Genomic DNA, 72,089 nt, shown 5'->3' on the forward strand with positions numbered 1-72,089 from the left:
AGAGAGTAAAATGACAACTAATTATAACTTTTTAAGGAGGGCAGAGTAGGAGAAACAAGAAAATTTCCATTCATCATGTAAACTGACGCTGTTAGATTTTTATAAGACTTAGAGCCTATGTGACAAATTGATAATCAGGAATCCTATAACCCTTTTGTGACTCATATAAACTGGATACTCATTATTACACAAAGCAGCCACTAGTTGGCCCTTTATATCATTGTTATCATAATTGATAATTCTCACTTTGTTTTGCTGCTTCAATATTTCTTAGGATGCCTTAGAGCCATATATGAGTAAGAGGACAATTGACATGCACTGGGGTGAATATCATCGGAATTTTATAGAAGGTTTGAACAAACAGCTAGAAAAGGATGATATACTATATGGTTACACCTTGGATGAGCTAGTCAAAGTGACATACAACAATGGGAATCCGTTCCCCGAATTCAACAATGCAGCTGAGGTACTTATTAGATTGATTGCTCTCTGGCTTGGATCATTTTAAAATGATTATGAAATTGCTCCCTTATTCATTATAGGCTGTGTAGAGTGAACATTATTGCATCTTTTATTTCAATCTAAAACTACATAGCTATTCACTTTTGATTTTATTGAATTTGAGTTTGTTGGAATTAAGGAACAACCTATATGGGATTGGGAATATCATATGGTTGCGATACTTTAGAGTTTAGTTATATTTATTGATTTTTTTTTAAACTTTTCTAATGTTTGAAAGTGTGATGAGAGACTATTGAGTGTCCAACAATAGTCACATAGGAACACGTTTAGTTTTCTTATTTTACTTTCTTTAATGTTTTTGTCTCATTTCCTCATTTATGTAAAAATTAGTTATATTTACATAATGATTATTTTAGTAGACAAATGATGAAAGCGGTATATGATCTTTTTATGCCTGACCCTGATGTCGAAAAATTGAGACGATTGTTATTAAATACATTTTTTATTCTGAGAAAATATAGGGCATAAAAGCCCTATATATTCGTCTCTATCAATCATCTTAGTAAAAATTAGTTGTATTTACATGATAATTAGTTTAGTTGACAAATGATGAAAGAAGTATACAATCATTTTATACCTAACACTGATGTCGAAAAATCGAGATAGTTGTTATTAGATACATTTTGTATTCATTGTGATAAAATATAGGGTATGAAATCCCTATATTTTTGCCTCTATTTCTATTCTAAGTAAAAATTAGTTGTATTTACATGATTATTTTAGTCGACAAATGATGAAAGAGGTATAAAATCTTTTTATGCCTGATCTTGTTGAAAAATTGAGATGATTGTTATTAGAGTATCTCAGTAAAAATTGGTTATATTCACATGATTATTTTAGTCGACAAATGATGAAAGAGGTATACGATCTTTTTATGCCTAATCATGATGTCGAAAAATTGAGACAGTTGTTATTCGATACATTTTGTATTGATCGTGAGAAAATATAGAGCATGAAAATCCTATATATTTGCTTGTCTCTTATCTCGGTAAAACTTGTTTGTGTTTATGATGATTATTTTAGTTGACAAATGATGAAAGAGGTATAGAATCTTTTTATACCTTATCCTGATGTCGAAAAATTGAGAGTTGTTATTCGAAACATTGTATTGATCGTGAGAAAATATAGGGCATGAAAACCCTATATATTTGCTTCTGTCCCTCATTTCGGTAAAAATTGATTATGTTGATATGATGATTCTTTTAGTCGACAAATGATGAAAGAGGTATATGATATTTTTATGTCTGATCTGATGTCGAAAAATTGAGACAGTTGTTATTTGATACATTTTTTATTCATTGTGAGAAAATCTATGGCATGAAAGCCTTATATATTTGCTTATGTCCCTTGTCTCGGTAAAAATTGATTGTGTTGATATGATGATTTTAGTCGACAAATGATGAAAGAGGTATACGATCTTTTTATGCCCTTATCCTGATGTCAAAAAATTGAGATGGTTGTTATTCGATACATTTTGTATTGATCGTGAGAAAATATAGGGCATGAAAGCCATATATATTTACTTCTAGCTCTCATCTCGGTAAAAATTGATTGTGTTGATATGATTATTGTTTTAGTCGATAGATGATGAAAGAGGTTTACGATCTTTTTATACCTGATCTTGATGTCAAAAAATTAGACGGTTGTTATTCGATACATTTTGTATTGATTGTGAGAAAATATAGAGCATGAAAACACTATATTTTTGCTTTTGTCCCTCATCTTGGTAAAACTTGATTGTGTTCATATGATGATTATTTTAGTCGACAAATGTTGAAAGAGGTATAAGATCTTTTTATACCTTATCCTGATCTCGAAAAATTGAGATGGTTGTTATTAGATACATTTTGAATTGATCCTGAGAAAATCTAGGGCATGAAAGCCTTATATATTTGCTTCTGTCCCTCATCTCGGTAAAAATTGATTGCGTTGATATAATGATTATTTTAGTCGACAAATGATGAAAGAGGCATATGATCTTTTTATGCTTGATCCTGATGTCGAAAAGTTGAGACGGTTGTTATTAGATGCATTTTGTATTGATCATGAGAAAATATAGGGCATGAAAGCCCTATATATTATTTTTGTGCTTCATCTCGGTAAAAATCAATTGTGTTGATATGATTATTATATTAGTCGACAAATAATGAAATAGATATATGATCTTTTTATACCTGATCCTGATGTTGAAAAATTGATACGGTTGTTATTCGATACATTTTGTATTGATCGTGAGAAAATATAGGGCATGAAAACACTACATTTTTGCTTCTGTCCCTCATCTCGGTAAAACTTGATTGTATTTATATGATGATTATTTTAGTCGATAAATGATGAAAGAGGTACACGATCTTTTTATATCTGATCCTGATGTCAAAAATTGAGACGATTGTTATTTGATACATTTTGTATTGATCGTGTGAAAATATAGGGCATGAAAACACTATTTTTGCTTTTGTCCCTTATCTCTGTAAAACTTGATTGTTTATATGATGATTATTTTAGTCAATAAATGATGAAAGAGGTATACAATCTGTTTCTACCTGATCCTGATGTCGAAAAATTTAGACATGTTATTAGATGCATTTTTTATTGATCATGAGAACATATAAGCCATGAAAGTCTTATATATTTTTTTATGTCCCTCATCTCAGCATAAATTGATTGTGTTGATATAATGATTATTTTAGTCGACAAATGATGAAAGAGGTTTACGATCTTTTTATGTCTTACCCTGATGTCGAAAAATTGATACGGTGGTTATTAGATACATTTTGTATTAATCGTGAGAAAATCTAGGACATGAAAGCCTTATATATTTGCTTCTGTCCCTTTTTCTCGGTAAAAATTGATTGTGTTGATTTGATGATTATTTTAGTCGACAAATGATGAAAGATGTATATGGCCTTTTTATGCCTTAGCCTGATGTCGACAAATTGAGACGGTGGTTATTAGATACATTTTGTATTGATCGTGAGAAAATCTAGGGCATGAAAGTCTTATATATTTGCTTCTGTCCCTTGCTTCAGTAAAAATTGATTGTGTTGATATGATGATTATTTTAGTTGACAAATGATGAAAGAGGTATACGATTTTTTTATGCCTTATCCTGATGTCGAAAAATTGAGATGGTTATTATTAGATACTATTTGTATTGATCGTGAGAAAATATAGAGCATAAAAGCCCTATCTATTAGCTTTTGTCCCTCATCTCGGTAAAAATTCATTGTGTTGGTATGATAAATATTTTAGTCGACAAATGGTCAAAAAGGTATAGGATCTTTTTATGCCTTATCGTAATGTTAAAAAATTGAGACTGTTGTTATTGGATACATTTTGTATTTATCGTGAGAAAATATAGGGCATGAAAGCCCTATATATTTGCTTTTGTCCCTTATATCGGTAAATATTGATTGTGTTGATATGATGATTATTTTAGTCAACAAATGATGAAAGAGGTATACGATCTTTTTATGTCTGATCCTAATGTCGAAAAGTTGAGACGGTTGTTATTAGATGCATTTTGTATTGATCATGAGAAAATATAGAGCATAAAAGCCCTATATATTTGTTTTTATCCCGCATCTCGGTAAAAATTGATTGTGTTGATATGTTGATTATTTTAGTCGACAAATGACGAAAGAGGTGTATGATCTTTTTATACCTGATCCTGACGTCAAAAAATTGAGACGGTTGTTATTCGATACATTTTGTATTGATTGTGAGAAAATATAGGCCATGAAAATCGTATATATTTGCTTTTGTCTCTTATCTCGGTAAAAATTGATTGTGTTGATATGATGATTATTTTAGTCGAAAAATGATGAAAGAGGTATACGATCTTTTTATGTCTGATCTTGATGTCGAAAATTTGAAACAGTTGTTATTTGATAAATTTTGTATTCATCGTGAGAAAATATAGGGCATGAAAGCCCTATATATTTACTTCTGACCCTCATATCGGTAAAAATTGATTGTGTTGATATTATGGTTATTTTATTCGACAAATGATGAAAGAGCTATACGATTTTTTTATGTTTGATCTTGATATCAAACAATTCAGAAGGTTGGTATTCGATACATTTTGTATTGATCGTGGGAAAATATAGGGCATGAAAGCCCTATATATTTGCTTTTGTCCCTCATCTCGGTAAATCTTGATTGTGATTATATGATGATTATTTTAGTCGACAAATGATGAAAGAGGTATACGTCTTTTTATACCTTATCCTGATGTCAAAAAATTGAAACGGTTGTTATTAGGTAGATTTTGAATTGATCTTGAGAAAATCTATGGCATGAAAGCCCTATATATTTGTTTATGTCCCTCATCTCGGAAAAAATTCATTTGTGTTGATTTGACAATTTTAGTCGACAAATGATGAAAGAAGTATACGATCTTTATATGCCTTATTGTGATGTCGAAAAATTGAGACGGTTGTTATTAGATACATTTTGTATTGATCATGAGAAAATATAGGGCTTGAAAGCCCTATATATTTGCTTCTGTCCTTCATCTCGGTTAAAATTGATTGTGTTGGTATGATGATTATTCTAGTGGACAAATGATGAAAGAGGTATACGATCTTATTATGTCTTATCCTAATGTCGAAAACTTGAGACGGTTGTTATTAGATGCATTTTGTATTGATCGTGGGAAAATATAGGGCATGATAGCCTTATATATTTGCTTTTGTCTGTCATCTCGGTAAAAATTGATTCTGTTGATATGAAGATTATTTTAGTCGACAAATGATGAAAGAGGTATACGATCTTTTTATGTCTTGTCCTGATGCCGAAAACCTGAGACAGTTGTTATTAGATACATTTTGTATTGATCGTGAAAAAATATAGGGTATGAAAGCCTTATATATTTTCTTTTGTCCCTCATCTCAGTAAAAATTGATTATGTTGATATGATGATTATTTTAGTCGACAAATGATGAAAGAGGTATATGATCTTATTATGCCTGATCTTGAGGTCAAAAAATTGAGACGGTTGTTATTGGATGCGTTTTGTATTAATCGTGAGAAAATATAGGGCTTGAAAGGCCTATATATTTGCTTTTGTCTCTCATCTCGGTAAAAATTAATTGTGTTGATATGATGATTATTTTATTCGACAAATGATGAAATAGGTATACGGTCTTTTTATGCCATTTCCTGATGTCGAAAAATTAAGACGGATGTTATTTGATACATTTGTATTCATCATGAGAAAATATAGGATATGAAAGCCATATATATTTGCTTCTGTCCCTTATCTCGGTAAAAATTGATTGTGTTGGTATGATTATTATTTTAGTCAACAAATGATGAAAGAGGTATACAAACTTTTTATAATTGATCCTGATGTCGAAAATCTGAGACAGTTGTTATTTGGTCGTGAGAAATTATAGGGCATGAAAGCCCTATATATTTGTTTTTGTCCCTCATCTCGGTAAAACTTGATTGTGTTGATATGATGATTATTTTAGTTGACAAATGATGAAAGAGGTATACGATCTTTATATGGCTGACCCTGATGTCAAAAAATTGATACGGTTGTTATTCGATACATTTTGTATTCATCGTGGGAAGATATAGGGCATGAAAACCCTATATATTTGTTTATGTCCCTGATCTCAGTAAAAATTGATTGTGTTGATATGATGATTATTTTAGTCGACAAATGATGAAGGAGGTATACGATCTTCTTATGTCTGACACCGATGTCGAAAAATTGAGACGGTTGTTATTAGATACATTTTATATTCATCGTGAGAAAATATAGGGCATTCAAGCCCTATATAGTTGGTTGTGTCCGCCATCTCAGTAAAAATTAGTTGTATTTACATGATAATTATTTTAGTCAACAAATGATGAAATAGATATACGATCTTTTTATGCCTTACCTCGATGTCAAAAATTTAAGACGATTTTGTTAGATACATTTTGTATTCATTGTGAGAAAATATAGGGTATGAAAGTCGTATATATTTGCCTTTGTCCCTCATTTCATTCAAAATTTGTTGTATTTACATGATTATTTTAGTCGACAAATGATGAAAAAGTTATGTGATCTTGTTATGCCAGACCCTAAACCCTAAACCCTATATTTGTGTCTTTGTCCTTGAACTTAGTGAAAATCGGTTGCTTTGACAAGCATTGGTGTGGATAACTTGTTTTCTCTTTTTTGCAGGTCCCAGAAGATTACATAAAATTGTAACCAGATTATAGACTACTTTAGAGACGGAAATTTCCATCAGTAAGCAAATCCTTCTCTAACATTCATTGCAAAAGTGAGTCACCAAATTGCTTGATTTTTAATTTCATTTGTGTTTCATTTGAGGTTCATTTGGTTGCTGGACCTTTTATATTCTTTGCTTTAAATTTGTATAGACTTACTAGAGGTGACTTGGGAAGCATAGTTTGTGTTCTCCCACCACTCCTATGTTTTCTAATTGAAACCTAGTATCCGTTAGTACTTGTGGAAGTGTCCCAAAGGGCTCTAAGTGTCATTTGGGCTTCCACTAGGACTCGTCTATTTTACTTACTTTCTTAGAACGTTTAGTACTTGTGGAAGTGTTCTAAGGGGCTCTAAGTATCACTTAGACTTCCACCTTAGGGCATTCGACTAGTATATGCTTTAACTTGCTTTCTTTACTTGCTTGCTTTGTTAGTTTACATTCTAAATGTAATTAGGAACGTTCCAAGTTTGTTTAGAAGGCTTCTTTGCCTATTAGGGGTTCGTGCATGCACACACATTTACATGACTTGTGTGCAAAATTGTTTTGTGAGACAAGGATAAAAGAATTTGGTAATTTCTACTTGAAAAAACTTGGTTATTAAGTGGTTCCTTGTAGCTCACGTCCCTTGATAATATAACTTGTATACTTAGACCTCTAAGTACTTAGTCTTGCACCAAAAAGAAATTTTTTTGTGAAAATCTTTATCACTCTATTTTTGCATTTTATTTGAAAACTTGTAAAAACTTTTTTCGCAAAAATAAGTGATCATTTTCATGATAGTAGTGTGCATGGTCATCATTCTCCTAGAAGTCATTGGAGTACTAAAGATGAACTCCGTGAACTTAGGGATTATATTAGAAAAAAAAGAATAAGAAAATGAAAAAGAATAATGAAACAATAAGAGAATTGTTAAACAAGCTAGTGGTGGGTGGTAAGGCTAGCAATCCCAAAGTCCATGAGGACAATGGTCCTTCAAATCCCAAAAGGTAAGATGGTGAGCGACTTTCAAGCCTTCTAGAGGCAAACATGCGGAAGGAGGTTCACGGCCCAAGAGCCATCATTCACACACCCATTCAACCACAAGTGAAGGGTTTTATAGTAGTCACCATGATGATGACTACTATCAATGATTCCCTATGCCACATAGGCCTAGGCACGACTCTCAAAAGGAACCTAAAGTTGACCTTCCTCCCTTTCATTGAAAGGATAATGTTGAGGATTACTTGGATTGGGAGATGAAGGTGAAACAGCTCTTCACTCGCCACAATGTGAGTGAAGAGAGATGAGTTCCAATGGCTACCCTTAGCTTTCAAAGGTATGCCATGTATTGGTGGACTTCCCTTGAAAGAGAAAGAAGATTTCATCATGAGCCTCCAATCCAATATTGAAGGAGTTTAGAAGTGCCTTAAGGAGAAAGCACATTCCTCCCTATTAAGAGAGAAAGTTAATGGACAAGCTCCAAATACTCCAACAAACAAATCAAAGTTTGGAAGAATATAGGCAACAAATGAAGTTGCTTATGATGAGAGCTGGAATTAGGGAAGACGAAAGGACCACCATTGCAAGGTTCCAAAGTGGACTTAACTTAGAGATTAGGGACAAGGTTGAACTATTACCCTATAGAGGCCTTAATGAACTAATTCAACTTTGTGTGAGGGTAGAACAACAACTTAGAAGGATGCATAACCTTAAGAAATAATCTACCTCATGCCCTAAGAAGGACTTCAAGAAGGAGGGTCACTCCTCTTATTCAAAGGAAAGACCACAAGAAAAACAAAAACAAAAATAAAGAGATAAATCTTCCAATGAAGCTAGGACTAGTTCTACTAAGTGCTTAGGAATATTGGTTGTCCAAAGGTTACGTACAAACCAACTTAGTGAACAAGATCAATCACAAAGAGAAAACCTTTTCTATTCTAGATGTAAAATTTTTAAGAAAACCTGCTTTCTCATTGTTGATAGTGAATCTTGCAATAATTTTGTAAGTCAAAGGTTGGTTATTAAGCTTCACCTAACTACTATAGCCCATCCTAAATCTTATAAACTTCAATGGCTTAATGAGGATGGACTTATAGAAGTTAAGGACCAAGTAAATATTCCTTTCTCCATTGGAAAATATAAAGATGAAGTTTTATGCTATGTAATTCCAATGGATGCAAGTCACATTTTACTTGGTAGACCTTGGCAATATGATAAGAAGGTCATTCATGATGGTGTGACTAATAAGATTTGCCTAGTATACATAGGCAAGAAACATACCTTGACTCCTCTTTCACCATCACAAGTGTTGGATGTAACGACCTGCCATGGTCCCTACACTTAGTGAAATCGACTAATCATACTCGTGAACTAAGAGAGGGAGTTAAATTGGATAACCAAATACATACATGTATATGTAAAAGTAATAATAAACTATAGATTTATATACAGTCATCCAAAATAATAATACTCTCCTAGTGCTGGTCAAGCATAATCAGACAGTTACCCAAGACAGTAACTCTAACACTAGAACAAAACTCTATACCCCGCAGCGGTCACAACAACCAGATCCAGCCTAACCCTGACCTACTCCCACACATAATATGATTGTGTTGATATGTTGATTATTTTAGTCGACAAATGATGAAAGAGGTGTATGATCTTTTTATATCTGATCCTGACGTTAAAAAATTGAGACGATTGTTATTCGAAACATTTTGTATTGATTGTGAGAAAATATAGGCCATGAAAACCGTATATATTTGCTTTTGTCCCTTATCTCGGTAAAAATTGATTGTGTTGATATGATTATTATTTTAGTCGATAAATGATGAAAGAGGTATACGATCTTTTTATGCCTGATCCTGATGTCGAAAATTTGAGACGGTTGTTATTCGATAAATTTTGTATTCATCGTGAGAAAATATAGGGCATGAAAGCCCTACATATTTGCTTCTGACCCTCATATCGGTAAAAATTGATTGTGTTGATATGATGGTTATTTTATTCGACAAATGATGAAAGAGCTATACGATTTTTTTATGCTTGATCTTGATATCAAACAATTCAGAAGGTTGGTATTCGATACATTTTGTATTGATCGTGGGAAAATATAGGGCATGAAAACCCTATATATTTGCTTTTGTCCCTCATCTCGGTAAATCTTGATTGTGATTATATGATGATTATTTTAGTCGACAAATAATGAAAGAGGTATACGTCTTTTTATACCTTATCCTGATGTCAAAAAATTGAAACGGTTGTTATTAGGTAGATTTTGAATTGATCTTGAGAAAATCTATGGCATGAAAGCCCTATATATTTGCTTCTGTCTCTCATCTCGGTAAAAATTCATTTGTGTTGATTTGACGATTTTAGTCGACAAATGATGAAAGAGGTATACGATCTTTGTATGCCTTATCGTGATGTCAAAAAATTGAGACGGTTGTTATTAGATACATTTTGTATTGATCATGAGAAAATATAGAGCTTGAAAGCCCTATATATTTGCTTCTGTCCTTCATCTCGGTTAAAATTGATTGTGTTGGTATGATGATTATTCTAGTGGACAAATGATGAAAGAGGTATACGATCTTATTATGTCTTATCCTAATGTCGAAAACTTGAGACGGTTGTTATTAGATGCATTTTGTATTGATCGTGGGAAAATATAGGGCATGATAGCCTTATATATTTGCTTTTGTCTGTCATCTCGGTAAAAGTTGATTCTGTTGATATGAAGATTATTTTAGTCGACAAATGATGATATAGGTATACGATATTTTTATGCCTAATCCTGATGTCAAAAATTTGAGATGGTTGTTATTAGATAAATTTTGAATTCATTGTGAGAAAATATAGGGCATGAAAGCGCTATATATTTTTTTCTGACCCTCATATCGGTAAAAATTGATTATGTTGATATGATGATTATTTTATTCGACAAATGATGAAAGAGGTATACGTTCCTTTTATGCTTGATCTTTATGTCAAAAAATTCATACAGTTGTTATTCAATACATTTTGTATTGATCTTGGGAAAATATAGGGCATGAAAGCCCTATATATTTGTTTTTGTCCCTTATCTCGGTAAAACTTGATTGTGTTTATATGATGATTATTTTATTCGACAAATGATGCAATAAGTATACGATCTTTTTATGCCTTATCCTGATGTCGAAAAATTGAGACGGTTGTTATTAGATACATTTTGAATTTATCCTGAGAAAATCTATGGCATGAAAGCCTTATATATTTGTTTTTGTCCCTTGTCTCGATAAAAATTGATTGTGTTGATATGATGATTTTAGTCGACAAATGATGAAAGAGGTATATGATCTTTTTATACCTTATCCTGATGTCGAAAAATTGAAACGGTTGTTATTCGATACATTTTGTATTGATCGTGAGAAAATATAGGGCATGAAAACACTATATTTTTGCTTTTGTCCCTTATCTTGGTAATACTTGATTGTGTTGGTATGATGATTATTTTAGTCGACAAATGATGAAAGAGGTATACGATCTTTTTATGTCTTGTCCTGATGCCGAAAACCTGAGACAATTGTTATTAGATACATTTTGTATTGATCGTGAAAAAATATAGGGCAAGAAAGTCTTATATATTTGCTTTTGTCCCTCATCTCAGTAAAAATTGATTATGTTGATATGATGATTATTTTAGTCGACAAATGATGAAAGAGGTATATGATCTTTTTATGCCTGATCCTGATGTCGAAAAATTGATACGGTTGTTTTTGGATGCGTTTTGTATTAATCGTGAGAAAATATAGGGCTTGAAAGGCCTATATATTTGCTTTTGTCTCTCGTCTCGGTAAAAATTGATTGTGTTGATATGATGATTATTTTATTCGACAAATGATGAAATAGGTATACGATCTTTTTATGTCATTTCCTGATGTCGAAAAATTAAGACGGTTGTTATTTGATACATTTGTATTCATCATGAGAAAATATAAGATATGAAAGCCATATATATTTGCTTATGTCCCTTATCTCGGTAAAAATTGATTGTGTTGGTATGATTATTATTTTAGTCAACAAATGATGAAAGAGGTATACAAACTTTTTATAATTGATCCTGATGTCGAAAATCTGAGATGGTTGTTATTCGGTCGTGGGAAATTATAGGGCATGAAAGCCCTATATATTTGTTTTTGTCCCTCATCTCGGTAAAACTTGATTGTGTCGATATGATGATTATTTTAGTTGACAAATGATGAAAGAGGTATACGATCTTTTTATGGTTGACCCTGATGTCAAAAAATTGATACGGTTGTTATTCGATACATTTTGTATTCATCGTGGGAAGATATAGGGCATGAAAACCCTATATATTTGTTTATGTCCCTGATCTCGATAAAAATTGATTGTGTTGATATGATGATTATTTTAGTCGACAAATGATGAAGGAGGTATACGATCTTCTTATGTCTGACCCCGATGTCGAAAAATTGAAACGGTTGTTATTAGATACATTTTATATTCATCGTGAGAAAATATAGGGCATTCAAGCCCTATATAGTTGGTTGTGTCCGCCATATCAGTAAAAATTAGTTGTATTTACATGATAATTATTTTAGTCAACAAATGATGAAATAGATATACGATCTTTTTATGCCTTACCTCGATGTCAAAAATTTGAGACGATTTTGTTAGATACATTTTGTATTCATTGTGAGAAAATATAGGGTATCAAAGTCGTATATATTTGCCTCTGTCCCTCATTTCGTTCAAAATTTATTGTATTTACATGATTATTTTAGTCGACAAATGATGAAAAAGTTATGTGATCTTGTTATGCCAGACCCTAAACCCTAAACCCTATATTTGTGTCTTTGTTCTTGAACTTAGTAAAAATCGATTGCTTTGACAAGCATTGGTGTGGATAAATTGTTTTCTCTTTTTTGCAGGTCCCAGAAGATTACATAAAATTCTAACCAGATTAGAGACTACTTTAGAGACGGAAATTTCCATCAGTAAGCAAATCCTTCTCTAACATTCATTGCAAAAGTGAGTCACCAAATTGCTTGATTTTTAATTTCATTTGTGTTTCATTTGAGGTTCATTTGGTTGCTGGACCTTTTATATTCTTTGCTTTAAAATTGTATAGACTTACTAGAGGTGACTTGGGAAACATAGTTTGTGTTCTCCCACCACTCCTAAGTTTTCTAATTGAAACCTAGTATCCGTTAGTACTTGTGGAAGTGTCCCAAAGGGCTCTAAGTGTCATTTGGGCTTCCACTAGGACTCGTCTAGTTTACTTACTTTCTTAGAACGTTTAGTACTTGTGAAAGTGTTCTAAGGGGCTCTAAGTATCACTTAGACTTTCACCTTAGGGCATTCGACTAGTATATGCTTTAACTTGCTTTCTTTACTTGCTTGCTTTGTTAGTTTACATTCTAAATGTAATTAGGAACGTTCCAAGTTTTTTTAGAAGGCTTCTTTGCCTATTAGGGGTTCGTGCACGCACACACATTTACATGACTTGTGTGCAAAATTGTTTTGTGAGATAAGTATAAAAGAGTTTGGTAATTTCTACTTGAAAAAACTTGGTTATTAAGTGGCTCCTTGTAGCTCACGTCCCTTGATAATATAACTTGTATACTTAGACCTCTAAGTACTTAGTCTTGCACCAAAAAGAAATTTTTTTGTGAAAATCTTTATCACTCTATTTTTGCATTTTATTTGAAAACTTGTAAAAAGTTTTTTCACAAAAATAAGTGATCATTTTCATGATAGTAGTGTGCATGGTCATCATTTTCCTAGAAGTCATTGGAGTACTAAAGATGAACTCCGTGAACTTAGGGATTATATTAGAAAAAAAAAGAATAAGAAAATGAAAAAGAATAATGAAACAATAAGAGAATTGTTAAACAAGCTAGTGGTGGGTGGTAAGGCTAGCAATCCCAAAGTCCATGAGGACAATGGTCCTTCAAAGCCCAAAAGGTAAGATGGTGAGGGACTTTCAAGCCTTCTAGAGGCAAACACGCGGAAGGAGGTTCACGGCCCAAGAGCTATCATTCACACACCCACTCAACCACAAGTGAAGGGTTTTATAGTAGTCACCATGATGATGACTACTATCAATGATTCCCTATGCCACATAGGCCTAGGCACGACTCTCACAAGGAACCTAAAGTTAACCTTCCTCCCTTTCATTGAAAGGATAATGTTGAGGATTACTTGGATTGGGAGATGAAGGTGAAACAGCTCTTCACTCGCCACAATGTGAGTGAAGAGAGATGAGTTCCAATGGCTACCCTTAGCTTTCAAAGGTATGCCATGTATTGGTGGACTTCCCTTGAAAGAGAAAGAAGATTTCATCTTGAGCCTCCAATCCAATATTGAATGAGCTTAGAAGTGCCTTAAGGAGAAGGCACATTCCTCCCTATTAAGAGAGAAAGTTAATGGACAAGCTCCAAATACTCCAACAAACAAATCAAAGTTTGGAAGAATATAGGCAACAAATGAAGTTGCTTATGATGAGAGCTGGAATTAGGGAAGACGAAAGGACCACCATTGCAAGGTTCCAAAGTGGACTTAACTTAGAGATTAGGGACAAGGTTGAACTATTACCCTATAGAGACCTTAATGAACTAATTCAACTTTGTGTGAGGGTAGATCAACAACTTAGAAGGATGCCTAACCTTAAGAAATAATCTACCTCATGCCCTAAGAAGGACTTCAAGAAGGAGGGTCACTCCTCTTATTCAAAGGAAAGACCACTAGAAAAACAAAAAGATAAATAAAAAGATAAATCTTCCAATGAAGCTAGGACTAGTTCTACTAAGTGCTTAGGAATATTGGTTGTCCAAAGGTTACGTACAAACCAACTTAGTGAACAAGATCAATCACAAAGAGAAAACCTTTTCTATTCTAGATGTAAAATTTTTAAAAAAACTTGCTTTCTCATTGTTGATAGTGAATCTTGCAATAATTTTGTAAGTCAAAGGTTGGTTGATAAGTTTCACCTAACTACTATAGTCCATCCTAAATCTTATAAACTTCAATGGCTTAATGAGGATGGACCTATAGAAGTTAAGGACCAAGTAAATGTTCCTTTCTCCATTGGAAAATATAAAGATGAAGTTTTATGCTATGTAATTCCAATGGATGCAAGTCACATTTTACTTGGTAGACCTTGGCAATATGATAAGAAGGTCATTCATGATGGTGTGACTAATAAGATTTGCCTAGTATACATAGGTAAGAAACATACATTGACTCCTCTTTCACCATCACAAGTGTTGGATGTAACGACCTGCCATGGTCCCTACACTTAGTGAAATCGACTAATCATACTCGTGAACTAAGAGAGGGAGTTAAATTGGATAACCAAATACATACATGTATATGTAAAAGTAATAATAAACTATATATTTATATACAGTCATCCAAAATAATAATACTCTCCTAGTTCTGGTCAAGCATAATCAGACAGTTACCCAAGACAGTAACTCTAACACTAGAACAAAACTCTACACCCCGCAGCGGTCACAACAACCAGATCCAGCCTAATCCTGACCTACTCCCACACACAATATGATCATCGCAATTCATCCACATTGAAACATAAAGGTAAGCTAGAGTTCAATAAACAATCATAAAATTATAGAACAATAATCTATACTACATATTCATCCAATCATGTCCCAAGGGACTTCCATCTTAATCAATCATCAACCTATCAATCATGAAGACAAGCACCATACACTTCATCATAATAGCAATCATGTAATAACAACAACTCATGACAGATATCAATGCATATCAATCATCTAATGTGTCATCACGCATTCACCTAGGAGATCTCCCTAACAACAGAGCAGTATAAGTGACATCTCATCTTACTGAAATCACCTCAACCGTTTTCACGCCCAATGCGCCCGCTCGATCACAACTAATCAGGATATAAATTCCCACTCAGGTTTACTCAAATGATGTCACTTACACACTTGGAAGTCTGATTCCACCGTCAGGTATAACACAGTTGGTACAAGCCTACCACGACCTTGACATGCATTACCAAGTCACTTGTGGAGTTTGCCCACCGACTATCCGCAAGGAACCACACACCTTCACTAATACTTGGTTAAGGGAATAACCCTCGACCTCATATTCCGCTCCAACACTAGCTAAGGACTTAGAGGAGACTCACCCAAATCAGTGGCCTATCCAACCACCACTCTCACCCAAAAGCCAGTGGCCTATCTAAGCACCACTCTTAGATAAATCAGTGGACTATCTAAGCATCACTCTCAAGAGACTCTGTGTGAGCTCTTCGAATTCAAAAATATTTTCCCTCTCCTCAAGTCCTAGGCTAGACACATGCCATATGGCATCACATGCAATAATGCATCATACATCATACATGGTCAATCCACCATCATGATCAATATCATTCTCATATGAACATATACACATGTCATATCATATTTAACCTTTCATATACATCATTACCAAGCATGCATATGAATCATACATCACCATACATCATATATCATACATACATGATCCAATTTCACTCTTAAACATGTGAAAGCATCAATTTCAGTCAACATCACTAAGCAAACTCACGCCTGACGCAGTCAGCTCGCGCCAAACCTAAATACAACCCGAGAGCTCTAAAGCTCATCCACGCTCGGCGTAGAATCACCAATGCCCGATGTCTTTTAAATAGAGACTCACAGGAGTCTCCACGCCTGGTGCACCCACCCTGCGCCCAGCGTGGCTCTCCTCACGCCCGGCGTGACTCGTTCAATGACTCTCATCTCAAACCGCGCCCGGCGCGACTAACCTCGTGCCGGCGTGACTAACCTTGCGGCCGGCGTGATTAGGAAATGGCTACCTTTGATGAATGCACGTCCGACGCCAAGAACATGTGCCCAACATAAATTCAAACAATAACCTCCCAAAACTTTGAAAATTCCATCCAAAACCTGAAAATCATCAAATCTAGCCACATGCAATCCCTGAAACATAACACATAGGCTCCATACAACTTGAAAACAAACTCATATTCAACATGAATCTACCAAATGCATCAAAATCACTAAAAGTCCCAAAAAAAATTTCTCGAAATCCCGAAAATGAGGAATCATCTAATTCAACCATTTATTCTCAAAATTCATGCACCAATTGAGTTCCTAAACTCACATGCAACCAAACAACCTACATTCTAGCTTCCCTCACTTGAAAATTGGCTCAAAATAGCCAAGAAATAAGAAGATGAAGAATTTCCCCCTCGAAGCTCGACCCGCGGACTTCAATCCTCCAAAAGCAAGCTCCTAGCCTGAATTTCAAGAAAAGACAGAAGGAATTAGTGATCTAGAGAAGAAGAAGAATCAAATAGAGAAATTTGTGAGAGAAAGGAGAACACGGACCCAGAGTCCTTCTCTCTAAAACTTCTCTCTAGATTTCTTTGAGAATGAGCTTATGAGGCTCCCTTCTCAGAGAAAATCTTATATACTCTTCTCTCTAGCATCCACTAAAACTATGAACCAACTTACTACGTTACAATACCCCCTAACAAATAGGAATTTTCGTCCTTGAAAATAGGCTTACTTGTAAAGAGGAATGGATATAGTTCCCTAAACTGACTCTCCACCTCCCAAGTCATCTCACTAGTAGCTGTATCCCAAAGAACCTTAACAAAGCTGATGGACTTACCCTGAAGCTCCTTTAACTTGTGATCAACCATAGCTACCGGTCTCATAGGTCAAGTTCTCTCTAACTTGCACCTCATCCATCTCCACCACGTGACTCGGGTCTCCAATGTACTTCCTTAATTATGAAACATGAAACACATCATGTAGGTTGGACAGAACCAGAGGTAACGCTAACTGATAAGCCACCAGACCTACACGACGAAGGATTTGGTAAGGACCAATGAACCTCGGTGTGAGCTTCTTTGCCCTTACATCCCTTCCCACTCCAGTAGTGGGTGTCACCCTAAGAAACACGTGTTCTCCCACCTTAAACTCTAGAGGTCTCCTCCTCCTATCGGCATAGGACTTCTGTCGGCTCTGGGTAGCTCTCAACCTAATGGACCATGGGCCAAGAGATCAATTACTAGAGCTATGGCCAATAGCATACAAGAGGGAATGGATAGCTTGAAGGTTAATGTGCTTTCTAAGCCCAAGATAATCTTCATGTGGGCCACCATATCTTGAATGCCATTTGTAACAATGTCATCTATATATAAAATTTATAGCCTTCAAGAGGTGGCCTAGTCCCCAAGCAGCGCCATACCATAGTAGATCAGTGCCTTTTGCAAGCTTGGTAATGTTGGGGGTTAAGTTCTACGGGATTCCAACTTCTAATCTAACCGATAAAACTTGCAATTATGAAATGTGATTATGATGGCAATATTTTGTGAAAAAATTGTTAGCGAAAATAAAAAGCATTTAAGTCCATTTGTAATTTGCTAGACTGTTATTCAAAATGTATTCGGTTGGTTCAGTATCTATTCAGCCACTGAACTGAATCTCTAAAGCGATGAATTACACGTCTAGACCTCCAAACATGGGGTGGGTGTAACCATAGATTCCTCTCTCTATACATTTTAAACGCGTTGGAGCTTGAATTATAAGCATTTAAGTTCTCTACACCAAAGATTAAGATTCAGTATAAAACTACTACCACATTTATTTGAACCTTGCATTGGTGAAGGCAACGATAAGATGCTTTCAATTATCTGAACGTTAAATATTGCAAGCAAATTCACAAAATTGATCTAAAATATAATATGCAATCTTAGCAAATAAGCCATAAATTTGATCCTTTGAAGCCACCTGGGGCTACAACTGAAAAAACATAAGACCACTCGGATGCGACACCTTCAACCAAAAAAATAACGAAATAAGAAACGGCAATTAGCTCTAGTATCTGTCTTCCCACTATAACTGCCCGTCTCATTATTTATTACCTTCATTGTCATCTTGCATGTTCTCCTGCATTATGACTACAAAAGAAAACTTATGTAAACAATTGGGTGTACTGGTACAACATGAAACAATGGCCATCAGAGACCATCTCCTATGTGTGTGTACTATAATATCATGAAACAAACAAATGCAGAACAAACCTCAGGTTTTACTCGTTTCAATTCTCTACGAAACATATTTGATGCATTACAATATAAAGGCTGATTGACCAATTTGGGGTAGTTTCTAAAACTATTTACGTAAATGGGGCTGTTTTCAAACTATTTACACTTTTGGGACAGTTTACTACAGTGTCGCTATAGGCCATAACGACATTAGTGCCACGTGTAAATTTTTTTTTTTTTTTAACTACAAACGGCTTAAATTTAGCTAGTAGAAGTCGCTACAGGCTGTAGCGATTTTTGTAGAATCGCTATGGGCTCCATCCCCATTTTAAAAATATAATAAATATATATTTTATTATTAAAAACATATATTATTTAAAGGCACTAGATGTCGCTATGGGTCATAGCGACCTTATTTAGTATTTTATTTTTTATTTTTCACGTGTTAAAAATATTTATTTGCGTTGTTATTTTTTATTTTAATTAAATATGGCAAATTAAAGATTAAATTATTTATTTTTTTACTTTTAATTAATTTTTTTATAAGGTTTTTCATATTTTTTATATATTAATTTAAAAAAAATTGACCAAGAAAAGAATGTCGCTATGGACCATAGCAACTTGGCCCTAGCAACATAATTTTCATTTAATTTAAAATTTTAAGTTTTTCACAATTATTTTATAATTTATTTTTTATAATTTATTTTATAGTTTTAATATTTTTTTTGTTTTCTAGATTTATTTTAATTAATTAAAATAAAGAAATATAAAATAAAAAAAACACACAGAAAGAAGTAAAAAAAATTAAATAAAAAGAAAAAAACGATGTCGCTATGGCCCATAGCGACTTGTTGCTATGGGCCCTAACGACATTCTTTTTCATTTAATTTAAATTTTGAATTTTTCCACAATTATATTATAATTTATTTTTAATTTTTAATTTTATAGTTTTAATTTTCTGCGTTTTATATTTAATAATTTCTCTTTCCAGATTTATTTTAATTAGTTGAAATAAAGAAATATAAAAAACACACAGAAAGAAGTATAAAAAATTGAGAAAAAAAATGATGTCGCTATGGGCCATAGCGACACAGTGGGTCTATGGCCCATAGCGACTATTACAGTATATATATGTCTCCTGCCAGTTACGTTTTGTTCACATTTGAAATCGCACCGATAAGTATAATAGGTGGAGCTTTGATTCAAATTTGTGAGTGAAATTTTATTGTATTTGAAATATAAATTATAGCTATTTGTACTAATTATTAGTTTTTTTTGCAAATATTATGGATCAAATTATAGCTTATATTGACACTGGAAGGATGTATGAAAGTTTTGAAGGTATAACATTTGATGGACCAACAAAAGGAATGTATATTAAACGAGGTATAACTTTGGATATATTAAAGAGAAGGATTCTCGTCTTAAGTCAAATCAAGTGATATTATTTGTAAGTTACAGATTTGTAGTTTCACACCATGATGACAACATATATTCTTCATTGGAATTGAGTGACGATGATGATGTACAATGCATGATAGAAGCATTTCAGAGCTAGAATGTGATGCCAATAATAGAATTATATGCTAAAATAGGTATGAAAGAATGTTCAACAATTTCAATAGAAAATTTGTGAATTGAACAATCACCATTGGTGACAAGAGACGAAGACGAAGATGACGAAGTGGATGAAGACTATCATGTTTCATTATCATATGAAAGCGTTGATGAATCAAATGAAGATCAAATAGATGATTGTGAAGCATCTGATAGTGAAGTGGAGTCAGATGTTATTGTTCATAGTCCAATGGTTGAACCAATTTCAATTTATCCATCTACTGAAGGTAACATCTAAAAGTTAAATTTGTCAATATTTTTTGTTACTTGTTTAAAAACTCGAGTTGAAAATTATTTTATTGAAATTACTATATTGATTATTATTAAAATAGGTGGAAGTCAATTTTGGGGTAATTTACCCCACTACACTAACATCAATTGGAATCATCCAGATGAAGAAGATATCTCAGGGATGGATGTACGTAATACTTGGTCAATTGGTCAAGATTTATATGTGGAGTTGGAGTTTGAGAATAAAGATGCGGTAAAAAATGCAGTAAAGCAAAATGCAATGAGAATGCATCAAAGTTTTTATGTGGTTGAGTCGAAAAAGACCAAGTTGGTTGTTAGATGTCCAAATGCACATGATGGATGTGGATGGTACATGAGAGCCATTGAGTCAAAGAAATATGAAAAGTGGAAAGTGACTCAATGGGGTGGACGTCATATGTGTTTGAACATGTCTTTGTCACAAGATCATGATAGGTTAGATTCTGAGTTAATTGCATCATTTATACAAGGTAAGTTCTGCAAAGTTTATAGTTTATATTAATAATAATTTATACTACTCATTACGAATATTTAATTTGTAGGAATGGTTAACCAAGATCCAGCAATCAAGATTAGCCTTATCCAAGAGAGAATAACATCTCAAACTGGGTTTAAAATATCTTATAGAAAGGTTTGGATGGCTAAACAAAAAGCAATTGTTAAAATTTTTGGAGATTGGGAAGAATCGTATGCTTTTTTACCTCGATGGCTTAAATACATGAAAAAAATTGCTCCAGGGTCATTTTATGATCTGTGTCATGATGAGGTTTTTGTTGGTAATCGTTGTTATCGTGGTTACCGTCAATTTCACAAATTATTTTGGACATTCAAGGCGTGTTGTAATGCATTTAATTTTTGTAAACCCTTGATACAAGTTGATGGCACTCATCTATATGGCAAGTATCGAGGCACATTGCTCATTGCTACAACATAGAATGGTAATAACAATGTTCTTCCTCTTGCATTTGCTGTGGTTGAAGGAGAAACATTACTTGCGTGGTCATGGTTTTTCTCTCATTTGCGTTTACACATTACAAATAAACAAGGAATATGTGTAATTTCTGATCGACATCGTAGCATTAAATCAGCCATTGACAATGAGGCACTTGGTTGGAGACCGCCAAATGCATATCACAAGTATTGCATTAGGCACATTGCAAGTAATTTTAATAATCGATTCAAGGATGTCAAACTAAAACAACAGCTTGTGAAACTAGGTAAGAAAGCTTATTTTAATGCTTTTAATAATTTAAATATTTTAATTGTGCATTATTCATTATCTGTATGCAAGGTATACATCATGTAGACACATTTTTTATCGCAATTTGCAAAAGTTTTGTCAATCTAGCCCTGATGTTGAAAGGTGGATAGGAGGAATATCAAAAGAAAAATGGAGAAATTTGTGTGGTGGTGTGTACCAATATGTAGATTGTGATTGAGAAGGATAACTGGCCTCTTGTGAAGGAATATAGTACAACCCTGCTACTCTTTCTAGCAACGTAGGGTATGTGTGATCCATAGTCTCAATTGTCGTTCTTCGTCGCGATAAACCTTCAGCCTCCCTAGAGTATGGAGGAACATTGAAAGTCCCCAACTCATGAATCAGAGGGAGGGGGTGCTGCCTCAGCTGGCTCAACAAAACGTGCAACATAATCATCAGATAGGGATAATAACGATTACTTTACTCTATGACTGATTCAAGTGAAAATTCTTCTCTGCCATTAGCAGATGTCAAGTATGTCAAACATTATGTTACATCTCCCTACATATAGAAGAAATCAAACAATTAATTTACAAATTTATATTTTAACAAAACATTGTATTAAATCTTAATTACTAATCTGCACATACCATAATTGAGTCTTTAATTTCTTCGGGATCAATGTATGACTTCCCTTTTCTACGGTACCACCTCATGTATTCTGAATTTGGACCTAATAGTCTAACCTGTGGAGGAGTAGGTGCAAAGTGGTATGCATATCGATTGCCTCAATGCTCTAGTGTTGGACCTAATATTGTAGCCTAGTCATCATCAGCCTTTCCGCGTAGGGTCAATGCATGCACATGACCAGGAGTCATCGGAGGATTTGGAATTGGTTGTTGGCAACCGAATTGCCTCATGACCCTATCTGGCTGATGTCATTCACAAATACATAGGAAAAGTAACGGGATTATAAAACCCCAAATACGTTTCCCCTGTGTGCAATCATCGGGCATCTGTTCAACAGGCGGATATGGTTGCCAAATAATCTGTAAATAATTTTTTTAAAATTAGTATATATTAAAATACAAATAAGTTACATAATTAATTTTAAAAAACCCCTAAAATTTAAATTACTTACAAATTTTTTGGTCAAACGGTCAAAGTATTTGCGATAAAATTGAATATCATCGCTCATACTTATTTTAGTGGTTGTGTTGGACCACCTGAAATAAAAATGTAAACATTTAAATTCTCTTAAATTAATTGAATAATTATAAAAATTTAAACATTTGAATTTGCTCATACCTTAAACTAATAGGACTGCCTGGATGAATAGGTGGCAATGGTGAAGAGACAATGGTTGGGAATCGTTCCCATGCCCATAACTGTAATAAAAGTGTAAACCTACCACAACTTGGTGTTTTGTAATCAGTATAGGTGCATAAATTGCGATACAAACATCCAAGCACAGCTGCACCCCATGGACGCTAGAGAGGATATAGATTCTTTTGAAGACCAACTCAATTACACTATCAGAGTTTTAATCAAATTTGATTGCAGAGGAAACCAAAATAATGTATGCGTGTGAGAGAGTTATAATTATTCTAATTAAATAAAATAATTATTTTAAATTAGAATATATAATTGCTTTAATAGTTTTAATTAAAATATTTATATATTTTATGAATTAAGAAGTAAAAAATTTCATGCATTGCAGCATAAAATAATCAATGTAATGTTGTCACATATGTAGTATTTACAATAAATTATTTATAAAACTTGATAGATGCTATTTCTTCAAATAATGAATGAGAAAAGCAAAGCCTAAAGGAATGCGAGAGAAAATGTTAGGTAAAAAATGAAAAAACAAATAAGAGAGTGTAATAAAAAAATAAGAAGATAATAGTGTACCGTCCAGCTGACATGTTACAACACGAATTTTATATTACTCTATAAATAAAGAGAATAAATATAAAGTATGGTCGTAAATTTAAGGCTAAAATCCTATTTTGGTCCTTATAATCTTTTTTTGTTTTAATGTAGTCCCACTTTTATTTTTTGTCTCAATTTGGTCCCAAATTAATTAATTGGTTTCAATTTAGTCCCAAATTAATTAATTGGTTTCAATGTGGGACTTCTGTCTAAATTATTTAAACGGAGTTAACTTTTGGACACGTGGATGCCACGTAGATGCATACGTGGATGCCACGTGGATGACATTTTTTTTGAAAACACCTTCGTGTGTTAATTTTGCAACTGAAACGGGTCGTTCCATATGCGAAAATTAACACACTACCAGTGCAGCAAAACGGGTCGTTCTGAAAACAGAACGGACCGTTCTAGTTTCAGAACGGGCCGTTCTAGATTCAGAACGGCCCGTTCCAAAACTGAATAGAATATTATTTGCTTAATTGTGTTTTTGATCGCTCAAGTATTATAATTATGCAATTTTGATCCCTAAGATTTTAATTGAGTAATTTCAGTTCTTAAAAGATTTTAGTTGTGTAATTTTAGTCTTTCTCATTAAAAAATTAATAATTTTAAAATTTTAATATATATATATATAATGTTTTAAAACTATATAATTGTTTGCTTATTTAAATTATTGTATATTATAATTTTTTTTAATGTATCAAATGATATATATATATATATATATTATTAATTTTTAATGGGAGAAACTAAAATCGTACTATTATGATATTCGAGGGACTAAAATTGTTCAATTAAAAATTGAAGGACCAAAATCGTGAATTACAATTCTTTAAGGACTAAAATTACCCAATTAAAATCTTGTGGATCAAAATTGCACAATTGTAATGCTTGAGGGATAAAAAATGCAATTAAATCAATATTCTTTATTAATTTTATTAAAAAATATAATAATTTTGAAAAATATTTTTTTTATAGTAAAAATTTTAAAATTACTTATTTTTATAAAATACAATTGTCTTATAAATAGAGTAATAATTTTTTATTTTTCTCTTTCTGTTTGAAGAAATATTTATGTATCACTTTATAATTTTTTGTAACTTATTTAAAATTAGAGGAATAAAATGATAAAAATTAATAAGATAAACATAATAAAATAAAATATAAAAAAAATTAATATATTTATTTTATTAGATATAACAACATAATTAAAATATAATTAATAATATATATTTTATAAAATTATTAATATTTTATATATAAAAAAAATGAAACCGGAACAGGCCGTTCTGATTGCACTTTTATTGTGTTAATTTTGCACCTGGAACGGCCCGTTCCGGATGCAAAATTAACACACCAAAAGTGCAACTAGAATGGCCCGTTCCGGTTTCAGAACGGGTCGTTCTGGGTCCAGGTGTTTTAAAAAAAATTGTCATCCACGTGACATCCACGTATGCATCTACGTGGCATCCACATGCCCAAAAGTTTCCGTTTAAATAATTTGGACGGAAAGTCCCACATTAAAATCAATTAATTAATTTGAGACTAAATTGAAACCAATTAATTAGTTTGGGACCAAATTGAGACCAAAAATAAAAGTGAGACTACATTGAAACAAAAAAAGATTATAAGGGACCAAAATAGGTATTTAACCTAAATTTAATTATCACTTTTTTCTTTGACAAGTTATCATTTACTATATTAGTAAACATGACAATTCATTATTATTATTATTATTATTATTATTATTATTATTATTATTATTATTATTATTATAAAAAAGATTATAAAAATATTTCATTGAAATTAATTAAATGATCATTGCATTATTACATTATATAAAAACAAGTTCCTTTTTTAAGAATTAGTGATTTAACTGAGACATTTAATCAAAATATATATATATATATATATATATATATATATGTTTTAGTATTTAATGATTTAATTGATAAATTTAATTTGAATATATATATTTTAAAATTACCTTGATAATTATAATTATTTTTTTGGAACATGGTTTTTTTTTTGTACATGCCTTAATTGTTATGATTAAATATACTTATATGTTTTTATGAATTAAAGAATTTTTTTTTATGAATTAAGGTAGAAAAAAATAAATAAACGAATACGGTGATTTCACATAATGGATGCTTACATAACAAAATATTATTTTATAATCAATAATAGATTATATACATATATATATATATATATTATAAAATGAAGTAAATAAAATAAAACATAGACATATTAAAAGAAAATTTCAAATATGTAACGCAGTTGTAGACTGGAACGGAGCATTCCAAAATTGGAACAGGACATTCCAAACTACTAAAACAAGGATGATTTAGTAGCCCAGAATAGGTCGTTCTCAAACTGGAACGGGCCATTCCAGACTACTAAATAGGCCTGTAAATCCTAGTTGAGAACGGGTCATTCCAAACATGATTGTTGGGAGTTAAATTCAACTCCAGAACGGGCCGTTCTGCATGTGAATTTTACACAAGACGAAGGAGCCTAGAACGGGTCATTCCGAATTCGAAACGGGCCGTTCTGGTCACTCTTAACCTCTATAAATAGGCGTTGAGGAGGGGGAGAAAAGGGGAACTTAGAGAAAAGTTTTAGAGAGAAGTTTTAGAGAGAATGACTCTAGGCTAGGAAGCTTGCTTTTGGAAGATTGAGGTTCCCGGGTTGAGCTTTAGAAGGAAATTCCGCTTCTTCTCAGCTCTTGGCAATGCTGAGTCAATCTTCAGGTTAAGGGAGCTTCATGCATTGTTTTCCTTGAAAATGGTTAAGTTGTTGGGTGTGGATTGAGTTAAAAAGTTGGGTTTTGTTGTTTGAAAGAAAAAAGATGATTGATTTAAATTAGTGGTTGCATGTAGCTGTTCTTGTATTTTAGACGTTGTTTATAACGTGGTTAAGTTGCTAAGTTGCTTGATGAAGATGAGTTGAGTAGTTGTTGACTTACGTTGTTTATATGTTGTGTGTTGATAATATGTGATATGTTGTTAAATTTGCTATATGTTGTGTGTTTGGTGAAACTAAGTTGTTTTTATGTTGTTTATTGTTGAATTATTAATAAGTTGAGATGTATAAGTTGAAGTAGTTCATTGTTGTAAAGTTGATATTATGTTGAGTATAGTTTTTTAATTAAGTAGTATAAAGATGTCTATTGCTGTAAAGTTGTAAGTTGTCTATCGTTGTAAGATGTTTATTGTTGTAATGTTGTAAGTTGTCTATTGTTGTAAGATATTTATTGTTGTATTGTTGTAAGTTTCCTATTGTTGTAAGATGTCTATTGTTGTATTGTTGTAAGTTGCTTATTGTTGTAAAGATGCCTATTGTTGTAAAGTTATTATGATGCCTATAGTTGTAAAGCTGTAAAGTTGTTTATTGTCGTAAAGTTGTAAAACTGCCTGTTGTTGTAAAGTTGAAAAGTTGTGGACATATGGTGAAGATATATGTCCTATGTTGAGATACATAGTACTAAGGAGATAAGTTGAAAGTTATTTTAAAGTTGAATCCTTTATACTATGTGGGCGACATGGAAGTAGTTGATCCATATCATGGTTGAATGACCAATTTGAGTAAGGTATCTAGCTAGAGATGTAGTCTTTGACTAGGTACTGGAGGGTGTGTGGTACTTAGAGGACAGTGGGTGGGCTAACTCCATATGTGGATTGGTGATGCTAGCCAAGGCCGTGATAGGCTCATACCCAAACCCTTCTGTCCTGACAGTAGTACTGGACCTCCGAGTCTAAGTGGCACACCTGAGCAATCGCTTATTGTTGTCTATACCTGATTTTCTTCAAAGTTCCTAACGATGTCCTATACCTGACCTGGTTGAAATAGGTCAAACGCTGGATTCAGTAGAGTTTATGTCACCTAGACTGCTCAACCTCAATTGTTGGAGATCTCCTAGTTGTATATGCGTGACGACGCATTAGTTGATGTTGCATGGGTTGTTGCATTCAAGTTGTATATAATGTTGTATGAATGAGTTGATAGTTGAGCTATTGTGATAAATACTATGTGATTGTGTTGTGATGAGTTGTTGATCACTAGGACTAGAGGAGAAGTTTTCAAAGTTGTTAATCCCATTGTGCGGATTGAGATAGTTATGGTGCTCTAAGAGCCCAATTTGTTTAAAAACCATCCTTGGAAAGTTGTCCCTTGGAATGGATGATTTGTTGTTCTCCTCTAGGACTTGGTTGGTCCAATGTGTGGCAAGGTTGAGGCACACGTGTATGAAGCGACCACGGTATAGGGGTCAGGCCGAGCTATACCGATTACAAGCGGCCAATTTGAGTAAAGTGCGATGTGTTGAAAGTGTTGCTGATGTTGTATATCTATTGTTGTAGGTGTTGTGTTGCTTTAAGTTGCAAGTAGAATTCTATTGCTGTTTATTATATGCTGATGCTATTTTTTTATGATTATTGTTGTGAGCTTACCCTAGCATGTTTTCCCTTGTGGTTGGGACTGCGATGACCATACATTGGTATGTGAGCAGATCAAGATTAGGTGCTCTGCTGGATTGGGTGAGCTTCTTTTTAGTTGGAACTAAGGAGGAGGGCTGATGTTGTATTTAGTTGATTGGTACATTTTAACTACCTAGTTGTTGTATAGGGTATTATTCCCTACTTTCAGTTATATATATTATAAGACTTTTTAGTTGTGTATTCTAATTATATATATATAATTGTTTAGTAGTAAGATTTTATTTTATACTTGTATCTGGACGCTATAGACAGTGTGAGACTTGGCGGGTCATTATACCAAGACCTGACGGGTCGTTACAAAATAAGTCTTAATTTAGTCTTTTTCATCTCCATCTCTATATTTTAAATTAAATTTATAATATTTTTAAAAAGTTACCATTCAAATGATTCATCATAACTTTAAAATATGATTTATATATTAAATTTTTAACTACAATATAACTGTTTTATTTAAAAATATTTATCTATTACAATTTTTAATTATATGAGAGTAAACATTTATCATATAAAATACAGAAATTAAATATTAATTATATTAAGCAACAAATAAATTCAAACGTGAGTTTTCGTCAAACCCCAAGGCCCAAACCAACTTTGATAAGAGAAACTCAAGTTCAAATTTTTCACAACCCTGAAATTAGGTTCAAGTTTTTTTCCATCTTATAAGATTGCTTTCGAGTTTGGATTTAAGAATATAATTTACATCCTTCTTATCATGCTCTTATCACATACGTATTTTGTTGTCATGCCTAAATTTACCCTATATATTAAATTAGAAAATATATTTTAAACAAAATGCATTTAGATACTATTTTTCAGTTATTTTAATAAAAATATTTTTCAATATTTCCCATAACTTTTTTATTTCATCTAGAGTTATATATATATATATATATATATATATATATATATATATATATTTATATTTATATGTATATATATATATATATTTATTTATTTATTATCAATGAATATAGAGATAATTTTTATCGAAAATTTGACAAATATCAAATAGGTGAAGATCTTTTTTGAACTTAATTTTTTTTCAGAGTTTAAAGTTATGTATAAGTAAAAAAATATAATTTTTTACACATATTAAAAAATTATTTAAAATATTTAATTTTTACAATTTCATATAAAATATACATTATAATTTATAAAAAAAATGATAGATCCTCCGAAAAGGACTCCGAAAATCATTCCAAAAGAATATAATATTAATTTAAATTATAAAATATTAAATTAAATAATTATTTTATAATAATTTTATTATAAAATAATAATATTTTAATTTTTCGAAACGTGATTCGGATAGTTTTTTCGGAAGATGACATTTATAAAATATCATTAATCACATTTATTGTAAATAATACTCATATTTATTATCTCAAGAGTATTTTTTGATATAATAATATTAAATAAATTTTAGATTAAATTTATTTATATCTTTTGTCAATTAAATTTAAGTATTTTTTTATTTATGAACAACTTCAAAAGAAGAATCTAAAAAAATATATCATTTTTTATTTAAATTTAATATCATCTTAATAAAAATTATCAATCATAATCTTATTTATATCGCTTTATATAAATTAAAATAATTATATTCAACAAATGTTTTTATGAATAGTTTTTTAACAAAATAATAATAATTTTTTTCTCTAACAATGATGTTTTTAATTTTTTTATATCCTTTAATTTATTAATCTAATTTTTATTTTAAAATTAAATTTGAATATTTAAAGAATTATCAATGGTTAAAAAAATGATATAAAATAAATATAAATTAGTATCCCTAAAAAAAATGTTTTGATTTAAAAGGTGAATAGAGGTGGTTTGAAATGCTGCGAGCAACAAATAAAAATGAAGTGTTCAACAACCCTTAATTTGGCGCGGTACCTGGCATCGCCTTTGCTTAGGTAAGTCTTGCTTTCTTTTCCTCCTTTATTTATTATAAACAAACGAAAGTCATCAGAATCAGATACTTGCTCATCCACACCATTCAATTCTCTCCACCCTACCCAGAAACTCCATCAAACCAAACTGACTTGTACTTGTCACTTTCTTCTCACACACCCTTAAATAAGACAGATAGATACCCATATCAATTTCCCTCCATTCCAACCATCGCAATTATTGCATTTATTTTTCCCTTCAATTCCAGATCCCTTTTAACCACATTACGCTCACTCTCATCTTGCGCTCTCTTTCTATGGACCTTCCGCCTCTCAGGAAGTGTCTCCAATTCTCCCGAAGAAACAAAAATCACATTCTCCTAATAGCCTTCTTCGCTGCCTCCGGTTACGGTGCCTACAAAGCCTACAATTCCCCTTATGTCGCTCGCAAACGACGCCGTCTCGCCAACCTCCTCCGAGCCTTCGTTTCCGTCGCCCAATTAATATCCAATTCCGCTGACACCCTCGCCGTTATCTCCAACGACCTAAGCCGTTTTCTCGCTTCTGATTCAGATCAAATCCCTAACAGTTTGAAGCAGCTATCGAAAATCGCAGCGTCCAAGGAGTTCTCATCGTCGCTCGCTAGGGTTTCCGAGGCTGTCACCATCGGGATTTTGCTAGGGTTTAGTAAATCACAGGCGGGTAACGATAATGACTGTCATACTCCCTTCGATATTACCGTGGATAGGGTGCTGGAGAAGCTTTTCTCCAAGGCTGGGACGGGTTTTGCGTCCGTTGTGGTTGGGAGCTTCGCGAAGAATTTGGTTTTGGGGTTCTTTGATGGTGATAAGGAAAATGCGAGGTCTCAATCGGATGTTCCTCGATGGGTGAATGTGATTTGCGATGAGAGGTGTGGGAGGGCTATAGGGGACTGGGTGCAAATTTTTGTGAGCACTGCGGTTGCTGTTTTTCTTGACAAGACTATGGATGTTAATACCTATGATGAAATGTTTGCCGGGATGTCCAATCCGAGGCACCAGGAGAAGGTGAAGGGGATTTTGGTTGCTATGTGTAATGGTGCTGTTGAGACTTTTGTTAGAACTTCTCATCAGGTTTTGACGAACCCAAGTGTGAGGTCGAATTCGGGTTTGTCTGTGTCCTCTGTTGTTGTTCCTGAAGATGGGTGTGTGAAACCGGAGGCGTTTCTGCGGCAATTCAGGGTTGGGAGCTCGGTTGGTGGGGTTCAGGATTATGGATGGATTGAACAGATTAAGTCAACGCTGTCGGTGCCGGCGAACCGGAGATTCATGCTTGATGTCACCGGGAGAGTCACATTTGAAACGGTGAGGTCGTTCGTGGTGTTTTTGTTGTGGAGAATATCTGATGGATGTAAGAGGAGTGTTAGTAAGGTTCATGATGAGGTTGTGGACAAAGGAATGGAGGTGGTTAGATATGTTGGAGCTAAGTCATCGGTCATTCTTACCTTGTGTCTTGCTTTGTATTTGCATATTGTGGGTGGTAGTAGGATTCTCTTGCCTGCTTAGTGTGATATTTGATCTAACCCCAGAATTGTAATGCAGTTGGAATATAATGGCAGTAAAATTAGATCCTTTACTTATCCTATATATATTTCCAAGTATTAAATTTGAAAATGTAGTTCAGTGGGTGAAAAAATTCTGCCTGTAATTTTTAAGTTACCGTTTTCAGTCTTTTTCCATACCCAAAAGAAAGGCAATGGTATGAGCCATCTTGCTAAAATTTAAATTGCTTCAATGCTGGATGCATATAACACATAGTATGAAAAATGAGATTATTTTTACTGCTTTCTTGAAAGAAAAAAAAACTAAGTTGCTCTATGATTGTAATATATTTAAAGCATATGCATCTGCAGCAGTATATGAATAATGGTTTTGTTAGCATCAGCCTTTAGCTGATGTTATGATTGAATAATGTTATTTCATGTTTTTTTTTGTAATTTATAAATAATATTCTTCTAATTAGCCTTCCCTCCTTGGTACTCTTAATTTTATTCGTCCTATATAAAAATAAAACCCAGTCTTGACTTCATTGTTTGTTCGTTTGGCTTTTAAATGGCAAATTGACTATCATATTAGTTTGAATATGTTGTTTCCTTTCTATGCAAAGTTGAGATTTTATAGCAGATTTGACTCTCTGCAACTGCTAACTGGAAGTGATTGATGTAGTCAGGTGAGTTTAGCTTTTCTTGTAGCTGAGATTTGAGTTTGAACCCATTTCTTTCTGTTGAGAATTTCTGATTTTTTTGCATGAGACTTGGTTTTGTCAATAACTGTGCGAGCAACGAACTGCATACATAATCTGCCCTAATAAATTCTTCTCTAAAATGATAATCACAAGCATATGCATGCTTTACATCGTTGTTGATATATTTATTTATCAGTATTGTTCCTGTTTCATGCATTCTATATATTGCAATGGTTTCTTTAGGATTAGGCTGACAAGTCCTTGTCATGAGAGTAGTCTTCCATTTAATTACATCTATTCAATCAAGAATACTCTTTCCGATTCACCAAACATTTCCAATCAGAGTGTTTATTCTCTAGGTATGGCAATTAAATCTCAAAACCATGGCTACTTGTCCGAACCTATCCTGATTTTGATGGACAAAATATGCTTTGATCGAGTTCACGATTGGGTTTTTTCCATTTTGCAAAAGTGGGGGTGGGTTTGGATATGTATCTTCTTGCTGCTGCCTTGAAGTCTCTTTCTCTTTCACACACACACACAAACATGCCCGTCTATGAAAATGTATCTAGTGAGAAATGAGAGTGTGAGAAAAGCGAATCTCTCAACGTATAATTAAAATGGTTAGTTAAGATTAAAACCAATAAAAAACCAATTCTAAGTATATGTTTATGGTCAAGATTTACTCATCTCATTTCTGAAACTTTCTCTCTGTCACACATGTTTTCTCTCATTCTTATTTCTTATAATTATTAAAAATATAAATTAATTATCATAATTGTTAAATAATTTAAATTATGATAATAATTTGATAATAGAGTTGAAATTACATGTTTAGTTATTGGGTTTATTTTTATTTTTAAGATTTAATCTTTCTATTATTTGAATTAAAATGTAATTTACCCTGATGAAAATAGGGTTGGGTTTAAATTTCTCATACCCAGCTACCCCAAGCCTGAACCTGAGAGTGAGTAAGGTTAAATCTATCCTTGACTCACCCCGTTCCTACCTTTTTTATTTTTTTTATTTTTATAGTTTTCTATACTATTATGCCGCAGCATTATTGACTGAAATACATTTATAAAAATGTGCCAGTTGCATTCTATTCATGTCAGTGATTCCAGTTCAGGGTCAATAGGGTTTGAAGTTGTCTTCAATGCTCTTATTTTATCACGTTGAATAGATGTTTTACTCTAGCGTTCTTAGAACATGTCAGTGTAACTCTTTATCAGGCTAATTAGAGTATTATAATTGGATTCCTTGTTTTTTGGAAATTGATTAAGCTGTAGATTTGTGTTCTCTTGTTCTGTTTTTTCCTTTCCTGTGAACGAGATGTGGTTTAAACTTGAGACTCAAAAGTTTTGTAAATCTGTGCGACTGAGAGGTTATCTTTTCGGAGAATTGTAATTTACTTGCTTCTTTATTTGTCACTTCTTTCTGTAAACTACAGAACCTCTGCATGGAGCCCGGTTAAATGTTTTTGTTGATTTGCACAGCAAAAACTAATTAGGAGTCTAGTGAATCAAATGCCGTATATTGGCATTTTAGAACCAATTACGTCATAAAAAATAATAAATAAATAAAAACCAATTACGTAATGGAGAAATTGTCATTGCAGGTCTGGATATGGGTCACGGCTCATGGTGGTGGGATATGGGCAGATTTTTGGCTAACATACGTCCGTAACCCTTGGGGCTGTTGAGCAATTAAAGCTGTCTTTGGGCGCTACACGTGTGCCAACCAATTTTAACAGTTCAATTTGAATTTGGTTTTTTATGTTTGTCCTACTATACCCACGTCCATGAACAATCTAACCCGAACCACCAACAAAATAAAAACTTGGACTTTAAATTTAGGTCTTTTTACTCGATTTGATCATGCTTTGATTTGAGCTTAACATGAATTTGTTATGCTCTCACTCTAGATTCTCTCCAGATTATAAGATTGAGAATGACTTTTCAAAATTTAAAAATTGAAATTACAACATAAATATTGAAAATTAGTTTTGATTTTTAAAATTTTAAAACTTAAAACTAAAATTAACCAATGGCAACGTGACTATATTTAAAGAAAAATCTTTCACTTTAGTTAAATGCTAATATTTTGTTATAGACTAAATGTTAATTATATATAAATAAAATTTATAATAAATTATATTTTAAATTTGTGTAAATATATATTTTTAATGATATAAGTTATATTTTAGATTTAAAATTGATAATTTGTATATTACAGTAGAAGATTATTTTTAATTATTAATAATTTATTTTAAAAAAATCAAAATTTAATTCTTAAATAAATATGATAAATAAAAAAATAAATTAAATAAGAAATTAAAAGAATCTTAGACACTCTCATCAAAGAATAGTTTCTAGACACCTTTCGTGAAAGAAAAAAAAATCATTTCACATTTAATATATAGAAATTGGTTAAAAAATTTAAATCGACAAATAGGTAACATTTTAATAACGCGTGATGTTCTATTAATTCGATCCTACTTTAAAGTTATTTTTGATAACTTTGAATTTAAGAAATTAAATTTAATATATATTATATTTCAGTTGAGATGTTTCAAACCATCCCAAACTAGTTTCTATTTTGTACATTTTTCCTTCTTTTTTTTTGTGTCTACGTATCTCAAACTAGTTTGGTGTCATATTGTTTTAAAAATTTCGAAGAATAATGTATTAATATTATAATTTTTAACAATGTATTATATCAGATATTGGATTTTGGATGGTCATGTTCACTTGTAAGTAAAGTATTTTTTCTTTTTACAATATTCTTTTTATTTTATTTTTCATATAAATTATTTTATCCCACTTTTTTTTAAATATTTTTTATTATATGAAATATTATTCAAACTAGTTGTATATTTTATATCAATTGTTTATTTCAGTAGTAAACCTAGTGGGCCTATCATAGTGTTGTTTACAAAAATATTTGTATCACGATAGTTTTTTTACTCTTTTATTTATTTTTTATTAAATATCAATTTTAGCATAAAACAGAAAGAGTACAAAGAAACTTTTTATTTTTTGTAATTTTTATATAATGTGTAAAATTAATAAGAAACAATCATAGATATATGTTGTTAATCATGAGAGTCTCTCATTATTCGGCTCATACCCATGACTTTGCCTAAAATAAGCATGGTGTAGCTAATAACTTTTCTTTTTCTTTTTCTTTTTCTTTTTTCTTTTTTCTTTTTTGATAAAAGCCAACAGCTTTTCTCTCCAAGTTGAGTCATATCATTAGCTTAGTGAAATTTTTAATAACGTCGTCCCGTGCAGACTGGTCCATCCTTTTTCCGAATAATAGAAGTATATTTAGGTTTTATTTAGCTAAGTTTCAGAAATATTTATAGAAAAAAAGTATTTCTTTTTAATAAGTTAAATTTAGCATTTTGAATAAGCTAAAATCATTTACTTTTTCAAATTAAGTTTAATTTATATATAAACTAATTTTAACTTATAAAAAAATACTTTTTATTCTTCTTATAAGCATTTTATAAAGAAATTTATTTAAAGAAAATCTTATAATGGATTTGAATTCTTCTCTTAAGTATAGTTTTTAAGGCAACCAAAAAAAATAATTCAAAATAGAATTAATAAATCTTATAATTAATTACAATAATCAACTTATATTTCATCTTTCTTCTTTTTCTAATAAGACTATTTACATTAAAATCTAAAATCTCTACTACTGCTTAACACAGACGATTTTAAGAAGTATTATCGTTCTTACTAAATCACATGACATGATTTCTCACATGTTGAGTATTTAATTTTTTATTTCCTTTAAATGTTATTATTTAAAATTTAAATTCATATGATATATCAAGTTGAGGTTATTTTTAAATATACTATAAATTTATTTTTCAAATTTTGTATTTTAATACAACATATTGATTAAATTAATGCAAATCAATTCAAATACTTTTTTACATTTTAAATTTTAAATTTTTTTTATTCTTATTTGATATAAAAAAAAAAAAAGTTATTACTCACAATAACAATATTTTATTTTCTATTCATGTTATTTAAATTCGTGAAATACACGAAAAAATAAGTCTTACAAAAGATTATTAATTTCAATTTACAATATACCCTTTTGATAAGTAAAACAAACGCGTTCTACGATTTGAGAGCGATAGTGGCAGTCCATTTCAGAGACTTCTAATGGCACAAGGCTCGAAAAATAATTAATCAGGAAGTTAATTAGTCTGATTTGGAATAAGATAAGTTGCTATATGACAAAAATGATTATTTATTTATATCGTGACATGGCATCAATTATAGAGGGCTTATCAATATTATATTGCGATATGAGTATGAGACCCACATGATTGTAATCTATCTACCCTTTGGTTTCATAACAATCATAGCTCATGTAGGAAGAAGTTTCAAGAACGGAAGGGAAGAAAACATTGTTATATATTCTTATATTGAAGAAAATCCCGCTGTATTCAAATGATTTGTACGTAGGTTCCAGCATGCACATGTCATATATATATGTTGTTGTCTGGGCAAGAAAACATCTTCCTTTCACGTAATTATAAATGTAAAATAATATCTTAATAAACACTATTGATCGATTCTTGTTAGTTCTTTTCTTTTTGTGTGACCAAGTATTATCCAACATGAAGGTGTCCATGCATAATTTTCCCTTGTATTATTTGAGTGGCCTAAACCCTACGGTGGTGTGAACCGTATATATGTTGATGAAGTATATGCACAAGATTGAATTCAGCAGAAGTGAGAAATGAGACGAAACTTATTTATGAAAAAGATATATACAGAAAGTATAGAGTATTTATCTATATCGGTCCTGAGTGCATGTGATCTTCTTCTTCTATTTCAGGGTTTATTCTTTTGAGTGTAGATATAATCAACATGAGCCGCTAGAGTTCTTCTCATCAAACACTCATCTATTCCTTCGCAACTCTCGTCATCCAACACATACGCCGCAACATCCTTCAATTCAAACATGGCAATTTCTTTAGGTCCCAATTAATAAATACAATATATAAAAAATGAAAATTTTCATGCTATATACTATATGAAGAAACTAAGACTATTATTACACATGCACATATGAAAAATATACGTACCCCATGAGGTGAAAAGATGGCATCGTCGAATTGAACGTTGGGAGGAGAGGCATAGATTAAGCCGAAGCAAATGAGAAGATAGAAGTTGAAGATGAAGATGGTGGCCAATTTAGACATACTCACTCCACTATTTTTGTGTGTTGAGAGCAAAGTACCTTTTATTCATATAGACATAATATGAAATAAGTTTATCGGTTTTAGCGAGTCTCTATAAACACCACAACACAGATTCGTCTAAACAAAGTCTCGGTCTCTCTCAATTTGTGGACTTTAATATCCTACCAATAGAATTATGTCACGTTTCGTGCTTTAACAAATAAAATATACTCACTCTCTTCTATAATGAAAAAATACATAAAATTGTCCTTAAATCTTTCAATTTAATATATTAATTATTTCCTTTTCATTTATATTCTTAATACTATCTCTCCTCCTTTTTATCAGTTATTTAAGATGGTAATACACAAATAAAAAGATATAATAAATTTTTTTTTATTTTTATTCAATAATTTTAATGTTTTTTTATTATGTTCTCTATTAACTTTGTTCCGTAATTATAAGTATAAATTAATTAAAAGTTAGGTGAAATGTAAAAGTATAATTAACAAAATAATAATTAATGCAATCTTAGGACTTTGAAAACAATAAATAAATAGAAATAATTTTTTTTTCAAAAAAATGACAATTAAAAAGAAATAAAAGGAATAATATCTTTTAAAAAAATTGTTACATTACATCATTTCAAACAAAATAAATTTATATAAATGTTAATTTTATAAAATTAACTTTTTTATTTATTAATTTTATCTATATAAAATAATTAAAAATACAGATAAAGTATCAATTATGGAATTTTTATAGCCCAGGAGCCAGTGGCAACATCGTACTATAGTATAAAATCATGGATATATAACTCCACCCTTTTAATTATTAATCGTCTAACTTTATATTGCAAATTAGATTTTTATTTGCAAAAAATACAGCAGGACATTTTTTAATATATATATTTTTATTATTAGTTGAACATCATTAAAAATTATAAAATTTTGACGGTCCTATTTCTCATTTTATGAGTGACTTTGTTAATTTTATAGGTTTCAGTAAATATTAATCAATAACAAAGTATATTAAAAACAATTATTGCTAGCACTACTATTTTTTAGTTTATTTTTTATAAAGTGTATTATTAGACTTTTTTTCGTGAGCTTGCATACTTAATTTGAACTTAAACCTTATCATTGATTAAGTTAAAACAATTTCATTTTAGTTGATTCAGGCATTTGGTAGTTTTAAGAGAGTGAGGTTGCTCTTTTGATCATCTTCTTAATATTTTGTTTTTTTTTCTTAAACTTATATTTCACACATAATTAATCAAGAAATTTCCCTTGACCATATCAAAAAATTCTTTTATCATTATATTTATATTTCATTTTTTTAACTTCTTATCCTTTTGAATTTTTTACATAAATTAATTTAATGCAATCCATTACACAGAAGATTAATGAAAGTAAATTTATCCACTAAATAGGTTAGACTTTATGTAATGCATGATTAAATGTGTAATTGTAATGAAAATTAATGAACTCTCCGTTATTTAATAATTAAGTGTGTAATTGTAATAATACACCCATTATTAATCATATTAATGATAGTTATTCTTTAATTCAACATAATTAATTTCTAGTATTTAGAATTTTCAGAAACCGGATACTAATTGAATACAAAATCACATGATTTTATCCGCTCGATATATCTAAGCGAACTTTGTGACCCTGATAAAGGAGTTATTATGAATGACACCGCTAAATTGAGTAAAAGATTTATATTGATGAGACATTTTTTTTTTTGCACCAATTTGTTTTTCTAATCAAGGATATTTCCTAACTGATAGTTAAAGATTAAATTTTATGAGAGATGGGGATTACTAAAGTTTGTCTCTCTCAAGGAAGTAAGTTTTATGTACATGGTCAATAATTGAATCACAATCAACATATTTTATAAAAAAGAAACTCAGTTATCTACCAACTATTTATTGGATCTTACTGATTGACTGATTTTTTTTTATCGAATAATATTTTCACACATATTTGATAAAATTACCCAGTGAAAATATTTTTTATAATCACATTAAGTAAGAGTGGAGATCTCTCGATAAACATTACATGTCTGTCTTAGCCTGTGATGAACATCTAAAACAAAATCTTAGTTGTAATTTCATCAATACTAGTTAAATAGTGTTATTAAGATAATAACCTTTTAATTAATATATTTAGTTACTTAAATAAATAATTCAACACATATATATATATATATATATCCTGATAAATATAGATTAACTTCCTTTTGAAAGGCAAGGTGGTGTAAAATTTGGTTAGTTACGTCCAAAATCCGCATTTGCAATCCATTTATACACCGGTCTTTGTCTAGAAATCAATTTAAAAGAAGCCCTTTGTTTTACGTTTAGATTCAGAGAATGAGATTGGTTTTGAAAAACACGCATTTGCCTATAATGTCTACTTTTATTAGAGAGTAGGTGATGGGTTAGAAAATGTAACGACTGATGTGGTAAATATCCGGTGGATAGGCCCACTGGTAGGCCCACCAGGGTAGCCCATGATTAGAGATTACTTCCACATATCATTTCACCCTTTCTTTCTCATTACGTTCATCTTTGCGTTTCCAAATTTTCACTACAAAATGAAAAAATATTGAGAAGCCCAATAATAATATTAATAAATTATGAAGCATGAAACAATCCAGAAGGAATAGCAAATTGGCAATCATGAATCTTGTAGAAAACTGATATGCAATCTAACAGAAAAAAAAAAAAAACCTTAATGTAGTAATTGAGAATGTATTCGATAATCCCTACACGAAGATGTTATTGTTGATCATTAGTTGTCACTTGTCAACGTAACTTATCATGAAATTTAAGAAACAATTTAAATTAGCTGTCTGTACTCTCTAGCGTGTATTTTATGTGAGATGCAACGCAACTAGTTTTTATTCTGCCGTCTTTGATTCTTCACCATGCGATCGCTTCCTATCTACGTGTCAATTTATTTATAGGATAAAACTTAATTATTTATAAGGAAAAAAATGCTTCTTAGTACAAAAATATACGCACGAAATCTATATCAATTACAGTTATATGATTTATATCTCATTTATTATACAAGCTTTAGTTCTTTATAAATAGTTATTTTAAACTTTAATTTTATTATAATTATTCCTTAAATATCATTTTATTTGTACATAGATTTCATTACTTTTAATTTTATTCTAATTATTTCTTAAATTTCATCATTTCTTATTTGGAAAACAACGAATTCTATTATAAAAATCAAAATCTAAACTTATTCATTTTACAAAAATTAAAAATATATTTAAATTTAATATTTAATATTTACAATTTTATATTAACCGTTTTTTTAATGAAAAATCTTATTATTTTTTTATGTGAACGAAAGATATGTCCAAATCAATTTTTAAAGAGAATTCCTGTCAATAATCTTAAGAAACTTTAGTTATTTATTAATTATGTTGGATTTTGGTTATGAAAAATATTATTAATTATATGAATTAGATGATAGTATTTTGATCTATATATATTATAAAGAGGATATATTTTATTAATCACCTTTTTGGTCTTCATTTTTAGTAGACAATTATACTTCCTAAATATAAAAAATATATATATATATATATGTATTTTTTAATAATTATCCATAATTTTTAATATTTTTCTGTGTATAATAGAGGCACGAAATGTCTCGGACTCTTTAGTAATAATAATAACAAATTATAGTTCAATAATTGTTTTTAGATTATTTAAATGTTAGAGATCAATAATATTGTGTGTTTGATCAAGAAAAAATAAGAAATATAAAAAAAATATAAGAATATGCATTTTAATTTATGCAATGTATAGATAAATATTTATATTATATAACTAAAATTTATAATTAAATAATATTTTTAATATATTATAAGAAATTTACAAAAAAATCTCAAAATACTTTCTCCAAAGAAAAATCTTTTAATTTTTTTTTTTACATAAACCTTTTAAAAAGATACTTATATTAAGATAATTATTTTCATTTTTTATATGTAAAGAATATCAATACAACAAGAGAATTAATGAGTTTGTTTGTTTAAATTCAAAAATTATAGTTTTTAAACAAATGCTTTTAAAAAATATTATTTAAAAAATAGATAGAGCTTTTTCTTATAAAAAAAAAAAGAAATCAGTTTATTTTATTAAAATATTTAGACAAATACATAATATATATATATATATTTAAAAACCACTTTTATAAAAAAAATTATATAAACCAATCTAATATTTAGTGATGTATCTCAAAGTTCAATAATTAATATATAAATCTCATACAAAGTTTGTACTCATCAAAACCGAAAGTATACAGAGTTTGTATGTTTTCCCTTCGGTAAATAAAAACGAATGAACAAAAGTAATAATAAGCTCAATTGGTTGCAAAATTTAACATTAATTCTTATAACTTTATTTTTTCTCTAAAATATAAATTTATTACTTATAGTTTCTTATATTTATTTTAAAATAAATAAATAAAATTTATTTTTTAAAATTTATATAAAAAAATGGAATGTTACACATTGCAATAATATGTAGATATTTGTAAATTTTATACGAGATAATCACTTAATTTTACAATATATTTCCTCTGGTGTCTATTAAAAGAATTTTTTTATATATATAAATAAATTATAATTACTTTTATATTGTACAATGAAACTCTTCTCAAAACATTCTTTTTAATTGTATTTTTTTTTACATTTATAATCAGGATAATTTGAAAAAAAATAATATGAGTTGGTAAAACTTAATGTAAATAATTAATTTTTTTAATATATTTAAAATTATTTTTTTCTTATTGTAATAAAGAAGAGATGAAATAATGAATAAAAAAAGAGTGAGAAATGAGGGTGTGAGTGAATGAGAAAGTAAAGTAGATTTATTATTTTTTTTATCCATAAAGTAAATTTATTATTAAATATTTTGAGATGGTTACGAGAAAAGCTAATTAGAAATATTTGATATAAAATGGGGTGTTAATATATTGGTGGAACGAAGATAAAAATTTATAATTTGTATGTAGAGTCCCTTAGCACTTAGCAAGGTTCTTAAGCTGTTCTGAGAGTGATCTTACATGCCATTGCCATGGGCGCCACCACCTGCAGCGCCTTCTTCACCCTCCGATCGCCAAGCTCCGTCGAGTCCAGCCTCCGCCACCACTCCTCTTCCGGTTGCGGAAAGTTCGATGGGGTGGCAAAGTGGTTCATCAACGGCGTCACCATGGCTTTCTTCGCCTCCCTAAACCGCTGCTATTGCATTCGCATCACCACCGAGGAAGACGCCGAAGACGCCAACGACTTGCCCTTGATGCTCAACGACGCCAACCTCCACCCTCACGCCGCCTCCGCCTCCGCCGCCGCCAGGAGGAGGACGGCTAAAGGGAGCAAGACCCAAGCTGTTCTTCTCGAATGAACCAAATACGTACGTGCGCCCTTCAACAAATCATTATATCATATCATATCAAATCATATCTCTTAATTTTCTGTCTCTCTTGGTAAGTCAAATTCTGCGTTTCTCATCTTATGTTTTCCAGATATATATGATGAAATCAAACAACCATCTTCCTTGCCTTTCATATATACACGATCAAAAAATAAATGAGGATAAGCTTCATTTCCCTACGTTCAATTCTATGTATGTTGTTTCTCAATTTGGCACCAACAGTGTGAATACAATTACCGGAGAAGTGCAAACACTTAATTTAGTGTTTAAAATTTAAAAACGTGTTATATTAGTATTAAAATTTTAAAATTATCAATTTAAGTCTCTAATATACATTAATGTTTTTTTAATCATACAATTATTAAGTTTTAGACTAATACAATTGTTAATTTATATTTACATATACTTATTTTATAATTTCGTAACCTAAAAAATTAATACAACTACGTGCTCTAAATTCAAGCAAGGAAATGAGTGTTTTACTCGGTGGAGATTGATAAGATTAAGAATACCATATTTGTATCGTTATGGTTCGGATTTTTAGCTCGAATTAATAGCAGCGACTGAACTAGCTAATTGATGATATGATAACGATTGACATTGTTGGAACAACAATATTGAAAATTGGTTAGTAGTTTTTAATATGTCGTTTAACAAGTCGCCTAGTACTATTAATTTGGCGTAATTTTTGGTTTACATTGTATTTGAAGCATAAAAAATAGAAAATGCTAGAGTGATGGAAGAGGGATGGAAGAAGGGCGTGCAAGAGTTGAGTTGGGAACATGATTGATTATTGGGGTCTCAATGATGATCATAGCTGATTGGTACACTTTTGATTTATGTAGCATTTGATTTAGATCAAGTTGCAGCGGATTTGTTTTGCTATTGTAGATTGAGCATGTTCTGTGGGCTAAAGTTGCTTTAAAAAAATCAACATAGACACACACACTCTGTACTCAATCGTTTGATGTTACATGATGTTGTCGTTTGGGTCGTGATCATTGCGGTAGACAAAGTTTCTTTTACTTTTAAGACTTTGTCCCTTGACTTAACATCATCTGCAAGGAATCCAAGAAACAGTAGGAGACGCGTTTAAAAGGTACCGTTCAGACAAACTAATAAAGGAGAACCGCGTCAGTTTAATTAGTCAGAGTTTCGCTTGGTTTATTATTTCTAATCTATTTTTAATCATCTATTCTATTTGTGCATATATTTAGTATAACAATTCGATATGTCACAACATTTTATAACTCAATAACTAAATAATAAAAATATAATATAAATTATTTAGAATTAATATATAATATTTTTGGATATATATACAATAATATATATAAAGAGAAGTTTTAAATTAATAATTATAATTTTATATTTTACTTTTTAAACTACCCCCGGGTCATGTTCTTAATTTTGCGTTTCAAACCACGACAAAAACCTATCACTAAATCAGTAAAACCTAATTGATTGCTTGTAGTGAGATGAACACATAGAGAATCATAAGATAAAAGCCACATAAAATAGGTGCATTCTAGGGTAGAGTACGTACTATTGCACATGCTTCATTTAAACCATCAAAATTATCGGCTATTAAAGATTTAATGGGCATTCAATCAGTTTTAAATAGTAATTATATACCTAAGTTTAATCCTTGTTATGACTTGTAATCTTTTCTATTAAAAAGAAATCAAATTTAAATAGTATTTTATCCTAAAATTTTATTTTTGGAATTATTTCCTTTTCGAGTTTCTTTTTAAGGATTCCCACAATGAGGGTGTTGAATAATATTTCAATGTCCAGCAGATTGAAACAAATCAAAAGCTAAAATGAGTGAGGGAGAGGAAGAATACTATCAAAGAGAGAGAAAGCACTAACAAAAAGAATGAAGGACGTAAGGAGAAGCAGCGCACCACTGCTTGTGGAGGCCCACTTAGCCGGAAGTGGATGAGAGGGAGAAAATAAAAGGTTGCATTTGCGGCGGTTTATCGAAGTTGTGAGCAATGGGAGTACATAAAGAGAAATGAGGAAGAAAGAAATTAACGTTAGGATAAAAAAAAAAGAGAGGAAGGAGTATAGAGAGAGAAAATACAAGGATAAAAAATGAAAAGGGGGCAGTGGCAGCTGAAAATTGCTCCGACGATGGTCCATGGCATGTTCTTGCAATGGTAATTTAATTATTTGGAATAAAGAATGACAAGCTTGACAAGAGTGAGGGGATTAATCTGGTTGATAGAATTAAATCACTTGGATTACTGAAATGTATATTAGAAAATCTATATAGATATATGATGACACATTAACAATGATGTGTGTACATGTGATATAAGTTGAGTTGATGGTTGTTCACATGTGCTAGATGATTGATTACCTTGTGATACGATATGATGGCGGTGAATGTTTAAATCGGATTGTGCATTGCGTTCAAATAGGTTTATTTGACGATTGTTGTATGTCATGAGTTGTTTATATATGGTTTATATGTGAGTGGTAATATAAATATTTTATTCTTATATTAGTATGTTTTTAAAATTTAATTTATTTTTACACATTTTTTATGTAATTTGAATTGCGATGATCATGATTTTCATTAAAATATAATAGGGTTAGTTGGAACAGACTCTTAAAAGATGTTGTATGATCATTTTGACCAAAACTTAAGATTTTATACTATTCTATACTAGATAGTTGTATATATACGATATATATATATATATATATATATATATATATATATATAATTATTTTTAATTATATTTATAATTATATACATGTTATAATGTGCATATCCATATAAAAATGAGTATAAATTCTTAAATGTGAGTAATTATGTTTTATTTAAAGATTTTACGAAGTATATTAACCATGACAAATCTTTATAAACATACTAATAATTAAATATAATTAATTTTCATGGATAAATCATTTAAGTGCTCTTCCATCATAGAATTTACCCATAAATTATGTTTAAATTAAATTAATAACACAGGCCTAAGAAAGGTCGATGAGGCAACAATTTAACTTATGCATATTTCTTTTATTGATATATATATAATTTCGAAGTGACCTCGCATGTCAACGTAAATCCTGCATATTCCATTTTTTTTTTAATGATTTGGGATTCTTTTTGTTTTAATTTTTTATTTGGATTTCATACAACATGATTAAATTTTGGAGGAATTAAATACAAAAAATAAAATAAAATGAGAAGTGCATTTAGGAAAAAGAAAATGGAAAAAGAAAGCCCTCTCAAAGTATAGACAATAAAATAAGCAATGTCAGGGGTTCGAATCCTGCCTTGTGTATGCAGCCGCATGCAGCCGCGTTAAATCTTGGGGCCAACTATCCCACCCTTTGAGGTGCCTTCAACGTAACGAGGAAATTAGTTACTGCTGTCGGCGATGGATACTCCGAACAAAAAAAAAAGTATAGACAATAAAAAAACTTGAAAGAAAAAAAAAAGGATTATTTTTTGGGGGAATTAAATGCAAAAAAAAAATGAGAACTATATCTAGAAAAAAAGAAGTTGGAAAAAGGAACCCCTTGGACAAAAAAAATTAGAAAGAAACAAGAATAAAAAGGGCTAAAATACAAGTCGCCGTTGCCGGGGATCGAACCCGGGTCACCCGCGTGACAGGCGGGAATACTCACCACTATACTACAACGACAACTTAATACTCAGCGGTACTAACATTTATTTAACAGAAATAAGATTTTCTCTCTCGCTGTGCCGCAACGTGTTAAACCGCAACAAACAAAAACTTCTCTACTCCTTCTCTTCTCGTTTACTGTAGAAATTGAGAAGCTTGGTATCACATAGTCTACGAATCTTGGCCATAAACCCTAAGCTAAATTAGTTTCTAGGAACCAATTAAGAAGAGATGCTTGGCGATGGCGGCGAAACCCCCTCAAGGTACATTCCAAATCACATTTGTGTTATTGTTCTCTCTCTTTTTCCGTGGCTTCTTTGGTATCCAATTTTATGATTATGATTCGGTAGTGGATGCTTAATGCAATCTCACATGATGTTGCATCGTGCATTCTTTTTTCGGTGACTTTCTTTCCTAGAATAATTTGGCTGCGCTAATAAACTAATGGTACTGTCCTGCATCGCCTTTTTTGTTTGTTAGTAATTATTAGTTTGTTCTGATTTGTCTTCCTAAGGTATGAATTGTTGAGCATGGTGAAGAAGCACTCCAACTTAATAGGGAAAACGGTGGTTGAGGAGCAAGATGCTTCTGATATCGAAATGGATATGAAGTTTTGGCACGATGTCTTTGATTTGTATTTCGTCCGTGGCAAGGAGTCAAGGGGACGCCAAGATGATGATCTTGTTTTCTTTGTCAGAAAATTGGTATGCCTTTTTTTTTTTTTTTTTTTTTTTTAGTTGAGAAGAATTTTCGGTTGATTTATTGTTAATCTTTGTTCACATGGGGTAATAATGATTCTATCTTTATGCTATCTTTTTTGGTTGTAAAGTTGGACTGGAGGCAATGTTGTTAATCCTTTTGGAAGTCTTGTTTTCCTGCAGGGTTCGCATGGTTCTGGTTCCAACAATAAAACAGAGAGTGTTGATCCTTATTTTGTACGCAGGTGGGCACCTAAGGTAAATTCAATATGCGCACACACCATATATGGGTGATGCTGAAGTTTAAACTGTATCTAATGCTTGTTAGTTGTTATCAATGTTCTTCACACTATATACTAAATTGTTTTCCTGTTTCCTGTCATACATATGCCTACTCGAGTTCTAACTTGTCTTTCTGTCTGAATCATTTACATCTCGAAAGAAGAGCAAAAACATGTCGTAAAAAATGTTTAGTACAGATTCATCCTTTATCCCTGTTCTTGCAATCGAAGGTGAAAAACTGTTGGTATAGGTGTTTGAATGCCAATGGAATTTGTGGATATTTGTTTGTTAAAACACTTCATAATTGCTTATAACAAACCAACATGTCAATGTAATGTCTTTTTTTTTTTTTTTTAAATTGTTCCTCTTATAATTTAAGTTTGGGACTTTGAGCCCAATTCAACCCGAAATCTAGCTCATGATGTGAGGATTGTTCCTCTTATAACTTGGGTTTGGGGCATACTCAAATTCTAACATGGTATCAAAGTCTATCCTGAATTAAAGATGATATAAAACTCCATCCTAGATCTAAGATGGTATCTGAGCCTAACCAAAATATATGGTTGCCTTCAAAAAATAACCAGAATTTTAGGTTTAACTTTGTGTTATTCGGAGAAATGTGCTTAGCATAATATCTTCCTTTGGAGTAGTTGGCCTTGGGAAAGTATGGATTGGATTTTTACAAGTATTGATAGCATGAAGGTGTCTTTACTTATCATGTTCCATGACATTATATTCCTTCCAAACCAATTCTATTTTTCAGTTGCTAAAATCCTTTTGGCTCGTTGGATTAACTCTTTTGACGTAGGATTTGGTAGTCCATCCATTGTGATGCCAAATAATTTTATTCACTTTTTCTCAACCAGTTGAGCGACTTAGTTGATGAAACTTCTATAGATGTGGACTGGAGGCGTTCATTTTACTTGAATTTAATTGCTCATACGTCATTCAGCGTAACTGTTGCAATTTGCAGGTACTGATTTTCTTTCCTTAATTTCCATGTCCACCATTGTGTTTCACCATCCTAATCTTTTAGGTGGTTTCACAACCATTCGGTCTGCCTTTTCTAAGATTTTATTTTTATCATGATCATATGCATGCATCAGTTGATTTTTGCAGAGTCCGCAGAGAATCAATCTCGAATTTGTTTTCTTAACTGTTACCAAGATAGATGAGTTGTATCATTGTATGATTGTATCATTATGTGTCCAATTCTCATCAGCAAGAATTCCTTTATGGCAATGATTGAAATATAAAAAACAAAAATAAAAAGGGTCTGAATATTTTTTGTTGTCCATACTCCATCATATTTTTTGTTGGATCATTATATTTTTAGATGTAAATATAATTGGAGTAACTTTGCAAATTGTGATTGAAATATTATGTGACTTTAAGAAGAAAAAATCTTGTATTTTTTATGGCCAAGAAAGGGTTTGCATAAACTTTACAAAGTCTTGCAATTTAGGGTAATTCACTTGTTCCTCATAATCATTTATCTAGGCAATTTGATTTGAGATATCTATTTCTCTAGTCAGCAGGATCTTCTTAACCATCGAGCTGGGCAGGATGCAGCTTTATCCCCTATATATAAGGTGAGTGTAGTATAATGAATCTATCTCCCAGTTAAATTATGCACACTTCATCTACTTGTAATTGTTTGTAAAAGATAATGTTCAATTTTGTTTTACTTTTTATCCTTTGTGTTATTTAATATCCATAAGTAAAATGAATTTAGTAATCTTGTGATATATTTCAACAATTTAGGGTTCAGATTTATAACCCGAGTCCCATTTTGGTGGAATGATGGTGAATCAGTTCCATCTTCAAGGTACTGCTTTGGCAGGTCTTGGACCTTAGTTTCTTCAATGGAGCTCTAGTTCTTTAGGGTTTATTCAGCCTCCACCCCAAATCTTCTAGTCCTGTCTTTCAGAGATCTGTTTAAATTGTTTTTATTTTGTTATTTTTTGTAGTGGCTAATTGCCATAACAAAACCCATTGGGATTGTCCAAAAAACCTGCATACATTTCCTGGTTGGACTTTTATTCTATGATGATGATTTTTGGTTTTAACGGATTGAAGATTCAAAAGTGTGACAGTGGGAGTGATAAATGATTTCTGTTATTGTGATGTTAATATATTCTTCTGCTATGTCTGTTCTTAATCTTGATTTTGACTTTCTAGACATTTGGATCAAGCGTTGCCTGGAACCATAGTCCTCTACCATTCCCATTTGTCACAAATTGTAACTTGAATTTAACTGTGTTGTAGTTGGTAATATTCCCTTGTATGTCCTACCCTGCTATATATTTTACCTCTTTCAATTTCTTTATTAGATTACTTATCTCCCTTTGAAATGGCTAAAGATTTGAGTATGCTGTTGTCTGTGACTGATTTTTCTGTTCATTTCCATGGTCAACCAATAGTTGGTGTTTTCATAGTTGTATTTTATTTGTAATTAAGGCTTTGTTCATGATTTTTGCCTGGAAGATCCCTTATTTTTGTGAAACTTTAAGCCAATGCTGTTCTATCTCAGTAGTATGTATACACTCAACAGTGGTGTCTAGGTAGTTTAAAATGTCTAAAACTCGAAATGTAAATACACATAATATCCTCTGATTTGGCAGTGTGTGGCCAATTGCACTTTCTCAGGTTGTGAAGACTGTTTATGCATCCCCAACTCGTGTTAATTTTCAATTGGACTCTAAAAAGGCAAGTATACCTATCTTTTTCTTTTATATTCTTAGGAAGAAAGAATGAATACTTTGTTTTTACATATTTTATAATTTTATTGACAATTAATTACACTGTCTTCAACATGTGTATAGGAAGTGGAAACGACTCCTGCTTATCCAGATATATGTTTTGCAATTGATGATTTTGACTCCACCTTTGATGCTGTGGTAATAAACTACTTTAGTAAGTTATTACATTTATAATCACATATTCATGTATGAAACGTTTATGCATATTCAATATCTTTTACGGTTCACATCTTCTAATTAAGTACATATGCGCCGCCTTATCTTGCATGTTTTTATTTACATGTGAAACTTCCACTTCCATTAAAAAAAATGTATACTAGTTACAGATTAATGGCTGCTCTTGTCAACTGCTGATGCTTATGTCGTTCATTCAGTGAAGAGCTGAAAATTTTGATTGATATTGATGCTAAATTCCTAATTCACATTGTCATGTTGTGTTATTTTCTGTCTGAATGCTTGCTCCTGGTTCATTGTTTTGACATGCCCCATATACAGGATTACACTTCATTGAATACCTATTGCATTCTGGGTCTGATCACTTCATAAAGTAAGTTTTGGTGATTTTTTCCCCCTGCAGGTTTTGACTGAAAAAGATCACTGCTATTGTGTAGTTCTAAATGCACATGATGGGGCAGCATTTCCAAGTGAAAAGGTGTCAAATGATTGTAGTACTAGTGGTAGCTCCTCTTTGGAAGTCCATTCTAGTTCTGCAAAGAAAAAAGATACAAAGGTTTGATTACTTCTTAGTTACTATATTGAATTTTGTTTTTAATTTTTGTTAATCTGGTTAGTTATTTCTATTAATAGTTTTTATTCATATGCTGCAATATATGGGCTGAATACTGCTTCTATGTGCTTTAATAATGAAATATGCAGCTGAATCAATTCTCACTTTTTGTAAATGGCTGTGTTAAGATATTGCTTGTACTTTATAATTGATATGTGAATTATTGTCTTTACATTTTGCTGATTACAGCTTGGACATTATAAGTTGAAACTATTCATACTTCATTCATATGTATCTGGTTTTTATAAAATCAAACTCAGTGACAAGAGGAACTTCAGTCTTAAACAGGTGGGTTTTTGTTGATTATAAAATCATTGTTTGCTGGACCTAATGTGACGGAACAACTAAAGTCAATATAGTATAACCATACCTGAAATCCATGCTAGTTCTTAACTGGCTTTTATATATTGGTCTGACCTCTTCAGAGATGCTCTCTTTTATCCGATTTATAGTAAAGTAAATGGAAATTTCAATTGTATCTAAACTTGGTTCCTTCTGCACCACTCAAAGATGTTTAAACATTATAACAAAGTCACTGTAATCATGCCTTTTTATGGACGGACGAAGTTATATTTTCAACATTGTTTGATGCATCTAAAAATAACTCTGAAATTAGTATGTCAACAAACAAACTAATGCAGAAGTTCTTAAGTAACTAACTCTTAAACATTCTGATTTTCTGGTATCCTCTATTTGCAGCTTACCCTATTCTCAGGATTTGTCAGCTACCAGATGGTTCGAGATGCATATGATGGTAATTTTTTAACAGTATCCTACATTTTGATTAGGGATCGTGAAGTGGATTGAAGCCGCTTATAATGACTGATATTGTGGGTTAGATGACTCAACCTGCCAAACCTCCGCATGTTGAAGGCTGGGTGGGTTGACCCACCTAACTAGGGGTGATTATAATATCCAGTTATAGAAAAGTTAACCATAACAATAATTAACCAGTTTTACAATCACTGATTAATTAAAAAATGGTTATAAAAATTAGCCATCTATGATAAATTAACTGGCCTAATCCACCCACCCTACCTAACCCACCAACATTTAAAGCATGTCAAAATAAATTTATATTGTTATATAATGAGATAATATGTACATGTATATAAAGTAAAATAAGTGATGTGTTAAAAATAGATGAATTGATATTTTTTAATACTTGTTTCTATCTTTGTCTTTTTTTTGGCGGGTTAATTTGCCTACCCACCATTTTATTTGATGGGTCAACCCACCTCTAAATGGTGGGCTTTTGTTTTCCAACCCCACTTCCTCTGGTGGAGCAACTCACACCACTTAAAATGGGGTTGGATCGGGTTGGACCGCTTTGCCCACCCCTACACTTTAGATATTTGCTTCTTTTATAAAGAAGCCTCGTTTTTTCAATGTCTTTTCTGCAGATTGAATGATTGGGATGGGGAAGTAGTTTTGCACATTAAACATTTTGGGTCACCAGAGTCACATATTTACAAAGACGTGTGGATGTGGATGTATCTTTTCTGGACTTGATTTGTCAGCGGTCTTTGGAATCTATGAAACTTTTACAACTCTAACTATTGCTGTGAAATTTTATTCATCCTTTCTGAAAAAAAAAACGGTGCCCAAATGATAATATTATAAATTCTATTGACAGATATTTTCATTGTAAAGTGGTTTAATGGATTAAGCTTTAGTAGTCTTCTCTGTTTTCTGCTTCTTTTAAAGAGAGTTTTCTCTCTTAAATGTGATGATGATACTTTATTGCCTTTATATAGGGAAATTCCACGAGCTCATTATGTTTGGTTTACATAGCTTATGTGTCATATGTGCTTCACACCATATCTCTGTTGTCTCATCAGTCAGTTACATATATTCCCTCTTGCTGCAATGAAGCTGGCAGGTCTCGGTTTGGGAGTCTTTTATCGATTGGTCATTCTTCTGGCAAAACAGACAGGATTTACATGAAAGGTCCTGGAGGTCGAGGGGAAGTTGAAGTAGCTGTTTCTGGTGTTGCAGGTAGTAAACCTTTTTATGCATGGGATTTCCAAAATTTGTATTGACATGCCCCCCAGATTTTTGTATTATAAGTATAGGAGAACAGAATTTAGAGAAGAATATTATTGAAAAGCTAAACTACACATTGTGCGGTACGGTTACATATATAGAGAGAGTTACAACAAAGAGAATAACAAGACCTAACAGAAAAACTAACACAATACAACTAATAAAAGTATTTATTATTTATTCCCTAATACACTCCCCACAAGCTCAAGGGGGATGAAACACAATAGATGGGTTAACCACATTGAGTTTGGAAAGTAGAAACAAAAATCTTCTTGGTGACAAAGCCTTTGTCAGAACATCTGCATATTGATGTTGAGCGGGTATATGCGAAACAACTAGAGTTTTACTTAGCACCTTTTCTCTAACAAAAAAGATGTCTAGTTCCATATGTTGGATCTTGAGTGTAAGACTAGATTGTGAGATAAAGCAACTGTACTCTGATTGTCACAGAGCACTGTAGGAATATTTATTTTGACTTGCAATTCCTTTAGGAGAGATTGTATCCACAGAACCTCTGTGACAGCTTGAGCTAAAGCAACTGTACTCTGATTGTCACAGAGCACTGTAGGAATATTTATTTTGACTTGCAATTCCTTTAGGAGAGATTGTATCCACAGAACCTCTGTGACAGCTTGAGCTAAAGCTTTGTACTCTGCTTCAGTGCTTGACCTGGCAACTAGCAGCTGCTTCTTGGACCACCAAGACACCAAGTTAGGGCCAAGATAAATACAAGCTGCTGAAGTGGATCTTTTTTCATTAGGATCACCTGCCCAATTAGCATCAGTAAAGACAGTAAGATTGAAGGGAGTAGTAGAAGTGGCAGAGGTGAACATCAATCCATGTCCAATAGTTCCTTTAAGATACCTAAGTATCCGTTTAACAACTTTCCAATGTTCCTCCATTGGAGAACACATAAACTGACTCACTTTATTGACACTGAAAGCAATCTCTGGCCGAGTAATTGTAGCATATTGTAGGGCACCAACAACAGATCTGTATAAAGTTGGATCATCAAACAATGTACCCTCCTTAGCAAGCTGCTGGCCACCAACCATAGGAGTTGGGGTTAGGTTTACCCATCATCGGAGACCCAACACTACTCCCTTCCTCACGATCATATTGAGAGCTTTTGAATGATCGTAGACGATGCCTGAGTTGTCCCTTGAGACTTGATTCTTCATATGCTTTCATGGCAGTCTTCATATGCGTCTTGTAGTTCATGTGCATCTCAAGTCTTGACCTTTGTCTGAACATTTTTCATTAATGCTTTTGTCTTCCTTTGGTCTAGTCAACATTGTAGATGGAAAGGCTTTGTTTCCGTCTGGAATGTCTTTCAGTCTGTGCTATCCTTCGTCTGATACGTGGTTGACTTTCTTCTGATTCTTGACCAATCTTCGTCCGAGTCTTTATGTTGCACTTTAGGTTGTGCTTGACACACCTATGTCTGATATTTGATTTATCATCATCTGGTGCATATTCCGTATTCCATCCATCATTTGATTTTGTTTCTTTTGATCTTCGTGCTGTGCTTTGCCTTGACTCATCTTGTCTGATATTTGATTTATTATCGTCTGGCGCACATGTTGTATTCCATCTATCATTTGATGCTCAATTTCCTCTATCATTTGTCTCGTCTATTATTTGGCTTTGTTTCGTCTGATCCTTGAAGTTGTCGTCTTGTTTGATATTTGTTTTGGCCTTTCATTTGATACTTCAAGACTTCGACCGGTAGTACGCTTCTTATATTTGCTGTCTTTTTGTCTGGCGCTTATGTCTTACTCTATCTATCATTTGACTTGCCTTGATCTGATCCTCGTGGTATGCTTTGCTTTGACTTATGGATTCGTGCTCGTCTATTTTTCTTTCTTTTCACAATATTGATGACTTTGTGTGCTTTTATATGAATGTAAACGATATATGATATTTCTCTTTGAACTTCAGACGTTTTTCAATATTCTTCGTTTGGATTTGGAATTTGAGTCTCTGTCTCTGAGAGATAGACTTTGACTTTTTCTTTCATCTGACCAGTGGTGAAAATGGAAGATTTTTAATTCTGTCTGAGATGATTCTTTGTCTTATGTCATCCATCGTCTGATACTCTTGTTGACTTTCGATTGATTGATCATTAGGCTTCTTCTAATGTTTGTGCGGACTTCATTTGGTGCTTAACCAAATGTTATCTTGTTCTTCATTTTGCCTGTACTTATGTTTTTTCTAAAACACTAATACACTTATTAGAAATAACAATATGTATTATATTTGTCTTATTCAAAACTTTGCTGGGAATTGTTTCGTTTGACTTAACAATACTTCATCAGAATCTTTGGATTGACAACAAATCGCTCAAGATCATGAGCACGAATGACAGCAGTGACCTGTTGCTGCCAGGTCATGAAGTTTTTCTCATCAAGTTTGCAGGTGACAGTCAAAGAGAAAGTGTTTGTGACACTGGCGAAAGTTTGAGTGGAGTTTGCAGGAGCGGAAGCCATTGGAATACAATTGAAGATACAAAAGAGTAATTTCAAGAATCAAAAAGAAAGGAGGCAAAACAGCGCCACAACAAGAAACACAACAAGATTACAAGATTGAAACAAATAGTGTTGTGAAATCAAACACAACAGAGGACAATGCAAGAAGGGCGCGATAGCAAAAAGAACACAAATTGGAGAATCGCACAGATCGCAACAGCGAGAAGAACGCTTCGTCGAAGATGACACAACGCGACTACGAGCACAACAGCGACAGAACGGACGCGACGGCAAGAGGATGTGACGGCGAGAGAGCTAGCCCAAGATCACACCGAACTCACAATGATACCATATAGGAGAACAGAATTTAGAGAAGAATATTATTGAAAAGCTAAACTACACATTGTGCGGTACAGTTACATATATAGAGAGAGAGTTACAACAAAGAGAATAACAAGACCTAACAGAAAAACTAACACAATATAACTAATAAAAGTATTTATTATTTATTCCCTAATAATAAGAATTAAGAAAATAAGATATTATAAAGTATGACTAAGCATTCATCATATGAAACATTTTTTACTTATTACTGTTTGTTTTATGGCTTATTTGATTGTTTATTAAATTTTATTCTGTCAGGATAGCAAGTACATTTACAGGGTATAGGGTTAAATACTTGATAGATGTGATCAAAATCTAGCGGCAATACCGTTTCTTGTTTGACTATTCTCGTCAAATATGTTGTGAAGCGTTTTGTGTGTTCCAATCTTATCATTTAAAAGGTAGATATAAAGATGGCTGAAATGGAATTTCTCTGTTGCAATGTCAGATCAAAGCCAGGAGGATTCAGGCCCATTTTCTCCAGTTATATCAAAGAAAGCATTTGGGCTTGGCGTAATTGTCCGCAGAGCAGCATCCGCGGCATCAGTGGCAGCAAGGCAAGCTTATGCAGCTGCCTCTTCCTCTAGCCCGAATTTTGATGAGTTGATACCTTTGAAATGCAGCTTAATGTCCATATCATTGCCCTGGGAATATATTGCGTATGATCTTCTGTTTAAGGTGAGGTTTTGCAGTTAGGGTTAAATGAAATGGTATATTGGCATTGCTTTTAGGAAAAATTTTCTTTGCATTTGGTATTGGCAATTTGCTTGGTTTGGGATTGTTGCTCTGATATAAAGGACTTGATTTTATTCTCGTTGCTACCCTTTGATTTTATTTCACTCTCACTTTGACAGTACTGATTATAATATTTTGACTGTCAATTTAGGGAGCTCCTCCAGTGACTATGTGACCATCCAATGTATCTGTGGGCGCTTGAAAATCGAAATGGAGATATCTGCGAACACACTATTTCTTAGTCATTAAATTCGTTTCTCTTCCGACATAGTTGCCTTTGGTGCATGTCGTGCGCACGTGCATGCTCAGAAATGTGCATATTTGGTGTTGGGTTGAGTATCCTGGGGTAATTTGTTGCAAATGGGTATAAATCTATATTAGTTGCTGTATATTTTGGATTATTGTAACTGCCACACTTCCAATTACCAGGTTCCTGATTAGGTATTTTTTAATTACTTTTGAAAAATTGTTTATACCTACCAAAGAAAAGATTAAAAAAAAAAAAAGTGAAAGAAACTGGTCGCCAGTCAAAGCTGAACTGCACGCAGGCAGCGATGGCCACTAAAAATGGGGCTTTTTAATAGATGAATTTATTTATGGAAAAGCATGTGTTATTCACTTTTGGTGTTGATCTTCATATATAACTTCATCCTTTGGTGTTAGTGCCAGCGATTTTATTTTTAATTTCAAATTGACAAATAAGCGAACCGGAAGGTTTTGCCCAGGGTTGTGTTGGTTAGTATTTATGATCGATCCACTCATCCACTGTTTATTCGTTGTTTATTTTTGAATAGCCACATAACCTTTCCATTAACTCATTTTTGTGAATATCTATCTGGTCTAATACGGGAAAAGTAATTCATTTAATTTTTATAGATAATAAATTATGTTATATTTCTTCTATTTTAAATCTTTTGTCTATTTAGCCTTTTTAATCTACGTTTTAGAGTTTTTAGTTTTTTTCTCTAAATTATTTCCTTATTTAGTAGACATTTTCTTTATCTAATGAGATAACGAAGTTGAGATAATAAAATATTAAATAATAATATTTTAATCTAAGTTTGCATATCTATTTTCTTAATATATTTACATTAATTTGAAACAATTAAAGATCTGAGATGATGGGATAGTTATTTTTCTAATGTATATTTTTCCTATATAATATAGTATTGTGATATAAATAAATAAAAAATGTCAATTATTTGTATTCTGTTGCCTCATGTGCAATGGTTTGTTCAATTTATTTATTTATTTATTATTCTTATTATTATTATTATTATTATTATCTAAGGGAGGAAATAATTTTTTTTTGATAACTTGTAAATCTTAATATATATTAATTGATGTAGATGATAAAATAATGGCCATTTTTCCGGTCAAGACATAAAGAAATTAACTTGAAAATATTAAAATAATGGAGATTATGGGCTGAACAAATAAAATAACGATATGATTAGTGAAGTTCATTTTGTTTTAGAAAAACAATTTTTTTTTAATAATTTTTCTCACGAAATCATATAAAAAAAATATCTTATACTAAATTACTAGTTCAGACAATACTTGTCACTTGGAGTCTGTATTCTGATGAGACAATTGACATTGTACATTATATGATCAACCATACAATATACTCTGGGCATTTGATATAGTTAGATACATTAAATGTATGAATATTGATCATTGTATCACATACTTCACGTGTATAATCTTCTAGTATTAAAATGTATTTTCAATTTAATTTAATAGCATAATTTATTTTCTTTATCGCATGCAAATGATACAATATATTATATTCTTCACGACTAAGTTCATTGTAAACCCCTTCCTTTCGTCATCATATACACGTTTCAGTCACTTATCTAAGTGTTACGAATAATTGTACTTTTCTTGACCAAATAATTCCGCATCTTTCAACAAATATATGTAATTAATTTCTCCCTAAATCGGATTAGTCTCGTAGCTAAAGACCAGTATAAAAGTATTTTATCATTATCAAAGACCCCAAAATTGTGTCTAACTCTTTCCTTAAGTTTGTCTTGCAGTTTCTTCTAACGATTTGCGAAGAGAAGCCAACAAATTAAAAAATAATAGTAATAATTGGGGGACAAACTATACGATGATACTTTACACGAGGAATGAGCCTTGTGGTTTGATGCATCCTTCCCTGTGTGTTGGAGATTTGTTCCCTATTGTCTAAAGAAGCAAAAGCTACATGAGATGTGGTTGCGAATTTGCAATGTCATTGCGGCCACAACCGAAGTAAAAGCAAAGGAAAGAGGACAGTGGCAAAGGCTAAAGAAGAAGCACCTAATTTGTACTATTCTTTTTTCCATTACATTTACTTGCACATGCAACCTACTTTAGCAACCTAAAAAAAGAGATTGCTTAATTATCTTTTCCCATCATTTAATTAATCAAGGTTAACCAAAATGGCAACACAAGTGATTGCATGTTATCCTCCACTCAACACTATGCCACTTTAATAGTCCAGGGAACCAACTGCCAACCAATACAAAATTGCCCAAATTATAAGAAGCCTCAACTAAGAAAACTACCCAAGAATATTCTTTCAATTGTGTAATGAATATGTTGAAAGTCATATATCATATCATATATTTATAGCAATGTCCATCAATCTTTGCTATGGTTGGGCTAGTTCGTGTTACTTTGGAAAAATTAGTGGGGAAACTGGTTATATTTTACATAGACAAATGTACTCGATATGATTAAATCACCAAATGGATGGGTGTATGAACGCATCTACGTCTCCATCTACATTTGATAACTCGATTCATCGTGAATTTTGCTTTACCTTATCTTATCATCTGCTTTTTTATTTTCACCTCTACACACTTTAAATCAGCCACTAGCTTTCGTATATTTGTTTATATCCCTCATCTTGACAATTCTGTTACTTGATATGTACGAGTAATTCACTTTTTTGCAAGAGATGTCCATTGGTTGTTTAGACAATGTGTGATTGCAAATTTAACTATGGTTTTGTTTGGAAAAACTTATGAGAAACTTATTTTATTTATTTTATTCTATAAATATTTATGAAAGTGTTTAAACAAACTTATAAAATATTTTATGAATAATTTACAAGATGTTTTGAATTTATATTGATAAGTTATTTAGCATAATTATTTACTTGCTTAAGTGAGAGTTTCGTCAGAAATTCTCAAATTTGAATTCAATTATCAACGTAAATAATTTTATTTTTATTTTTTATTTTTTCACTAAAAATCAGTTATATATATTTTTTCATTATACTCTCCAAAGGTTTTCATTTCCCCCTCCAAAAAATTTTGTTCTTCTTTAAATTTTTTTTCCTTCTCCATTTTTTTTTATCTCTTTCTCCAAAATTCACATTACCCTATTATAAAAAAATCTTGTAACTTTTTTTCCCTCTAAAGAAGCACATATGGAATAATTTTGTTGTTAACATTAATACAATATTTTTTAATAATGATTTTATAAAATATATAGAATTAATTTTTAACTTTTAAAATTTATGGTTCTTAATTTTTAATCATGGTTATATATATATATATATATATATATATATATATATATATATGATTGATTTATTGTATTTTATTAATAACTATACTTTTATAAACTAAAATTAGGTGAATGGTGACTAGTAATTTTTATTATTTTTAATATTATTGTGATGTATAATGTAATTTTAAAAAAATATTTAGTTACTTTTATATTTTTTTATTTTATTTTCAAACAAAATTTAATTTATAATATTTTTTAATTTTCAGAATGAGGTAACATCTTATAAGTATTTAAATAATGATACATCCAAACACTTTAAAATTATATAAATATTTGCTAACATATATATTCAAATGTAACAACTAATTAAATTTTAAACACTTAAAACATCAATTCTTATTATATAAGAGTTTATTAAATAAAATATTAAATAATTCATTTGTCCAAACAAACCTTATATCTTATATCTTGTGGAAACCTTTCTAAATTATTTGATAAGAAAATGCCAAATTATCATGATAGCTAAAGCTTTTAACAGGTGGCACAATGTGCTTTACATATCGATGAGTTCAAATTCAAATTATTTCTACAGTCAATATCGGCCAAAATAAAATAGATTTACTATGAGAAAGTAGGAATTTCGTTTCTTCCTTCTCAACTTGTTTACTTTTCTTCTCCTCTTTCACATCTTCAATTTATGGATAGCCATGAAGAATCAAGTAGTGTAAATTGTGTAAAGTGTATATAGTCAAACGGATATACTAGATAGTCACATCAAATATTTATAAAATTACACCTTTAATCAATAATTTTTTTTTTATAAAAAAGAAAATTTATCAATCTACATATTAGATCATAAAATTTCATTTTAATGAACATGAATAACAAATTTCATTGACCTAAATGTTACAAGTATATAACACTTGTGAATTTTAATTTTGTTAGTGTTAACTTACAAAGTGATTGAAGCCTATAACTAACGCGTGGGTTACGTGGGCTTGGGAGAGGAAAATAATAGATTTGTAGCCACAAACATAAAAGCAATATAGACCATTAATAAAGAATGATACAAAAAACACCTTACAGAGAACTAAACATAATGCAACCTAGAATAACATTAATCTTTGAGAAATTATATAGAGACACAACTCAATAGTACAAACACCTTGTTGAGATTCATGTTTCTTACGTTATATTAGTTATAAGATATTTACACTTGTCTCTTGGTTTATATTTTTAGATGTATTATAGCATGGGAGAGTCTAGAAATAATTATTGTTAGACTTTTATCTGGCGTGCAAAACCGTCATTAGTTAGTCCATAATGTTTGCTGGTGGCAACTTTCACCGACCTTTTAACCTCTAATGTGCGTTTCCAAAATGACTTAGGCGCACACTACACTAGTTGTGGTGTATGGCAGCTTTCTAATCCAGTTTGTTGTTTATATGTTTTCGTTTGATCCTTCGTGATTAAGATAAACCTAATCTTCCAAAGCACACCCTATTCTCTTACCATAACAAAAAGCTTACCCCATCTGAATCCCCACCACCCACCTCATAATAAAGCTTGCATCACAATATGTTACTCTACTAGTATTATTTATTAGTTATACACTGTTAACAAATTTAATAATTTTTAAGATACCAACAAATTTATTATTCATATTTATTTGTAATTAAATAACAGTGTAAAATTATATTTTAAATTATTTTATACTGTGGTGCATAACTTTTTATTTAATTATTTCTCCCAAAATCAAATCACACCCATACGTACATCTGAACCTTACTTTTTTATATTAATATTATGTTTTTGCTACGTGCCCTTAGTTTTCCAAAATCTTTTGCACTAATGGACCCCACGTGTTCAGTTCCCACTCCTTCAAATACCCCTCCCAAACGCTTCCTTTCCTCCCTTTTCCCCTTCTCTCCTCCCTCCGGTTCACTCTTTTCAATTAACCGGTTTTTTCCCTCTCTTATTTCGTTCTTTGCATTTCAACGAACCATGTTGTTCCACGAAGCGGTCCAGTTACCATGCTCTGATCCGGTTCACGAAATCATGCTGACCGAAAGCGAAATAGAAGACCTCTTTTCTCTCATTAACCAAACGAGGGACCCGGTCAGCCCCGGATCCGGTTCACAGGGTTCGAACCGGGCGGTTTACTCGCCAGAGGAAAGAAAGCGGAGACGCATGCAGTCGAACCGGGAATCTGCCCGAAGGTCACGCTACCGAAAGAAGAAGCACGTAGAGAATCTCACGAGCCAACTGAACCGGTTGAGAATCCAAAACCGGGAACTCAAAAACCGGCTTGCCTCCACCATGCACCACCATCTACTACTTTCCCTACATAATGATCATCTTGAATCCGAATCCGTTGCCCTTATGGCCAAACTTTCGGGTCTATGTGCCATTTTAGGCACTATGCTTTCACAATAATAAAAGAGAAGCAATTCGTTACTCATTATAAAACCAAATAGTAACAAAGCATTGAGAATGAGACTATATACTATAATTTATATGTTGAACTTCTCTATGTTACTAGCTATATATAATATTAATTATAGAATAAAGTTCTCTACGTCGATTGCGCACAACCATTGGAAATGCCTGGTTGGTGCTAGCTAGAGACTAGAATGTACTCCTTTATGTTAGTTTTTTGAGGGGTCGAGTTTTTTTTTTTTTTTGGTTAATTACTAGGAGAAGGAAGACATGGTTACGTGGGTGAGAGAAGACCGACGTTGTTGGAAGTACGATGATGTAGGGATTTGAAGGTCTACTCTCTTTTTTTTTTTATCATGTTGTAACCTTTATCCTTTGGGAGCTTTTTTGTAAATTTGTATAACTTTAGTGATCGGTGAAGTAGCAACATTTTAATAAGTGTTGAGGCTCGATGGGCATCTTCATGGAATATGTTAATTTTGTTATGAAGAAAGTCTTAATTTCATATTATGTAAATATGCTGCTAGCTATGGGCAAATCAAGGAATATATAATGCATCATCTTGTTTGCAATTTTTGTATCTTTTTTGACGTAGACTTGACTAAGGAATCGGTCGATTAAGGTTCAAGTGGCTTCGGGGCATGCCTTCTGGCTTTTCTTTGTAAATAACAAAGCAAGTGGCAAAAATTAGTAATTACTGTTGTGAGGTCATACACATGAACGATCACTTTTAAACCATGTGACGAAAACTGCTTTTTGTACAGCGACATGACGTGAGTTAATAAAATAAACAAGAATAATGACTGTTTGACGGGATATTCGTCCAAGTTAGAATGGAAAGAAACTAATAGATCACATGATTGATGTAATGAAAAACAAAATTATTCATTTAATTTGGTCGCATAATGTACCCTCCTCGTATGTTTTTAATCGACCAATTACTAACTAACTTGGTAAGTACGGTAGGTTAGGGATGTTGCTAATCTTCGGTTACTAAATACAACAATAACTATATATCTCATATCTTGAAATCATGTAAAAATAGAAGTTAATTGATCTAACAAGATAGAAAACTGTTCCTTAAATAACGAACCGTGAGAAGAAAAATGGCAAAAGGATAGGGATGGCCTTAGTGTAAAAGGTGTTTAATTACACTATAGAGAGATATACTCATAAAATGTTTCAATGGAACATTAATATGAGCTTAGATGAGAACGACGAATTCGAAACAAAATAAAGATTAGAGCATTGACACAAAAACTTGTTTTACAATTAATCACAAACTTAGATGATGGGAGAGTTTTGATGTTCATGCATATAATTTTTTTAATAGTCCAAATCATCTTCTTTATCATATATAAGATTTTGTTCACTTTATTTAATTTCTTTATATATTTTTAATACTATTATTTAAAATAAAAAATTGATCTTAATACGATCATGAATTATGTTAATACGATTATGAATTATGTTATAGGTTGTGAGTAACTCAAATTTTATCTGAATTTAATATGATCACGAATCATACTACAGGTTACAAACGAATCAGATTTTGAATCGATTCTAGTATAATTATGAATTTTTAAAAATGACTCAAAATTTAACCAAATTTAATATTATTATGGATCATTCTACAAACTATGAACAATTTAAAGTTAAAATAACTCCAAATTAAATGTTGCAATTTTTTTAATCCTATTATTACAAACAATATGAATTAAAATGATATAAAAACAATGACTTGGAATGAAAATTTAGTCTATCATGAAGTAGTTGGTCGAAGAATTTTTTTTATTTGATGTTTTATATATATATATATATATATATATATATATGATATATAGAAGATTATTTTTATATGAGAATGAAATAAGAAAATCAAAGTCAGATAATCAAACATATATGATAAAGATTAAATCTATTATATATTTAGTGAGAGAACCATTTTAGAAAGTTCACATGACTTGTGTGTTTTAATTTAATCGTTTATAATAAAACTTAATAGTTAATGTACATTCTTCTCACTGTCACATAAAAATGTTGCTATCAACACACAAACACATAGGAATGGTTAAAGTTAAGAGTTAATTAGTAGTCACATGACCACCTAAATATGTGTGTTTTTCTTTTAATATTTATCATTCAAATATTTATAATAATATTAAAAGAAAATATATCTTTTTGGTGTCAACTTTTTTAAAGATAATTATATTCCTATTTTATGTTCTATTTTTTTATTAAAAATAAAATAGAAAAAAATGCGCATAAAAAAATTGTTCATTCAATTAATAATATACAATTACCTTTTCTTTTTAATGGATACATGAAGTACATTTTTCTTCTTTTTTCTTTATTTTAGTATATAATAATTTATATTCGGAGTTTTGATTTCTTATAATAAGATGACTTCTCTTTCTTTTTTTTTTTTCTGGTAAACGAAGAGGGGTACTCAGTTCATACTTTTCAATTTTTGCATATATATATATATATATAAATGAATTACTCACTTATACACTATTAGTATAAAGTTTTTTATACTGACAATTAATTATATCCTTTAATTATATTATGTCACTATAAATACATTTATTTTTAATAGTGACATAATATAATTAAAGGATATAATTAATTGTCAGTGTAAAAAATTTTTACACTAACAGTATATAAGTGATTAACTCATATATATATATATATATATATATATATATATATATATATATATATATATATATATATATAAAGAAAAAAGAAAAAAGAAGAAGATAAATGTGCATATATTAGAGTTATGGAGGAGTCTGTACGTTTTCGTCTCAAAGTAATAACCTACGAGCTGCTTTTTTTGTTCAAGTGCAAGGAATGAACTTGGATTTCTGATATGTAGCCCCCATGAAATCCTCAAAGAATCATCGCAGAAAGTTTTTTAAAAAAACAATAAAAAAGATACTCAATTATTCATCCAAAACCAATTCGCCACAAGTGTTATTGTCCGATTAGTGCTTTCTTGTTACTGGTTGACCATGGATGCTCTGTGTTTAGTCCACTTTCTTCACAGGCAAGTTCTTAGAGCTAACCAGAAACTTGTTTTATTTAAAAGTTTAGATAAAAAGGAGGGTTATCTTTTGACCTAATAACGCGGATTAGAAGCACTGACAATGATTTCTAAGATTGTTATAATTTTAGAAAAGCATCATTAAGACAAAATATGTCTTATATGCTTTATGTTAATTGGAAATTTTAAAATATTGATTAAAATAATCAAAATAACTATTTTAAAGTTAGCTAAAAAATGAAGTGCAAAAGTAATCATTTAATTTAACATGAAAATTAACTCATGTCACAAAATAGAAAGAGACATGATTATATGATAAAGAAAAATGAAGAGTGAATTTCATAATATATATTGGTATAAATTACAACTTATAAAGCTTCCTATATTTCTAATGGAAGGCTTTTTCCTATTGGTTACCATGCGTTTAAATTGTCCATACATATACAAAATGTATTAAGTTCCAGTAAGTCATAATCGAAAAAATATGATACACTTTCTGTTTTTCGCGTTCCCAATTTTACACCCCTATACTCGTTCAAAAAATATAAGATTTCTAAAAGCTCAAATAGGACAACTCTCATTCTATTAAACCAGAAATCATATCAGTACCTTGCAAGCACTATTATTATGATTATTTTTTTAATCAAGTTATAGGTGTAACATATCAAATCGATGACTAATTATAACTAGGAAATCTATCTAATTAACCACGTCTTCTCTCTTCTCGGTCACATTCATAAGCTTTAAACACATGAGATTTTATTTAAAAATTTGTACTCACTTGTATTCAAACCAACATCACTGTGGCCATTGGTCATGCACTATTAATTTTATTTATTTATTGATAAAAATCAAACTCAACAATATAAGTACTTATTTAGAACACATTATATGAATTTATAAAAAATAATTATCTAAAAACAGTCAATTGCTAATTTTTTTTAGAAAAACTAAATTATAATTTTAGTCTTTTATCTTTTTTTTTAGACTTATTTTGATCTTTTATTTTTTAAAATATTCATTTTGATCCTTTATCTCTTAAATTTAGGTCAATTTAGTCATTTTAAATTTTTTTAACTTATTCAAAACTTTAAATTTGTCTTATAAAATTCACTTATATAAAAAATTACTAAATATAATTAAAGTTCAAATCAAATATAATATAAATATGATAAAAATCAAAATTAAAAATAATAATTTTATAGTTATTCATAAAATAAAAACAAGGTAAACTAAATAGGCCTAGTTAAAACTCTGGTCCTCTTTTTGGTCCATCATAACTTCGGAATTTATGATACATACACTTTTTTTAAGTATATCTCCATTATTTTTTCAAAAAGTTCTAAAATATATATTTTTTTAATTTTACGTCTCTAATTTTTAATTTTCTAATTTTTTTTTCTACACACCTTTTATTTTCTTTTTTTAGTTTTCATATGTACCATCTTGTCTTTTTTCAATTTCTCACTTATTTCATTATGTGGCTTTAGTTCTATCGATTTTTACATTATTCTCTTATCCTCTCACTTCTTTCACTTTTTCACATGCACCCATATCGTATAACTGATGCGTAATAGCATTATAGATACATGTGACTTCCTCAACAATTTCTATTGAACTATATGTACATTTTTTTTCTTCCAACAATTTTTTTCCTTTCGCACATCAGAAAACCTTAACATTAAAATTAGTGTTATGAAAAAAAAAATACAGAACATTGATTTCACTATTCCAGAATACTAGCCGGATAGTGAAACTAATGTTTCATAAAGTATTTCTTGAAATTGTGTTTTTTACATACTTTTGAAAAAAGTACTTTCGAGAATAATAAATTATGTTTTATGAAGTACTTTTTGAAAGTGTGTTGTTTTACATACTTCCAAAAAATACTTTTCGAAACATTAAATTTACTATTTGAGAAATAACTTGCCAAAATTATGTAAAATAACACACTTCTCGAAAGTGTTTTGCGTAATAGTAAAATTAATGTTTTGGAAGGTACTTTTTGAAAGTGTGTTATTTTATATAATTTTGGAAAATACTTTTCAAAACAATAAATTTACTGTTCTGGAAGAAATTTTCCAGAATTATGTAAAATAACACACTTTCATAAAGTATTTTCCGAAATAGTAAAGTTAAAATTTCAAAAAGTATTTTTCAAAAGTGTGTTGTTTTACATAATTCCAAAAAATACTTTCCAAAAAACTAAATTTACTATTTCAGAAAGTATTTTCTAGAAGTATGCCAATTTTTTTTCACAAGCATAGACAGTAATTTTATTATTATAGAAAGTAATTTATGGAACACTAAAATTATTTGATATTATATTTTCTAGACGTGTAAATAGGGAAAGTTCTCGAAAAAAATGCATATTTGACTTAACACTTTTGATACTATCAAGAAAGTCACTCATGCCTATAATGTTATTGAAAATTAGTTATACATTTTAAGTGCATGTGAAAACTGAAAGAGGGGAGGGAGAAAAAAATAATAAGAAAATTGCAAGAAGAGGGGAGAAGAGAGTAATGTAAAACTGAGAGAATTAAAATTATCTACTAATATAGGTGGGGTGAAAGAAATGTAAGAGGATGCTTGTGAAAATTAAAAAGAAAAAACGAGAAGGGGGTGTGTGAAAAAGAAGAAAAAATGTTGAATTAAATGTTGAAAGTGTAAAATTAAAAAATTAAAAATTGAAAAATTTAAAATATTTTAAGAATTTAATTATTTTTTTAAAAATAGGTAGTATACTTAAAAAATAAAAAGTGTATATATCGTGAACCTAACTCCCCCTTATGTGTAACCTTAAATCCTTAAGGCCCATTACAGCCAAATGAGATAGGTTCCAAATAGTTGGCCCATTACAGCCGAATGAGATAGGTCCAAAATAGTAGGCCCATCAAGATTAGAATCAAACATGTCCGAAACCAGTACTGCCTACTGATCAGTTAACTAACTTTACTGACAATAAAATACAGAGTTTTTTTGTTTTGTTTTTTCTTTACACCTCACATCTTTTGTTATTCTGGAATTACGTTTTACATTTTGAAAACCAATTTTCAGAATATGAAAGAGGAAAAAAAAACAAAACAAAGTGGTGTAAAGAGAAAAAAGGAATACAAAAAAAAAAAGTAATAACCTTAAATATACATAATTAAGTAAATATTTTTTTTGGCCTACATATATGACAAATAATTTTTACCAAAAACAATTTTTTTTAATCAAGTAAAATTTTTAATACAATTATATACTTAAACTTGATTCGAAATTACTAATTAAATTCACAACGAGGGAAAAAAATATGAAAATACCAATATGAGTAACCCACACTTCAGCAAAAAGACCATACGTTCTATTACATCAATTGTGCCAATTCTGGACTTTTCTATAATTAGTATTATAATTTTATGCTTTTGCTGAGCTGTCATGTGTTTGTTTTATTTTTTTCCTTCATGCTTTTTGTTTTGCTATTTTATCTTATTTGATTAGATTATAGATATTCTATAATCTATATGGATTGTTGTATACACAATTTCTATCAAGGAATAATAGAGAACATTTTATTCTCTATAGTCTCTCTTTGTGTCATCCCTAAATATTCAAAACGTTTGAGAAAGGAAGAGCAAAACAAACACTAAAAAATTATTTAATGGAATGAGACGAAGTGCAATTTTAAGTCAAATTTAAAGTTTATTATTATGTTGAAAATTATCTAAAAGATATGAAATAATTTATTTGGTATCTTAATTGAATCGGGCATTTTATACCTAAGGGTGACTAGATCAATAATGGTTATATTGGGATTATAATGTGTAAATTTATATTTAAATAAATGTTAAATTATATTTTTGTTATTTTTGTCTTGTTTGTTATATATATTTTAGTCCTTTTATCTTTTAAAATATTTATTTTGATTCTTTAATTCTTATATTTGAATTAATTTAGTTATTTTAAAATAATGATTGTTTTTAATTTTAAGATTTGATTTTGGATTTTTTTTACTTAAGATTTTAATTCATTTCATTAAATTTATTTATATAAAAAATTATTGAATGTAATTAAAATTCAAATTAAAAAAATGTGTTATAAATATGGTGAAAATTTCATAAAAATAAAAATAAAAATTTTAAAATAATATAATCTTATATTATTTTCTAGTTGCTTAGGAGACATATTTTTTACAAGATGTTTACTATGTATATAAATCTTTTTTAGATTTGAACATCAATTGTATTTTATATTTTTTATATAGTTGAATATAATTTTACAAGTTTTATGTTTTAAATTGATCAAAAATTAATTTAAAATTATGTTGTAAAATTAAAATTATTTATCATTTTAAAATGAAAAAATTTATTCAAATATAAAAGATAAAATATCCAAATGAACATTTTAACAGATAAAAAAATAAAATAATTTTTTAAAAAATAAGATAAAGAACAAAAATATAATTTAGCCTTTAAATAAATTATATAAATTTAAAATTTATGTATAAATAATATAGCTAAGTCATAAATTAAGAAAATAAAATGTACTAACCTCTTTGATGACATAATTTTAGATATATATTTCTATTACTAAGTTGATATCTTAATCTGTATAATAATTTATATTAATTAAGTCAGTATGAGAACTTAATACTTATTGATATTTAACTCAAATCAATTTCTTTATAATTGTAACGGTTATAAAACTAATGAAACAAACTAGTACCATTAATAAAACATGATACATATTAAACAAACGGAACTAACTTGATTAACAACAATTTAATTCAACATTAATTCATAAGTACATAGAAGAATATGAAATAACCTCATCATCCAACCTTATCCTTATAAGAACAAAAAGTAAAACTAACAATTTTTTTTAATGTATATTTCAAAGAAGTGTATTATTATAAATACATCATCATGTTGAAAGAAAAAAAATCCAATGATTTGTTACTGCGAACAATATTAGTCTTAGACATAGTAAATTAAAAAATATTTGTGATAGGAAAATAATTTATTCAAGATTCAGAATTTTTATTATTTATAACTAATCATAAAAAAAATTATAAATATTACGTCTCGTTAAGCATTTACATATTTGAAATATAACCTGAACTTGATAAAATAATAACAATAATAATAATAATATAACAAGTAAAAAAATTCTTATATAAAACTTGGGGGTCGAAGGGCGTTAAAAGCCCTTGAATATGTCCATAATTAACCATTAATATTAGCAGTAAAAGTCAGTAAGATTATTGTATTATAAGTTTTTATATGCAACTCCTTCCATCAATATCAATGGCAAATTATGATTTTATATTTAGTTAAATTAATTGTCCTTTTCTCTCCCTTCTCTGTTCTGTTAACACACTTAGACCCTACATGAATTAATATAAGTTAATAGTTAATGTTATTTATATCCTATTTAATGGAAACCGTAAATACACTTGATAATAAAAACTATTTTAAAAAGAAATTAGCATTCTCTAAAAGAAATTATTTCCTCGAAACAAGATAGGCAAAACAAACACCACCATTTTTTACCTCTACATACACTTGATAAAACCTTGTTTTATTCTTTCCTGAAACTCATAAGCATCAAAGGACTTAGATTATAACTTTAATCTGTTAATTTAAAAAATATTTTGGTATTTTTTTTTTTAAATTTTGATTAATTTAATTTTTTAAAATATTATTTTTTTAGAAAAAGTCATGAATATTACAACCAATTGATGTTTGAATAAAAAAAATTCATAAATATGTTAGGAATTGTGTGAAAAATAATACAATAAACAATCAAAAATAAAAAAAAAAGTTATAATATCAAATTCTTTTCTAATTATTAGTAGAATTTATTATTTTACAAAAAGTTTATTATGTTTAGAAATATTCAAATATGAATTTAAAAAAATTGATATCCTTAGTTAAGATAACTTATCAATTATTAACATTTGCTGATAAAAAAAAGTATAAATTGAAATGATATTTTTTTCAAAATTAATGATTGTATTGTGTTCTGAGAAAATTATTATTGGAAAGCGTTCAGAAAGCATAATTGCATTGCCTTTAATCATAGTGCCGTCTATAATAAAATCTAATCCACATATAAGTGAGAGTTGTTTAATTAAACTAAAATGTCATTTCAATTGAATTTGTCATCTAACCTTTTTATGTTCAC

At 30.7% G+C, this 72,089-nt stretch overlaps 3 protein-coding genes, 2 long non-coding RNA genes and 1 other non-coding gene across 15 annotated transcripts; 4 read left to right on the forward strand and 2 right to left on the reverse strand.

Moving 5' to 3' along the window:
* The first annotated feature begins 329 nt into the window (after positions 1-329).
* LOC145959124 (uncharacterized) lies at positions 330-15,197 on the forward strand. 2 transcript variants are annotated; one of them, XR_014434861.1, is made up of 3 exons: positions 330-466; positions 6,704-6,803; positions 12,665-15,197. It is a non-coding gene; the product is annotated as an uncharacterized LOC145959124 (long non-coding RNA). The 2 variants fall into 2 exon arrangements; XR_014434860.1 differs by lacking the exon at positions 12,665-15,197 and having other exon boundaries at positions 6,704-11,675.
* A 15,036-nt stretch (positions 15,198-30,233) lies between these two features.
* LOC109788675 (protein PHLOEM PROTEIN 2-LIKE A10) lies at positions 30,234-31,847 on the forward strand. Its single transcript, XM_020347457.3, has one exon. The coding sequence runs from the start codon at positions 30,542-30,544 to the stop codon at positions 31,766-31,768; it is 1,227 nt and encodes a 408-aa protein (XP_020203046.1). The 5' UTR covers positions 30,234-30,541; the 3' UTR covers positions 31,769-31,847.
* Positions 31,848-37,205: 5,358 nt separating this feature from the next.
* LOC109788681 (uncharacterized) lies at positions 37,206-37,848 on the reverse strand. Its single transcript, XR_002238773.3, has 2 exons — positions 37,561-37,848; positions 37,206-37,423 (listed from the first exon to the last, which is right to left on the reverse strand). It is a non-coding gene; the product is annotated as an uncharacterized LOC109788681 (long non-coding RNA).
* Positions 37,849-42,659: 4,811 nt separating this feature from the next.
* LOC109788679 (uncharacterized) lies at positions 42,660-43,303 on the forward strand. Its single transcript, XM_020347467.3, has one exon. The coding sequence runs from the start codon at positions 42,761-42,763 to the stop codon at positions 43,085-43,087; it is 327 nt and encodes a 108-aa protein (XP_020203056.1). The 5' UTR covers positions 42,660-42,760; the 3' UTR covers positions 43,088-43,303.
* Positions 43,304-45,965: 2,662 nt separating this feature from the next.
* On the forward strand, positions 45,966-57,541 carry CW7. 9 transcript variants are annotated; one of them, XM_083077448.1, is made up of 13 exons: positions 46,029-47,024; positions 47,276-47,465; positions 47,643-47,717; positions 48,608-48,714; positions 49,277-49,333; positions 50,366-50,454; positions 50,571-50,641; positions 51,081-51,233; positions 51,480-51,578; positions 51,990-52,044; positions 53,166-53,288; positions 56,637-56,866; positions 57,075-57,541. In XM_083077448.1, exons 1-13 carry the CDS (start codon positions 46,993-46,995, stop codon positions 57,096-57,098), a joined length of 1,305 nt encoding a protein of 434 aa, XP_082933574.1. In that variant the 5' UTR covers positions 46,029-46,992; the 3' UTR covers positions 57,099-57,541. The 9 variants fall into 9 exon arrangements, 7 of the variants coding, with proteins under 7 accessions (XP_082933580.1, XP_082933578.1, XP_082933574.1 ...); XM_083077449.1 differs by having other exon boundaries at positions 46,044-47,024; positions 49,273-49,333; positions 50,391-50,454; XR_014434863.1 differs by lacking the exons at positions 53,166-53,288; positions 57,075-57,541 and adding an exon at positions 55,655-56,214 and having other exon boundaries at positions 45,966-47,024; positions 51,990-52,058; positions 56,637-56,777.
* TRNAD-GUC (transfer RNA aspartic acid (anticodon GUC)) lies at positions 46,708-46,779 on the reverse strand. Its single transcript has one exon. It is a non-coding gene; the product is annotated as a tRNA-Asp (tRNA).
* Positions 57,542-72,089: the final 14,548 nt, after the last annotated feature.

Source organism: Cajanus cajan, chromosome 6, assembly GCF_000230855.2.
Source record: "Cajanus cajan strain Asha chromosome 6, NIPB_CcT2T_4, whole genome shotgun sequence".
In the NCBI taxonomy this organism is placed as follows: domain Eukaryota; kingdom Viridiplantae; phylum Streptophyta; class Magnoliopsida; order Fabales; family Fabaceae; genus Cajanus; species Cajanus cajan.

Bases quoted from the DNA above. Each gene is read 5' to 3' on its own strand.
- LOC109788679 (XM_020347467.3), top strand. From the start codon at position 42,761: ATGGGCGCCACCACCTGCAGCGCCTTCTTCACCCTCCGATCGCCAAGC.
- CW7 (XM_083077448.1), top strand. From the start codon at position 46,993: ATGCTTGGCGATGGCGGCGAAACCCCCTCAAG. The intron at 48,715-49,276 runs GTACTGATTTTC...TTCTCTAGTCAG, and splicing joins GTAACTGTTGCAATTTGCAG to CAGGATCTTCTTAACCATCG. The intron at 51,234-51,479 runs GTTTGATTACTT...TGCTGATTACAG, and splicing joins CAAAGAAAAAAGATACAAAG to CTTGGACATTATAAGTTGAA.
- LOC109788675 (XM_020347457.3), top strand. From the start codon at position 30,542: ATGGACCTTCCGCCTCTCAGGAAGTGTCTCCAATTCTCCCGAAGAAAC.